We start from the raw sequence: 72,089 nt of genomic DNA, 5'->3' as shown, positions 1-72,089 counted from the left end.
GCTTGTGGCAAGCTTGGCTCGTTTCTAAGTTTCTAATATATCATATTATGCAATTTGTAACTCATAAAATAAATCTATAGTAATATATAATATTATAATGTAAACAATAAAAAATGTTAAGATGCTTATATATAATTTTAATAAATGAAAAAATATATTAAAAATAATATAAATAGTTGTAAAAAAAATTCCCTTTTGTATTACACCCAAAAAATATAAATATTTTGCAATAAAAATAAAATAGGTGAGCTTAAAATGCGTTTGGGTTAGCCATTTACAGGTTTGACAGGCTTGAGAAAAAATTTAGGCCCATATTCTAGGTCGGGCTTGGATAAGCATAAAGTGTATTAATACCATTTATGCTTAAGTCCGACCCATCACTATGTTCTATTAATTCTAGGGACACTATAGCTATTTTGATTCTCTTCATGACCTCGTTAGTTGCATTAGCCTTTAAATAATTTAGGCCCATGTTAATTAAAGCCCATGAATTATCACGATCCAATGCTAGTATACTAAGTTCTTTTTCATCTCCATTAACTATATTCACTTATCATTGTTTTTTAAGAGTTGCCTCTTCTTCAAACATTAGTTTATTTTTTATTGATGCATACTTTTAGAATCTCTAAGGTTAATTCATTAAATATGCCATATCTTTTTCCTTTCATTTCTCCACCTCTGACTTAAATATGCTCATACGTCATTTTTAACTTCTTTTTATCTCATTAACAAAGCCACTTGATACAATGTATGATGACACTTAAGATATAGATTATTAGAATAATTTTTCAGACAGAAATAATCACCTGATGCTAATACATATTTATATTCCAGAGATCTAATCATGAACTGAATGCCACCTAAATTGAGTATCAAAACCTTCTCGATGTGAATTATTTGATTATCTAAAATATACATAATCATTCTACTCTAATCCTAACTTCTGTGAGTTATTTTTCCACCAATACTATTTTTCCTCATGATCAACAATGTCTTAAAAAGTTTTCATATTCCAAGTGTGAAGAATTCTAAGGGATTCTGTGCCCTCTAGTTCTGTTCAGAGGCCTAAGAAACGGGTCAGACTTGATGGGCCTTCTAAAGTTGGAGTTCCAGTTACTCCTACTGTGGCTTAGCCGTGCAGTAACTGTGGTAGACGCTATTCGGTCGAGTGTTGCAGGAGGTTGAGAGCATGTTTGTGATGTGGGTCGAGAGAGCATTGTATTAGAGATTGCCCACAACATTCTTGAGGTGAGACAGTCTGCGTTGGTTTATGCTACTAGACGTTTTGAGGACAGAGACGTTGCGGATGTGATTACGAGTACGTTCTTTATTTTTGATGCCTCATATATTGCATTGATAGGCATAGGGTCAACACATTCCTACATAGCTAGTTTTTTCTTTGATAACTTGGGGATTTCTGTTAAGAGTACTTTTGGTGAGATTTCTGTACTAAGTCCATTGGGTCAATCTGTTCGGGTAAATAAAATGTATAGGAATGTACCGTTGGAAGTACTAGGGTTGTGTTTTTGAAAAATCTGATGGAGTTACTGTTTGGAGAATTTGATTTGATTCTGGGTATGGACCGACTTGTGGACCATCGAGTCGGTTTAGATTTTACAACCAAGAAGGTAATTTTAAGATCTAAGAATGATGTGGAAGTAGTTGTGATCGGTGAGCGTCGGGATTATTTATCCAATGTAATCTTCGCTCTTGTGGCCAAAAAACTAGTTCAAAAAGGGTGTGAAGCGTATCTGGCCTAGATAAGTATTTCAGTTCTGTGGACTCTTCTGTTGAGAACATTAAAATAGTGAGGGAATTTTTAGATGTTTTCCTCGAGGAATTATCGGGTTTACCTCCCAATCAGGAAGTTGAGTTCGATATTGAGCTTTTACCAGGTACAACTCTGGTGTCTATCGTTCCTTATCATATGGCACCGGAAGAGCTTATGGAGCTAAGGGCTCAACTTTAGGAGTTTTTGGATCGTGGATTCATCGATCATAGTGTGACTCCGTGGGGGGCACCGATTTTGTTCATAAAGAAAAAGGATAGTACCATGAGAATGTACATTGACTACCGACAGTTGAATAAGCTAACTGTGAAGAATAAGTACCCACTTTTGAGGATCAACAACCTGTTTGATCAATTTTGTGGGGCTTCAGTATTTTCTAAGATAGATTTCTGTTTTGGGTATCATCAGCTTAAGGTTAAGGAAGTTGATGTTCATAAGACGGCTTTTAGGACTCATTATGGGCACTACGTGTTCCTAGTCATGCCCTTTGGTTTGACGAGTGCTCCAGCTGTATTCATGGATCTAATGAACTGAGTTTTTTAGCCGTATTTGGATCAGTTCATCGTGGTTTTCATCAATGACATTCTGGTATACTCTGAAACCGAGGATGAACATGAATAGCATCTTTGAGTAGTCTTTTAGTTACTTCGAGAGAAATAGCTCTACGCTAAGTTGAGCAAATGTGAATTCTGGTTAAGGGAAGTAACTTTTCTAGGGCACGTGGTTTCTGTAGAGGGGATTCGTATTGATCATAGAAAGATTGAAGCTGTACTTGATTGAAAATAGCCTAAAAATGTCTTTGAGATTCGCAGTTTTCTGGGTCTTGTGGGCTACTATTATAGGTTTGTCGAGAGGTTCTCGTTAATTGTAGCTCCTTTGACTAAGCTATTGAGTAAGAACACTCCTTTTTTCTAGACTAATGACCAGTAATCGAGTTTTAAGAAGCTCAAATCTATTTTGACTCAGGCTTTTGTTCTGATACAACCTGAATTTGGTAAGGAGTTTGTGATTTTTAGTGACGCGTCGGATGTCAGTTTGGGATTTGTTTTGATGCAAGATGGTAAGGTTGTGGCTTATGTGTCCTGATATCTTAAGTCACATGAGGGGAATTATTCGACGCACGATCTCAAGTTGGTTGCCGTGGTTTTTTCCTTAAAAATTTGGAGGCATTATCTGTATGGTGAAATGTGTATCATCTACACTGATCACAAGAGCCTTAAGTACCAACTTACTTAAAAGGAGTTGAATCTTAAGTAGGATAGATGAATTGAGCTGCTCAAAAATTACGACTGCATGATAGAGTATCATCTCAGTAAGGCCAATGTAGTGGCCGATGCTCTTAGTCGTAGAGCAATGCCTGATTTGAGGGCGATGTTTGCTCGCCTAAGTTTGTTTGATGATGGGAATCTGTTAGCCAAGTTGCAAGTTAAGGCGACCTGGATTGATCAGATTCGGGATAAATAGTTGAGGAATGATTATTTGGTTTTACGTTTTTGTTAGGTAGATAGTGGTAGCACGTTTGATTTTTGGCTGAATAGTGATGGGGTTCTATGTTTTTGAGGATGAGTTTGTGTACCGAATGACTCTGATTTGAGACAGTTTATTCTTAGAGAAGCACACAGTAGCCATATGTTATGCATCCTACTGGAAATAAGATGTATCGGGATCTTCGTAAACTGTATTGGTGGTCAGGTTTGAAACGAGAGGTAATAGATTTTGTTTCTCATTGTCTGACGTGCCAGCAAGTTAAGGCTGAGCATTAGTTGCCTCTGGATTTGCTCTAACCCGTTAATATTCCCTTATGAAAGTGGGAACATGTAACTGTGGACTTCGTTAGTGGATTGCCTTTAGCACTTAATAAGAAGGATTTTGTTTAGGTTATCGTGGATTGGTTGACTAAGTTTGCCCACTTTATTCCGGTTCAAACAGATTATCCTCTTCAGAAGTTGGCCAAACTATACATTTCTAAGATTGTAAGACTTCATGGGGTTCCGATTTCGATAATTTTGGATAGAGATCCTAGCTTCACATCTCGATTTTGGAAGAAACTTCATGAAGCTTTGGGTTTGAGATTGGACTTCAGTATTGCGTTCCATCCTCAGACTAATAGTGAATCTGAGAGGGTGATTCGGATACCGGAGGATATGCTTCGAAGTTGTGTGATTGATTTTCGAGAGAGTTGGGAGGATTTTCTACCATTAGCCTAGTTCACCTACAATAATAGTTTTGAGGCTAGCTTTCAGATGACAACTTACGAAGCTTTGTATGGTCGTAAGTGTCATACTCTATTATGTTGGGCTAAGTTGGGTGAACATCGAGTTTTGGGTCCTAAGTTGGTTTCTGAGACTAAAGGCAAATTTAAACTGATTCAGGATCATCTTAAGGCGACTTCTAATAGACAGAAGTCCTCTGCAGATCTGTAAAGGAGGGACATTGAGTACTCCGTGGGTGATTTCGTGTTTCTTAAGGTATCTCCATGGAAGAAGGTATCTATTCCATTAGTGAAGGTTTTGTGGCGGAATCATGGCACTGAGGAGCCACGTAGGAACTTGAGGACTCGATCCGTCAACATTATCCTCATCTGTTTGGACCAGGTAAATTTAGAGGTCAAAATTTCTTTTAGGAGGGTACAGTTGTAATGCACTAATTTCTTAATTTTTGTTTCTACAAACTTTGTCATAAATGAGTATTTGTATCAGTGGTTAGGTGCCTTAGTTCTGTGTTGGAAGTCTCGGGTTTGATTCTCAGTTCATGTGTTTTGTTCTAAGCCAATTTGGTTTTGGATAAATTAAGTTTTGTAGTTAAAATAATTTAAGGAGTAGTTTTCTTTTAATTAATTTGTTGGAAAATAAATGGAGATTAATGTATTAATAATAGTAATGTAGATATTAGTAATAAGTCAAGTTGGAAATCTTTCTTTTAAAGTTTGTTTTTTTATTGATATTATTTATTATTTTTGAAAAAATTGAGAAAATAAGAAAGAAAAGAAGTCCCCAAATCCCACGTTTCCCTTGTTGTTCCTCAAATCACGCCATTTGCAAATTGAAAAAAAAATTATTCTTTCTCTTTCGTCTGTTCGTCGTTTCTTCTAGTTTGCTTTGGAAATTTTCTTTAAGCTTTGGGTTGTTGTTCGATTGGGTCTTCAATTTCGCTCCTCTTAGGTAACACTTTGTTAGTTCTTGTTTTTTATTTTATTTTAATTTAATTTAGGGGTTTTGGGATGCAACCCGTATTGCAGAATTTTGTTATCGTAGATTAATTGGATTGTTACGTTTAAGTGGGAATTGTGAAACAGTTGGCCCCCCTTCAACGTTGTAGTTTCATGTGATTACGATTTCAAATTGGTAAGAGTATGGAAGAGTGTTGGTTTTTTAGTGAGTTCTATTCTTGGCTATATCGTGTCTAAATATTTTTTAATCGTTTTATTTGACATATTTATGTCTCAAGAGTCTTCTGATTGGTTCCTCGTCAAAATCAAATCAGGTGTGTAATGAAAACGTGAGAAAATAATAATGGGCAAAAATAAAAAATCTGGCCTGTCGACGCCATATGAGCGTGTGCCCGATCTTGTAGTAGGTCGTGTACGACACACGATCGTGTGACGGGTGTGTGTATGGTCGTGTGGGTCACATGGTCTAGGCCAATTTGGGCGTGTGGGTTGGGAGCCAGGCCGTGTGGGCCATATGGGCATGTGGGCCCACACGGGCAAGCCATAAAGACATGTGGGCCCAAAATTTATAATTTTTCCCTAAAGTCATACACGTCATTTTGGTCAACTGTGAGCCTTCCATAGGGTCGGTATGGGGAAAACAAACCCTAAAGTATGAAACCTTTTACTCTGTTTGACTGAAAATGACTTAAATAGTGTTTATATGATATTTGTGAGACATGGTATGTATGATCTGTTCTGTCATGCTTAAGCATGTGTAATATCTGTTATGTGTAAGCATGCATAATATCTATTATTCTATTTTATCTGTATCTGTTTATGGGGTGGATTATGTATATGTGAAGGAAGTATTCTGTATGAGGCGACATCTCGCCAATATACTGGCAGCATGGTTGCGATTATTCTGATAAGTGTCGTATGGACACTATATGATGTATAGGGCTGGGTGAGTGTTTTATGCCCCACGTGGTGTGTTGGGATGGTCGGAGTTGGTGTGTAAAGGATGGGGGTAGGACTTGGTATATCTGTATTTGTATGATTCTGTTAGTAATCTGATTTTGTTAAGGACTTATGTCTGTATCTGTTTTGTTATATGATAAAATCTAAAATTATGTTTCCATTGAGTTCACACTGAGCTTTAAAAACTCACTTTCCGTTTGTCTATTCTATTCAAGTAATCCTCAGGTTTAGGCGGGTTGGTACGACGAAGGCTCAGTTGTGACCACACATCTATAAACTTTGTTTTCATTAAAGTTTACTTAAATTTTTGGTTTTTGAAAGTTTTGTAACTTTTGGACTCTCTGAACTATTTTGTTTTAATTTTTGGATTTGGATCTATTTTTAATTTTCTTGCGACGTTCGACAACAGATTTTACGAAAAAAGCTATTTAAGCAATCAATCGTTTTTGAGAAAACATATGCGATTTTCAAAATATAATAGCTTTTAAAAACTTTCACTGTAAATTATTGTTAAATTTGAAAGATTAAACAATCTGTGGTTTTCATTAAGGAGTACAACAACATGTTTTTAAATAAGTTGACTCTTTTAGTAACAAATAATATGAGGTTTTTAACATGATAAGTTGGATTTATAATTCCTCTTCGAAACATTCCTAGATTTGGCCATAATGTTTAGGCCAGGTTTGGGGTGTTACAATTTCAGTTGGTATTGACTATACTGATGTGTACTATACTGATGTGTACAGACTTATTTTGTCACACCCTGAAATGCAAAAAAAATTAGTTGATATGGTGATTGTAGGTACTAAATTGAAAAACTTACAATTGAGCGGGTTCTAGTGGAAATAAGAGAAATTTGTGAACTGGTTGTGAAAAGGTTGGTTTTTAACCTTGCTTCCGTTAATATTAAACTAGGAATATATTTTAGTGGGAGACAAGATGATTAGAAATGTACACTTGGCTGTTGAGTTTAGGATTGGTGAAGAAAATGCGTGAATAGTATATAAGGAAGAGACATTATTCTTCGATGTGGTTCCTTCATTTTTCTATTCTTTCTTCATCTTCTTCATTGTTCTGGTTGAATGAGAGAAAAATTAAGAGCGATATGCATGGAGGAAAGAAGCTAAAGCTTGTGCATAAGTAATTGATAATTTATCAAGCTGGTAAGCTTCTTAACCTTTCTGTGTTATGGATTTAAGAAAGGGAAAGAAAGTTAAGGATTTCAGCTATTTATCGATTTTTGTTCTCTTTTGGATAAAGTTGTGGATAATCATTTTAATGGCTTTTGCATGCAAAAAAAATCCTAATTTTTATGATGATGAAATATTTGTTAGATATTTTGAAATGGTTGTTATGTTTTGTAAGCTGGAGGCTCGACTAGCGAAGGAAAAAACTAAGTAGAAGGTTTTGGCATCAACTTCCAGGTGAGTTCCAGAACTTAAGTTTGAGACGGTTATTCATTTATTCTAGTATTGTTTGTTGGTCATGTTGGCTGAATTATATATAAATGATGACTACTGCATAACTGAATATTGATGTATTGTGAGGCTTGTTGTGTTGATATGAAAATGCATAAAATGTTTGGCGTATTGTGTGTCTTGTTTGAATAGTAGTGTTGGTAGAATACCTGTGTATGTAATGCATGTGTATGAATTATGCAGAGTTGTGGAGGGTTGTCGAAATGTGATTGAGATGAAAAACGGAGAAGGGAATATGATATGTGATTTGCCTTCAATGTGACATGTAAATGCAAACTATGGATGATGAACACCTCGAATTTGTGGGGGAACATGTAAGTGCCCAAATTAACAAGGAGGATTTGCGAAGGTTCGGGCAAACTATATCGAAAATGAATGTATATATATGATATATGAGTTTGCGGAGGTTTGGTCAGATTGGACGGAGAAAGGTGTGTACCAAGATATGAGAGCCTTTTAGTGGAACGTAAAGGATTTTACGGAGTTGGAGGTTTTAAGTTGTATGAAGGAATGCAAGTCCATGGCCATGTCAAGATCCAAAGATCTCCACAAAGTAGTTCACATTATGAATTTGCTCGACTTACCGAGGTGGCATATTCTAGTGGAGGTCCGTGAGATAAAGTCGCATATGGGAATCTATGTATGTATGTTCCCATCTATGTCTCCGCAAATATAGGATCCTCTTGGAAGGTTCGCCAAGAATAATCTATTTGTTAATGCGAGTCCGTATGTGCAAGATATGATAGTCTGTCAGGACTATCTTACGTGTATGACTCCAAAATAGGGAATTCGCTTTTAAGTATTCGCCTACATGCTATCTATTTCTAAAAGTAGACCACTATAAATGATAGAGGCACGATACGACTGTCTGCCAAATTTGTCTGCTTGATTAAGATCTGTTGGTTTTCTTTAATAACTCGTGTAGTGGTCTTCCTTGTGAATCTGCTGGTATGTTTCGCAAAACATGAATCCGTAAACTTGGGTCTGAAATAGGAATCCATGAGGATCGTAATACTAATCTGATCCCGTTGGGAAAAGTCACTAATAATAGTCCGCAACAGGAACTATCTGCTAAGATCTATCTTATTTGGTTATCTATATTTATCTGAGGCAAAATTTGATATGGGAATCATCTATGAGTTTTCTTTCATAAGTCTGCAAGTAAGAATCTACAAAGATTTACTTTTAAGGAAGTAGTTGCATATGGGTCCGTATAGGCAACTAATGAAGATAGAGTTCGCAATAATCTGCTTAGAGCTAAAATGTTTATCTGCATTATGATATTACATCTGCGAAGTCTCATCAGTGGAAGATTTTTATGTGCAAGGTTTTGATAGCTGAATATGAAATCTCTTGTTTTGAAGTCATCTATAATAGATCAAAGGCAGTCAGTAAGATGAATTATTCTTTAGGATGCGCAAGTAAATAAGGGATGGTGTTTTGAGGATAACGTACCAAGTACAAGTGAGTTAGCCTATATGACGTAGATACTACAGCAATGAGATTGGTGAACCATCCTAATACAAATAGTTAGAATTTAATTCTAAATCACGAAGTGCCAACTTATTAGCATTTTGTTGATGCAAGGTATGGATAACTCACTAAGTTCATTTGAACTTACATATGTGTCATTATGTATTGTAGGTATTAAGGGAAATTCGAGAGTTCACGAAGGGACCAGGCCAGAAACCATCATGCTTAGGCAGAATTGCTTCTTGTTGTAACATGCATATAATGGGGCAACCTAGAGGCGAAGTCTCAGGGTCAGGCATGAGTTGGAAGTATATAGGTCTATAGGATACATTTCTAAGATCAAATAAAACTGTATGTATATGAAAGCTACTTTGTAAAATATAATTGTATTAAATTCATATTGTTGGCAAAGTTGGTTATTGATTCGTATTATAAATATTATTGGAAATTAATTAACCTGTTAATGAATGTGTTAGTGAAAACTTGAAATTTTGGAGCGTAGCACCCTGTAGCCTGGATCTTGCGATTGGGTCGAGTATGGGGCATTACAAATTTCATTCATATCAGCTAGTATAAATTTTTTTAAATATAATTTTATTATTTATTATTTATTTTGGATTTATTGCATGATTGATTTTTATATGTATAGTATGGGATCATCTTATTGTTTAATTTATGGAATACCATTTTTTTGTTTGTTTCTTTTGAGTTTGTTTAATGATAGATTGTATTTGTGAAGCTTATTAAGAAATATTTTATATGATTGATGATTTTTTATATTTAAAATTTATTTAATCTCATTATTTGATATTTGTAAATATTTTTATATGCATTTACAAATATTTTTAAAAAATAATGATAAATATGGAATGGTACACTGAAACAGACAAAAATTGGTATGTACAAGTACCGATATAAGTAAAGAAACAATATGTCCACTAGTACGATATTGTAATGCCCTAAAATTTTCGATATAGTAAGTGATGTAATTCCAGGACCCGCTACATTGAAATTTTGAAAAAAGTAAAAAAAAAAAGGTGTAAAAGGAATTATAATGATTTATGGTTGGTGTTAGAATTAAGTGACCCGAATCCTTATTTAAATAAATATAGTCGTAAAATAAAATAAAAGTAAAATCCATATAGAACTACACTTCTTTTATTTTATTTTAGAATAATATTTTTTTAAACCTTATTAAACTCCGTCTATTTGATATTGATTAGGATAAGGTGTTTCAATCTTACTACAATCCTATTAGAATATTGTTTTACAAGCCTATAAATAGACATAGTCTTGTCCTCTTGTAATCATTCGAATTCGACATATTGAATTTTCTTCTCTTCTATCCGTGATTTTTTTCCCGAAAGGGTTTCCACGTAAAAATCTGCGTGTTCTTTATTTTTCTTTCTCTTTTCTTTGCAATATATTGTCATTACCGATATTCTATTTTTACAAATTGGTATCAGAGCTTCTGGGTTGTTTATCTCAATCATGGTAATGGCGTATTTGAAGTATGAAATTTTGTTGTTGGATCGTAACACCAAATTTGCGTTGTGACAGATAAAGATGCAAGCAGTTCTTGTACAGATGGACTTAAAGGAAGCCTTGCTAAAGGTATATAAGATGCCTTCGACATTGACAGAGGAAGAGAAGAAGCGTAAGGATCGAAATGTGTTAACATAGTTACATCTACATTTTTCTAATGAAATTTTAAAGGATGTGATAAAGGAGAAGACCACCGCTGCATTATGGAAGAGGATGGAAAAAATATGTATATCGAAAACTCTAACCAAGAAGTTGCATATGAAGCAGCGTCTTTATGCTCATCGTTTGGAGGAAGGTGCGTCTGTCCACGAACAATTAACAGTGTTTAACGAAATTCTCTCAAACTTGGAGGCCATGGAGGTTTAGTATGATAAAGAAGATCTAGGGTTGATTCTACTTTGTTCGTTACCCCTGTCTTATTCAACCTTTAGAGACATGATTTTATATAGCAGCGAGTCTCTCACAGTTAATGAGGTTTATGATTCTTTGACCTCGTATGATAAGATGAAGCATCTTGTGGTTAAAATCGACTCTCAGGGAGAGAGTCTCATTGTTTGTGGGAGACAAGATCGGAATGCTAATGATGATCGTGGAATGACAAATGAACGAAATCATTGTGGTAAATCTATGGGTAGATCGAAGTCTTTAAACAAAGGTAAAACTTGTAACTTCTTTAAGAACAAATGACACAATAAATCTGAGTGCTATAAGCTATAGGACAAGATTAAAAGGGATGCTGTGAATCAAAAGGGAAAACAACCAGAAAATTCCAGTGAAGCTGATGTTGTAGAAGACTACAGCGATGGTGAACTTCTAGTCGCTTCTGTCAACAATTCTAAAGTGAACGAGGAGTGAATTTTTGATTCAGGTTGCACTTTCCACATGAGTCCCAATCGGGATTGGTTTACAACTTATGAAACAATGTCTAAAAGTGTTGTTTTGATGGGAAATAATCCTTCGTGTAAAAATCGTTGGTGTTGGAACAATTAAAGTTAAGATGTTTGATAGAGTTGTCAGAACACTTAGTGACGTACGACATGTTTCAAAATTGAAGAGAAATTTGATTTCGTTGAGTACTCTTGATTCGAAAGGGTACAAATACACAACTGGAAGTGGGGTTTTTAAAGATTTACAAAAGTTCCCTAGTTGTGTTGAAAGGGCAGAGCAAGACTACCAAGTTATATGTTCTGCAGGGTTCTATTGCAACTGTCGCTTCCTCTTCCTTGTCAGATGATGATATTACTAAACTTTTGCATATGTGCCTAGGGCATATGAGTGAGAATCACATGACATAATTGAGTAAAAGAGGACTTCTTGATGGGTAAGGAATTTGCAAAATGAAGTTTTGTGAGCACTGCACTTTTGAGAAGCAAAAGAGAGTTCGATTAACCAGAGGAACCCATAACATGAAGGGAATGTTAGAGTGTATTCATTATGATCTGTGGGGGCCATCCAGAATGCCTTTGAGAGGTTGAGCTAATTATATGCTAATTTTTATTTATGATTTTTCCAGAAAAGTTTGGGCGTTCTTTTTGAAGCAGCAAAGCGATGTGTTTTCCACATTTAAGTCTTGGAAAACTATGATTGAAAAATAGATGGGAAAATAAATAAAATACCTCCGCACAGACAATGCCTTAGGGTTATGTTCTGATGAGTTTAGTAAAATGTGCAAGTCAGAAGGGATCATAAGGCACTTGACAGTTTGTCATACTCCACAGCAAAATAGCGTTACAGAACGAATGAACAGAACGATCGTGGAGAAGGTTCGATGTATGTTGTCAAATGCCAACTTGCCAAAGTTGTTTTGGGCCGAAGCAACCTCTACTGCATTTTTTTGATCAACCGATCTCCATCCGTTGCCATTGAGAAAAAGACTCCACAAGAGGTATGGTTTGGTAATCCTGCTGACTATTCTAATTTAAATATCTTTGGATGTCCTGTGTATGCTCATGTTGATAATGGAAAATTGAAATCAAGATCCATTAAATGTGTTTTTTTTGTTATAAAGCTGGTGTAAAAAGGTATAAGTTGCGGTCTCCTGAAAATAGAAAAGTTGTGATTAGAAGAGATGTTGTTTTTGATGAAACTGCTTTACTACCTAACTTATCTCTTAAAGATTCTTCCAATAAAGAAAATCAAAAGCAAGTGGAGCATCAGATTAGTCTAGAATCTACAACAGAGTCGACTCCTCAAGCTAGTACAAAAATTTAGAATAGAGTTCGTTCTTCACCACGATACTCTATTGCCAAAAACAGAACTAAAAGAGAAATTAAACCTTCAAAGAAGTATGTTAAGATTGATCTAGTTGCTTATGCTTTAAATGTGGCTGAAGATATAGATGCAAACCAAGAGCCATCTAATTATTCTGAGGCGGTTAGCTGTGAAGACTCAGAAAAGTGGATGTTTGCTATGCAAGAGGAGATGAAATCACTCTACAAAAACAGAACATGAGATCTTGTGAAACTTCCTAAAGGTAAAAAGGTTGTTTGTTGTAAATGAGTGTTTAAAAAGAAAGAAGGGACTCCAGGAGTTGAAGAACCCAGATATAAAGCAAGGCTTGTTGCAAAGGGTTATAGTCAAATTCCAATAGTGGACTTCACAGATGTGTTCTCCCCAGTTGTGAAGTATAGTTTGATTTGAGCTTTGCTTGGTATTGTGGCAATGCATGATTTGGAGCTTGAACAGTTAGATGTAAAAACATACATTTTTGGATGGAGAACTTGAAGAGGATATTTATATGCAACAACTAGAGTGTTTTACAGTCTTAGAAAAAGATGACTATGTTTGCTTATTGAAAAAGTCCCTTTACGGTTTGAAACAATCACCAAGACAATGGTACAAGAGGTTTGATTCATTTATGACTTCTCATGATTTCAAAAGAAGTAGCTTTGACAATTATGTTTACTTTAAGAAAAACAGTGATGGTTCTTTTGTGTATCTACTCTTTTATGGTGATGACATGTTGATTGCAGCGAAAGAGAAAGGAGAGATAAGAAAGGTCAAAGTCGAAATAAGTGAAGAATTTGAGATGAGAGATTTGGGACCAGCAAAGAAGATACTTGGTATGGAGAGTCTCAGAGATAGAAAATCAAGTAAATTGTACCTAAGTCAGAAGGGGTACATTGAGAAAGTTTTTTACAGGTTCAATATGCAGAGTGCTAAGCCTATTAGTACTCCTTTAGCAACCCATTTCAGACTTTCATTGGCTTTGTCTCCACAATCAGATGATGAGATTGAGTACATGTCACATGTTCCATACTTTAGTGCAGTGGGATCTCTCATGTATGCTATGGTTTGTTTACGTCTAGATTTATCATATGCAGTCAGTGCAGCTTGCAGATACATGGCGAATCCCGGTAAAGAACATTGGAAAGTAGTTCAATGAATTTTAAGATACTTACGAGATACTGCTGATGTTTGCTTACAGTTAGGAAGAACTAGAGATGGAGTCATTGGGTATATTGATGCTGATTTTGCCGGATACCTTGATAGAAGAAGATCTCTCACAAGTTATGTCTTTACAATCGGAGGTTGTGCAATAGTTGGAAAGCCATTTTGCAAACTACAATCGTTTTGTCTACCACTGAAGCTGAGTACATGTGGTTACTAAGGCTTGTGAAGAAGTCATTTGGTTGATGGGACTCTTTAGCGAACTCAATGAAGACCTTCAAATCAGTACAGTATTTTGTGACAGTCAGAGTGCCATCTTCCTTATAAAAGATCAAATGTTTCATGAGATAACAAAACACATTGATGTTCGGTATCATTTTGTTCGTGATATTATTGCTCGTGGTGATATTGTTGTGAGCAAAATCAGTACTCATGAAAATCCTGCAGATCTGATGACTAAGTTACTTCCTATAACCAAGTTTGAGCATTGCTTAGACTTGGTTGGTGTTCATTGTTGAAGTTAAAACCCTTAAGGGGTTTTATGGAAGAGGTGGAAAACTTATTCGTTGAGAGTTCACGATGAAGAACTTGTTCATTCAGAATTCGTGTCAAGGTGGAGATTGTTAGAATTGAGTGACCCGAATCCTTATTTAAATAAAATACAGTGGTAAAATAAAATAAAAGTAAAATCCATATAGAACTACACTTCTTTTATTTTATTTTAGAATAAAGTTTTTTTTTTAAAAATATTATTAAACTCCATCTATTTGATATTGATTAGAATAAGGTGATTCAATCTTACTATACTCCTATTAGAATATGGTTTTACAAGCCTATAAATAGACATATTCTACTCCTCTTGTAATAATTTGAATTCAACATATTGAATTTTCTCTCCTCTGCTCGTGGTTGTTTTTTTGAAAGGGTTTCCACGTAAAAATCTATGTTCTTTATTTTTTTCTCTTTTCTTTGCGATATATTGTCATTACCAACATTCTATTTTTACAGTTGGAAATCAATGAAGAAAATTATAGATGTGAAAATGTAGAAAAAAGACAAATGAAAAGTTGAAAAAGTATGAAGATTAAAGTGTAAAGTGACCAATTAGAGAAATTATAGATTGATAATGATTTTTTAATATTAAGATGACATGGGATATATATCATTATAAAGAAAAGCAAGTTTTGACTACATTGAATAAAATAAAAATTATAGGGGCCAAATTGCAACATTTCCATATTTGGTCTAAAAAGGATTAAAAATGCAATTTGCATGGTTGGATAGTTTTATAGACTTTTGTGATGTTTCGCATTAAAATATATTTTATACTTTTCAAGAGTATTATATTGAGAATTTATGAATCTTTTTTATGTGCAGAGATGAGAAAATTGGTAGCCATAGATTTGAAAATTTGAAAGTAAGGAAAAAAATGCAGGCTACTCATTTAAATTGGGTTGACATAGACTAGAAAAAAATAGAGTGTTCATCTTTCTTTGTTCCACCCCTCTATTGAAGACGAGAGATTTCTCTTCTCATTTCTTCATCCTCTCTCTTTCAAATCCAACATTAAAATCTCCGCTACCCAAGTGATTCATTTGTTAAAATTTTATAGAAAATCCACTTCTAGGCTTAGTTCCACTGTCATCTTCTTCACGAAAAAGCAAGGGTTTTCTTGAGCTAGAAAGAGAAAGTTTGAGTTCGTGTGAGAAAGTGAAGATCAAGATATGAAAGTGTATTTTGTTATCGTCGGTATGATTATCCAAGGTTATTTTATGAGTTTTTCATGAACATGATTTTGGGCATTATTTGTGTTATGTGTTGTTAGAGAAGAACAATTGACAAGTGGGAGTCTTAGGCTAGTAAAATAGAGAAATTTGTGGTTTGCTCTTTCAAAAGGAAGGTAAGTACTCAAGGAACCATCTTTACCTTGTATGGATTAAAATTGATATTCCTTATTGTAAATGGCTAGATGTTAAAAATGTGATTAAATATTAATATTCATAAGTAAAGGAAATAGTTTAATGAAATAAAAATAGAGATATGTATATGTTGTAGACTTGAACTAAAATGAGCTAATAAGTGACAACATGTGAAAATGTAGGAATGGGGTATAAGTACATTGTTAGACATTTTTTGGGTTACAGTAACCCCAATGCAAGTTATATTCAAGTAATAAAATCTCGAGAGTCCAAGGTCGATCCACAGGGAAGTTGATTTGATCTTGATTACAAGTATTATGCTAAAACAAATATTTAACACTTATTTTGGAACGAGTATCGGACATGAAGGTGGGAAAAAAACACTAGAAATAAAAATTAAAATCAATGCAAGAAATAAACTAAAAAAATACATGGAATAAAATGTGCTAAGGTTAGAGGATTCGCTCTTGATGTTATACTAAGGTTAAATTTTAGTACTAAATGCTATTACTCAATTAAAATCCACACAGAACGGAGGCTCCAATCATATAATATAATAATTTGTGTCCAATAATTAAACATATGAATCCATGAGTAAATGTATGTCCATCAAAGGCGTGTCCAATATGATTGTCCAATAAATCCGAAAGTTTAGCAAATGAATCCATAAGCAAAAGATGATGCAATATGGAAGTTCAACTATTTAAGTTTAGTCCAAAAATACAATATATGGTATTGTAATCTCTTGATAACTTCAAAACTTATAAAAAAAGATTCAAATATTTATTATGACAGTTTTTATATGTCTACAACAAACCGATGTTAATTTATCCAAGCATTCATTGTGCCATCTATTGTCTATGGCAAATAAAAACTCTTACTTTACAAGCATGATTATGACAAGTGACTAATAATTAATTTTAGCTCAAATTATGAGTTTAGAATTTACCTTAATATATGCCAGGAGTTTCACCATTTCACCTCAACATTCAAAACTTACAATAACATAACAAAATCAAACAACTCAAACTTAGATAACAAAGACATATTAGATATAGGAAACTTGAGATTTTACAAGGATAAAGAAACAAATAAACACCAACAAGAAAATTATCTTGATCTCAACTCTAAGATGCCTCCTGTTCTAAAACTAAAGACTATTTATAGAGGTATGGGAAAAGGAAAATGACAATGCAAAGTTCTTGCTAATAATAAATTGCTAGGCCCATTTCTTTGTCATATTTTGGAATCATTTTTCACATGTTATTTGATAACTTTTTTATCCAAGTTAATTGCTCTAAATGGGAAAAGTAAAAAAAAAAGTTGATCAAATATCTGCATTTTGTACATTCACTGTATAATTTTCAACTTCAAACTCCAAGTATATTAAGAGATATGATCCAAACATGAAAATACATCAAAACTATCCATTAATGCGAAACTTGTAAATTTCTGTTTACTTTTGAATTTCTTCCTAATGAATTTTGGCATTGATGTTCTAAGATTTGAATATATTTTCAAATTCCCTTTCTAAAAATATAAAATACACTCAAAATGAAGTCCCGGAGCTCAAAAAATGATTGAAACACTAAGAAGTGTTTCGGCTAGAAGTTCTCAATGTGTCCAAATTAAAAATTTTAAATCTTTCAGAATTTGACTGTCACACATCATCCTGGATCAACTTTAGCCTTAGTGCTTTTAATCTCATGGTTCCATGTAGAGGTGCTCATGGGTCGGGCCAGGTTGGGCTGGGTTCGGGTCGGGTCTAAGTATGATATTAACATACTTAATGCTTGCCCAAGCCCGTCCCGGCCCGAAATCTGGGCCTAAAATTTTGCCCAAACCGGTCCATATTTACAAATGGCTAACCTAAGCCCGTTTTAAACCTGCCCATATTATTTTTATTTTTTAAAATATTTATATTATATTATATTATTTAATAATTTATACATTCTTTTATTTATTGAAATTTTTTATATAGTCATCTTAACATTATTTTAATGTTTACATTAGAGTAGTATTATAGATTTAGTATAGGTTTATTTTTTTAGTGTGTTCTAAATTACATAACAAAAAATATTATAAACTTAAAATAGGTCGGGTCAGGCTGGGCTAGGCTCGAGCCTTAAACATTCAAGTCAGTGCCCAACCCATATTTTAAATGGACCTAATTTTTTTTGCCGAAGCCCAGTTTTCGGGCCTAATATTTTTGCCTAAACCCTCCCAAATTTTGGACGGGCCTTTGGGCCTGGGCGAGTAGCTCGACCCATGAATAGGTCTAGTTCAAAGTATTGACATCTTCTTCCTAAACTCGTTTTACCTGCAAATGCCACATGGAATATTTTATAAAACTAAATGTGTGAAAACACTAAAAACACCCGGTATTTACAATGCAAACATAGTCAAATAAACTAAAATAAATCTAAAATATATAAAAAAAACTCAAGAAACTAAGCAAATGTAAGTAAGATATAACCCAAATAATCATATGATGATGACTCATCATACATTGACTAGTATAATTAGAATTTGGAAAATTGAAAATTTATGAAATATAGAGTATAATGGAAAATTATAATACGAAAATGACCAACAACTCTTTGAGCTTTTATAAATGTGTATTATGATAGGTCGAACTTATGAAAAATTATGAGTAAGAGTAATTGAGAATCAAATAATGGACATAAGAGTAAAAGAGTGCAAAAAGAGTAAGTGAGAATCAAATAATGGACATAAGAGTAAAATAGTGAAAAATCTTGTATTAGAAAAAAAAATGAATGGTTGCCAATGGATATTTATATGTGAACATAATATGTGGACATTACTTTGAGATGTATCAAGTGGCAACATGTGTGCATATGTGTATGAATGAATGTGTGAATATGTATGAAATTGCATATATGTGATTATGAATGTGTTATAAATGAAATTGAAATTGCTAGCTAAAGATTGCCCTTATAAACTTAGAGAAGTAGTTTGGACATGATTGACATGCCAATAGGGATTAGATACGGAGTTTTGTTTGAGGGCCAAGAGTTTTGGTTTAGCCTGGAACTCTATTTTGATCTGGAGGTTTGTACTTATTGGTGTTATATGGAGTTCTAGATTTATGTGGTGATACTTGGATTTTTGATGTGTTACACTATAACATCCCTACTTTAAAGAAAATGAGAAGAAGAACATTTATGGTAGAAGTATTTGAATAAGTGATCTATAAATAAATAGTAATATAAGAAATTATGATTGTTTTTAAAGGAAATTGTCAGACATGAAAACATAGAGATTTATTAGTAGGAGCATGTGGTTAAGTTAAAAATTTGCTATTGAATTTAGGGACTAAATTGAATAAGTTGGGAAAGTATAAGAACTAAAGTGCAAGTATTCCATTTTTATTTTAATGGAAATGACTTAATGACAATCTTATCATTACTTAAAAAAACCAATGGTGTCATGATGGCTTTTAAATGATATTTTTATTAATATTTTAATAAGTAATAATATTTTATTAATTAATATTATAATATATAAAAAAAGAGAAAAGATGAAATCTTTCTCATCTTTCATTCTTTTCACGAAACCGAAAGGGGAAAGAAAAAAAATTCTTTCATTATTTTCCTTCAAATTCAAGCTTAAGGTATGATTTTTCTTCAAAATTTTCATAGATTTTGAATCTTTGAAGCTTGTTTTATAGATATGTACCAATACTTTTTTTATTTTTATCAAGTACTTTGAAAGTTTCCATTAAACGACATTGATGGAAGCTTAGAAAACTCAAGTGAAGTAGATATATTTTTGGATAGGAAATGATTAGAAAATGAGTTATAGCTTGTTAAAACTACGAAAATGAAATAAAAATGGATGGAAAGTTTACTTGGTACATTTGACCATGGTGAAGGGGAAGTAGAGAAAATTGGTCACTTTGTGTAATATTGGTGCCAAATGATAGCTTGTGAAGCAGTGAGTATTCTAGCGAAGACAGAATTGAAAACGGATAATTGAGTCGAAAGATATGCGAATTTCGGACTAGGAAGCGTAAGTTGCCAACTTGATTAACCATGCATATTTAAGTTTTTTTTTATTAGTTTTAGTATTAGAATGGATTCATGACATTGTTTCGTATTGAATTTATCCTATTGTAGCTAAAAGCGAAGTGAGCATCTTGAAGGAGAAAGGCAAAGAGAAGGAGTAAAGAGATTGAAACTTTGGTTTGTGCTAATATCTTATTTTCATTACATAAAGCATTAGAATATTTAGCTTACTATGGCTAGTTATATTAATTTTATTTTACTTTTATTAGTTTTGGATGAGTTTAAATGATTTAGTTAATAATTATAAAATTATGTTATGAGATGAAGACTATGTTTTTCATATGATTAAATTAGTAAATTCATGGTTATGATTTGAATTTGAGTATTATGATTTTAGATGATTGAGTAAGAAAATGTTTAATATGTTTTGAATCGGAAGCCTAATTTTACATTAGGCGATATGTAATTTGAACATGAAACGAAATTGCAATGAGAATTATATGAAGTTGGAATTGAAAAGGATTATGAAATTTGGTTTTTATCTCGTTACACTATGCTAGAATAAATCAGATATAGTTGGCATGCCATAGAGTCTTTATATTAAAGGATTTAGAACTCCCCAATTCCTAGAGGGTTGAGGGAGGAAAGGCCAAATTGGTCAGTTTTTGTTACTACTAGCCCCAATTCCTAGAGAGTCGTGGACTACTTTGATAGCCATCATTGTCGAACAATTCGAGGTGGCGGATTCGTGTATCTTGTTATGAGTCTAAACCTTAGTATGGGGTCTAAATTGAAAGAAAAGCAAAAATAAATTTTGAATTTATTTGAATTTGCATATTGTGCGAATGAAATTAATTACGTGATTTTGAATTTGATTAAAAAGTTTATTTTCTTTATTCAATTTGTCAATATCAAAATATTCAAGTTTATTAATATTAGAATGTTCTTTTATTGTAATGTTATTAATGATATTTATAATCATGTTTTAATTTATTTCTATCAATTAATTTATGTTCAATACTTATGTAATGATTTTTATGATATTAGCACCACTGAGCATAAAATTTGCTCAGCGTATGATTTATCTATTTTTCCATGCGTAGGTAATTAGATTCAATCAGTCGTTCTAGCAACACCCGAAGATCAACTCAAATAATGTTAGTGAAAAGTTTACTGTATAGTTTAAGTAAATGGCATGAGCCTAGACTTTTATATATATAGTATTGTGTCGTAAATTGAATTTAAATATTTTCGTTATGCTTTCTTTGCTAGTACTTTAAAACTAATGTTTTGATGAAATAGTAAAGAGTAGAAATCTAGTTTATTGGTATGTTTGAGAAATCGAAGTGCTGAGAATTGATTTGGGAGATGATTTTAATATGAATATATTGTGAAATCTAAATTTTTGCAGGGGGTTTTTACATAAAATAAGCAAAAATGTTGTCAAAATTTTTATAAAATAATTTTACCACTACATTTTCCTTTTAAAAAAAATTGAAAAATAAGTTGCTTTGGCAACAAAATGTAACATTTTATATTTGGATCCATCAATTGGGTTGGGTATAAGGTGTCACATACTCCTTGGTCAGGTACGTTATGCGGACCACTGGGTATACACTACCTCTTTGGAGGCCCTCACGTTATCTAGAGTCATGTTACCTTTGGGATTTGCACATACTACGTACACTTTTTGTTAGCCTTTGGTTCTTCCATTCATGTGCATTTTCTAAAGCCTTCAAGCTTAGAACTTCGATGCCCATGATGTTGTAGAGATTAGCACTTGGTGCTCTTTGGTGTTTAGTTGAATCATGTGTATCTTTGTTTGTTCTACTAGTATTTACTAGGGGTTAAATGCTATAAAAAGAATGAAAATGTAAAATGGGAGAATAATGAAGAGAATAAGAATCATGGAATGAATGCTAAGGGTTAATATGACTTGATGGTATGTTCTTTTAATTATAAGTTAATATTGAATCATAGGATTATGCATAATTGAGGAAAAAAAAGAATGAATCTTACGTATATTAATCTAGTTAAGGAGAATTGGATTCATGAAATGCTTAAAATGAGAAATTGAACTATGTTCACCATAATTGTAATCATATTGGAAATTTGTAATTGAGTAAGCAAAGCTTAAATGTACATTAACCCTTGTAAGAGCCACGATAAGTTGAGTTTTTACCTTGTTTACTTACTAAGCATTTATGCTTAATGCTTCATTGCTCTTTGCACATAGGTAGGTTGTGGATTGTGAAGTTGAAGAGTATGTTTCAGAAGATTCCATCACCTTAGCAAAGTTGATGTGTATGTATCAATCTTTTTTGATTTGTCTCTTATAGTTTGTCACGTACTTAGTGTGTCAAGTATTTGTGTATGTATTAGTTCCATATGCCATCTTGTACTTGAAGATTTCCCATTATACATTGAGTTTGGAGACACATTTGAATAGTGTTTAACTTGTCTATCTTATAATAATTTGCAAAGTATGCACACATAACTCTCCTTTTATATGAGCAATGTTAGGATAATGGAAGAAAATTGTTTGAATGTTTTTATGACTTATATTTGAATTTAAATGATTTTATCAAAATTGGGTTAAAATGATTTGAAACTCAATGCTATGATATGGTAGTATTTTGGAATGTTTTAGAGTGTTTTAGGGTTAATTTTCAATTATATGGGTCTTAGTATTGCTACTTGGCCTCTTTGGTATCACAACAAGTCAAACCAAAAGCAAATTGCTACAATAATAGAGAAATGTATCACTACATTCCCCTACTTGTGTCACAACCCCAATGCTTAGTCTAGGCCACTGTTTTGAGTTTTTGGGGTTCGATTTATGTCACAAACACTTTTGGTCATCTCCAAACCACTTCAAAAATGATTTCAAAAATGATTTTAAATTATGTCTAAATTCTTTAGAATGATTTAAAACTTGGTTAGGTGATTTTATTAAAAAATATTTTAGATGTTGAAGTGTTAAATTATTTCAAGATTTTTGTTTGTTCATACTCTAGTAGTATCTCCCATTCGTATTGGTTGTTGGGACGGGTGAAGGGTGTTGCAGGTACCGATTCCTTTGCTTTAAATTTAAGACATTACTTGCATGAGATTTCCCTCATAATAATGCCCTCTAATTTATCATCTTTAAATTTATCTCATGCTATTAACTTTAGAAATTTTCTTATAATGGCAATCAAACGTTTCTTTAATGCATCTATCGCTTCATAATCAACAAAATTGGTAACCACTTTCTTAGATTCTAATAATGGATTATCTTTTATACACCTATCATGTTCTATGAGTGTAGATTTACCAATCATGTCGCTTTTACCATCTGCCTCTATATGTTTCCAACATATCAGATTGTTTAAAGTTTCCTTATAAGTTTTCTTAACCTCTCTTTTAAAAATAGTAGTGTACTTTGGGTTTTGAGATCACCATATTCACATTCGTTCCATGTCTTATTTGAAATTTAACACCCCTCACTTGATTCGATCGCCGAGTCTGAGCTACATGATGCTATAGTAATTGTCGAAACTGTTGGAAAATGTACTCATATTGTAGTAAACATGTAATTGTTTTCTATATATTTGAACAATGAATAAATAATGTAACACTCCAAAATTGGGGTTAGAAGAATTATCGTCCTTTGGTTAGGGTCAGTGGATCAGATGGATCTTTAAGTGAGTTTCTACATTTTAAAGAAAGAATGAGCCTAGTGTTTTAGTTGTTAAATGTCAATTTTCCTTTGGTCTCGAGTTCGAGTTCTCGTGTGCGCTAAGTGGGAATGGTTTTATTCTTGTTTTTGGTCTCAATTTCTTTAAATAAATAAATTTGATTGGTTTGTTAAGGATTAATTAAATTATTTTAATTTATCTAGTTATGTTTTAATTTGTTTTAATTTTATTAATTTTTAATTTTTTTAAAACCCCAAAAGTCTTCAACGTTGCCCATCTTTCTTGTCAGTCTTTCTTCTCTCAATTTTCTTTGATTTTCATTTGTTTTTTTTTTTGCTTCTTATTTTTGCTCTGTTTGGTTCTCCAATTTTTATTCTTTTTTATTTTTACATCATTGACGATTGCTATCTTTTAGAAGTTTTGGTTGTTCTCCCGTTCTTCGTTCCATCAAGTGTTGAATTAGGTGAAGGTAAGTGTTATTAAGTTAAGTTTAACGTTAGTCTATCCGTTTCTTTTTGGTATGGTTTCGATCAAAACCTTTATGAGTTTTGTGTGCTCTCGGACTAAATTTCAGGTCAGGTTATTGAAGGTGCTTGGTTGATTCGTAGTGTTTGGAAGCGTAATTCAAGTGTGTGCTCTTAAACACATGTAATTAGGAATGATTTCTTGCTGATTTTTATGATTCGTAGCAATTTTTGTAGTGGTTTCGAAGCTACACGGGCGTGTTTCACACGTGAGCAGTCCATATGACCTTGTGCTGCTGTAGAAAATTAGGTTAATTTCTTGTCACATGGTCTGGAGTGTGTCACACGGGCTAACCACACGGTCATGTGACCTCTGTTGGGGAAATTAGTCATTCGCACACGAGCGTGTGACTCAATCACACGATCGTATTATCACTGCCACTCGAGCATGTCATACAACCACATGGACATGTCTTCCCTGCTCCTTAGAATGTGTAATTTTGTCACATGAGCATAGAGAGTTACACGGTCTGGCCACATGGTCTAGACCCTTCCACACGGCCTGGCCATGCGGCCGTGTGGTCCTCTTTTTACTCCCTATTTGTGAAATGGCTAATTGTATTCCCTGAGTAATCTTTTACTCGTTTAAGCCTCTGCAGGAGTGTTTAGGTCACCATTACTGTTCGAGAAAGGTCGAGTAAGGGGTATATTTGATTGAATTTGTTTATGTATACGAATGTGTATGATTTAACTGTAATATTTTCATGAGTGCTTAAAGGTTGTGTACTTAGAAACATTGCCTACAGTGTTACCTCCACTGCTTTGTAATTGTATATAAAAATGCCTAACTATGATCTTGCTAATTTGAGCTAGCTGACACTATGATTAATGAATAAGGAAATCGAAAATGAATTTCTTAGATTTTGTATATCCGTATGCTTACTTCTGTACATGTTTGCATCCTGGGTTGGGATTCGGTTTTGAAGTGAAGGGAGTTTGATTTAGTAGTTGTAATAGCCCGTTTTTGGGTCAAATCAAAATAGTGGTTTTAGGACCACAAATCTGAAGTTAAAATATTAATTTTATTATTATATTAAATTTTACAGCATGATAGAATTATTAGGTGAAAATTTCGTGAAGAAATTTTATCGTTTACATGCTTAATTTGATATAAAGGACTAAATCGCGTAACGTGTAAAATTTAGGTTCTATTAGAAAAATGTGTCAATTTTCTATGAAATTAAAACATGAGTGGCCTTAAATGGTAATTAGACCATAATTATTTTTAGTGGAGAAAGTTGGACATTAATTAAGCATTATAAAGAATTATAAGTAAGGTTATTATGGTAATTAATAAAATAAACTAAAATTAAATTAAGAAAAAGAAAGACATCATCTTTCTTCTTCATTTTACTAACCGAATATTAGCTTGGGAAGCCATTAAAGACCATCCAAGCATTCGGCCATCCTTAGTTTTCATGCATGTGAGTATTTTTCATCCCGTTTTTAATGATTTCTATGTTTTGGAGTCGTTGTAGCTTAATCTAGCTAGCCTGTGTCTTCGATTTCAAAACTGTTAAAGATTTTGATAGTTTCCATTGATGAGTTTATGTGTTCTTTGATGTTTAATGGTGAAATATGAATATATGATGTTAGATTTTCATATTTTATAAAGTGATTTTTTGATGAAAATGCAAATTAGGGATTAAATTATGAAAAAAATGAAAATGTGGGGTTAAAAGTGTGAATAAATGTGAAATATGGGCTGCTAGGGGCACTATGGTAATTCGACCAAGCATGGGTCTTGTTGAATTTTATGAATTTTGGGTATTTGTGAAATATGGACTGAATTGTAAGAAATGTAAAAGTTTAGGGCCAAAGTGCAAATTGGATGAAATATGTGTTTGTAGACTGAATTGAATGATTATATGATTAAATGAGTTAATTTTGAATACATATAGATCAAGAAAAGAGGAATCTGGAGTTAGATCGGGGGAAAGGCAAAATTATCGAGTAATTGATCCGATTCGTCAATTCCGAGTACGAGGTAAGTTCGTAGTGTGATGATTTCATTGTAATGTATGTTAAATGCTTTGATTATGCCTAAATTGTGATTTCAAGATTTTCATTAATGTATGAATTGTAAATATGACTTTACAGATATATTCAAAGATAGAATCGACAAGCTAGAAATCTCGGTTGAACCTTAGGAATAAAATTGGATACTTGTGAAATGTTATAAGTTGATATACCGATTTGGCTTTGGGTCATGATATTAGCACTTCGGGTGCGATTTATACCGATTTGGCTTCGGGCCATGCATATCGGATAAATTGGTTTCGGGACATGATAATAGTTCTTTGGATAAGTTACCTTGATTTGGCTACGGGCCATGGTATAGGTACTTATCATATGAGACATTTGAGTATCCAATTTCTATTTTGAATGGTTCAACGGGTAAATGAATGAGATGATTGAGAAAGAGGTTAGTACAAGACGATACAGGTACGTACAGAACCTATTCAAGTATTTAATAGAGAAAGATAATGAAATGTTATTTGATCATGTTTTAAGACATGAGAAAGGTTTATTGTAATTGTATATATGGTGATGTTATGTACAATTAGTTGAATTGTATGTATTTGATGTATTGAATTATTCACTTACGAGCTTACTAAGCTATGAAGCTTACTTCATGTTATTTTCTTATGTTTTATAGAGAATCAAGGCTAGCTCGGATCCAAAAGTCGTCAGGAACATCATCGCGCTATCGGACATCTAAGTTGGTACTTTTGAATTGTATATATATGGTATATGGCATGTATAGGCTAGTGTCATCTTGGTATGTTTTGAGTTATGATATTAGCCATGAGATTTGGCTTATAAAGGTTGGTGTGTATTTGGCCATATGAATTGGTTGTTTAAGTGTTGAGAAAATGCATGTTTGAACTTAAGATGAATTGATGGTTATAGTAAGTTAAACTGATATACTTTTGAGTTAGTTTGGTACTAAAATTGAAATGAAATGAACGAAGTTTATTAGTTAACTTTTATATAGTATTATGAATATTGTTGATCAATTTGATAAGTAAATCTTTTAGGCAGGATTTAAATATGTTTGAATGTGAAAATATGTTGGTTTCCATATTAATTTTAAATTGTCTGATAGGTCCAGTAATGCCTCATAACCCTGTTTTGGTGACGGACACGATTTAAGGGTGTTAAAGTAGTTAAATTGCGTTATAATTTTGTTAGCAGCTTGATTGCATAACAATAACGAGGCAAATGTCTTCTTCATGGTGTGCATTGGTTGGATGGGTCCACCATAACCCGATAGTTGTGTGTAGAGGATGGAAGGGTTTAGAAAAACCCTATTTTTGGTCTAAGACGGTTGGTTAAAGATGGTGTGTAGAGGTTGGATAGGTGGGGATTTTGTGACATTTTTCTTTTTAATGTGAATTGCATGTCTATCTAAGGAGAACATAAAATTAATGTGTTAAATTAGATGTGATATCTGAAATTGTACTGATCTCGGTCATTGAGAGTTTGAGCAGTTCTATGTGTATATGGTTTTGCTTATCTGTTAAGTATTATTTAAATGTGATATGCCAATCTGATATGATTTCTATTAATGATTCAATTGGTTATTTTGTAAATATTTAGTTAATTGTTCGACTTTGTGTAATTACATTTGTTTAAGACTCACACTGAGCTTTCATAGCTCACATCCCTAGTTTCTCATTTTCAGGTTACCACGTGTTTAGGTGTTGGACTTAGCGTATTAGAGGTATCAGAATTTCTCATCTTAGTTTGCGCTATATTATAGTTGGTCTAATATATGACTTCTTAATTTTTAATCGGGTTGTAAATCAGTTTGATGGACTGTGGCACTGGACTTTGGACTTTCGTAAAAACTCTGGGATTGTGGTTTGACTTATTTTGCAGATTACGTGCATGACCATAAGTTTTCGAGATTAAAACTTTTTCTTTGCAATTGGTCAGGTTTTAATAATAAGTTTATGATTTTCGATCAAGGTAAAAATAATATTTTATTATGTTACAAACTTTGAACTAAAGTTTTAGTTAATGACTTTACAACTTCATTTTGGTTGCAAACTTATTAAATGGGAGTTTGGTTCTAAGTAAGCTTTAAGTGAAAAATATGTTCAACATTTGCAAAGGATTTTGGTAAAGTTCGTTTTCAGTTTTATCAAGTTGTGAGAGAAAAATATTTTCAACAAGAACTTTATTACTTAAATAAGTGTTTTGTTTTGAGATATTTCGGTGGCCAACATGACCTTCGAAATTCGGTCGAAAATTTTGAGTCGGGTTTTGGGGTGTTACAAATAAAGAAAGTTAATTTTACATTTAACTTTTATATCTTTTTGTGCTAATGTCTTCCATGTTTTGCATACATAGCAAAATTGTGACAAGAAAATGTTAGCTCATTGATTGTCTAAGTTCAAACTAATGATAAGTGGCACTATAAGGACGTTTACATTGCTAGAAAGACAACTTACTTTAGTAGATAATCTAAACGAGTCCATAATCCCGTAAAAGAATCAAAGTGATTATTTGATTCAAGTACTTAGAAGGATTATTATGTCGTCTCCAATTCCAATTGGAGAAATGACTAGTCTTGGCTATCGAAGCAATTGACTCCACAGGTAGAGACATAAATATACGTATTAGAAGAATGATACATTGTACCGGACCTAGGTTGAATTAATTTTGAATCCGTTTGTGAATTAATTCACTTGTAAGGTTCATGGTGTGATTTACCAAAATCCTCAGTTAGTCACTGACCATGAGCATGTGTTGTACCTAGCTTTATTTGATAATATGTTTTGATATAAAAAATTAAAATGTTTTTGAATAAAAGTTAAAGTTGAACAAAATTAGCAAAATGATAAAATTAAGTTAAAATGGTTTCAATTGAGTTAAACATTTTCAATCATGTTAAAAAAGTTTTAAAACAAGTTAGTATTGCTCTAGGCTAAAAAATATCGATATTTTTTGGTCAAGTATCGATAGTTTTCAAAATATTGATATCCATTCTAAAATCAATACCAAATTGACATTTTGTTTTCAATCAATTACAAAAAGTATCAATCCCTTTTGTAATACCCAATTTGTACCCGGCCCGTACCAGGTAAACAAATAAATGAAAACAGTCCGATTACAAACAGGCTACAAGGCCCAAACCAAAACAAAGCAGTGGCCCAAATTACAATGGCCCAAAACAGAGGGAAAACCCTAGGGTTTCTAAGCTTCGACCGCCGCAACTCCAAATCTCCCACGAAGGCCGAATCTCCATGGATCTTCACCTGTGCATCAAGGGAAAACAAAAGTGGGAAGTGAATCAAAGATTTGTAAATCAAATAAAGAAACAGATTTGTTTCTTCTTTAGACTTATTCCATTCGGCTATAAAATAGCCATTGTAACACTGTAACAGGGATCTGAATTCGAAATCAATAAAAACAACCATTTCTACAATCGAAAACAGCAAATACCAAGAGCAATACAATCGATTCAAAGGTTGATATTTACCGTTTTTGTTATATATTTCTTTATTTACTTTTATATGAATAAATAGACAAATAAAAAGGAAAGAGGTAACCTTTTGAAGGTGCCTAGATTACCGTGAAACGGTCGAGGGAGACACCCCCGAGGATCGGTGGCTGGAAACCGAAAGGTTTCGTGATTTTTCGAGGCTTTTTGCTGATATTTTTGAAGGATTTGAACCCAGATTTGGGTATAAGGGGGTTTGAAAAGCCAAATAGGGGATTTCCCCTTTTTCGGCCACCGCATACGGCGGCGCCGTCTCCAAAGATCGGCCACCGACACGGTGGCCGACGACCGGCCGATGACCGAACCAGAGGCCGGTGCCCGAAGGTTGAGAGCTTTTTCGGAGGGATTTTCTGTTTTTTTAAGGAATGAAGGAATGAATTTTTTTTTTGTAATTTTGGCTTAAATAGCCGATTGAAAACGGCACCGTTTGATGGAGGGGGATCCGCAGGTCGACCCAACTCGGACCCAGGATCCGCGTGTTTTTCATGCGGAGGGGCAAATTGTGCTTTTGATCCCTTCGCCTTTTAATATATTTCCCATTAGGTTTTTTTTTTGTTTTTTAAATTCGTCCTTTAATTTATTTTAAATTTCAATTTAACCCTTTTGAACGGCGTCGTTTTAGCGGAGAAGGGAAAATTGCCCTTCCAGCCCCTCTATGTAATTCGCGAATTCAATTTACTCCTCCAGACTTTATTTATTTGCAGATTTACCCTAGTTTTTTTACTTGCAATCCAATTTAGTCCTTTTTTATACAATTTTCTTAAAATCAATTAATTTTGATAATGTAATTGTTATTTTTTTATGATTTTCATATGTAATTATTATTATTTTATATATATGTATATTTATTCTTATGTACGGATTTATACCCTTTTTTTAAAATTAATACTTTTCACATATTTATATATATATACTTGTTTAATTAATATTATTTTAATTATTTCAAACCTATGTATTTTTATGTGTAAATGTATACATTTTTTTTGTTTATTTCAATCATTTGTTTATCAATTTATGTTTGCATATTTTTTTTATTATCTTGCCCATTTATTTGATATTTTGCATGTCATTATCTTACTTGTTTATTTATTCATATTATTTCTATGAAATTGTTGTATTTATTATTGATATTTGTTTAAGGGGCATCTATTCACATATTCAACATAACATTACACTATCTTTTTACTCAATTTTAAAATAAAACTTTTCAAAATAGGGATAATACTCGTATTTAGGATTTTTCAAGAAAATTGAGCCCTAACGTATTGGGTTCTGATTTTTTTGTAAAATCTAACAATCGAGGATTGCTCTTTAAATCAAACAAAATAAAACTTATCATCGGGATTTCAATATGTTGTGTCCTAATGTATTGGATGTGGCACGTTGATTTCTCGAGATAAAGATTTTTAAAGAAATAAAGGAAATATTTAATGTTTGGGATTTTAAGAAATTGTGCCCTAACGTATTGGGCCGCGATTTCTTCATAAATTTTAAACAATTAGATATTTTCTTAAATTTTATTACACAAATTTTTTGGACTAACTCATTGTAAAGAGAATAAAATGTTGTACCCTAACGCATTGGTTGTGATATTTTTCTTTTCAAAATGAGAAGGTCTTAATAAATAATTTAATTTAATTAAGGATCGTGTTTTTTAACTCTCGACTTCAAGACATTAATTAATCAATTTGGTACCAATTTTTGGGCGTTACGAGGGTGCTATTCCTTCCTCGTACGTAACTGACTCCCGAATCTATTTTTCTGAAACTCGTAGACCAAAGCTATTTTTTAGGTGATCCAATCACACCTTAATAAAAGATTGGTGGCGACTCCCAATTTTCATTTTTTAAAGTCGACAACCAAATTTTTGTTAAAAAATAAGAGAGTCGAGCCACAAAGTGGATTAATTTTTGTCTTATAGTCGAAAAAATAAAATTCGTTTTTAAAAATCCTCTTGCATTCATGCTTAATTGATTTAAGCACTTTAAATTATTTTGCATTATACATTACATGTGCTGGATAATTTTTCCCTCTAAGTGGGAGTGAGAAGCTATTCCTTCGTGAGGTTTTCACCTTCGTATAGGATAGTGGATAGCTTTTGGGATACATCGATACCTATGCCTTCGTGAGATTTTCATCTCCGTATAGTCATAGGGAAAATGTGTCCCCCTGAACTGAACTTGATCTATATGAGCCTATAATGGGTGAAGATCAATGAATCTGCTGGTTCGGGTACCTTTACTTTAGAGTCAAACCGCATATAATGAGCCTTAGGAGCTTGCCTTAGGTAGAACTACACTAAACCCTAGTAGATGTCCTAATAGGCGTTTTACTCTTCCTTGATTATATGCTTATTTTGATACTGAATTTTGTGTTTTATTTTGTTTGCATGACATGGCATTTCATTTCATCATAAAAGGCGTCAGTTCAGATTCAGTTGCTAGATAGAAATCTTGTCATGGAAAAAGGGTTTCTTGATAAAGTGGAGGACAATGCGGCTGTCCGAACTTGGTCTGAAACAACGCAGCAAGAAAAGGGTGATAGCCTGGCCGATGGGTATGTATCGGAGTTATGAGATTTTACTCGCATCAGTATAACTCAAAACAATTTGCAGGAGTTGAAGGAAATCTGGGATCAGTGGAATAATGAGGTTAAACAGTTATTTTATGACAATTATGGGGATTTGCCTTATTTGCTGGATGTGAAGGTAGACAAGCATTTGTTTCGAGCCCTCGTCCAGTTTTGGAATCCTGCTGACAGTTGTTTCACGTTTGGGAATGTTGATTTGGTGCCTACGATAGAAGAATATGTGGCTTTACTCCGATGTTCAAAGTTTCAAGTGGACAGGGTCTACTCGAGAGCGGTAAATGTGCCAACCTTTTCAAAGAAGCTGATAGGTATAACAGAGATGAGTGAGCAGTGGGTTGCTGCACGGATTAAGCAAAAGGGGGATAGTAAATGCGTTCCTTGGAGAAGTTTGAAAGATGCAATTCTAACATATCTAGATGTGAGAAAGAGTTTAGATGTCTTTGCTTTAAGTATATATGGCTTGGTTGTCTTCCCCAAGGCCTTGGGGCATATGGATGAAGCAGTCGCCAATTTATTTGACCGACTGGATAAGAAGGTTACACCGATTCCGGCAATTTTGGTAGAAACCTTCAGGTCATTGAGTGCATGCCGAAAAACAGGTGAGGGCAAATTTATTGGATGTGCAAAGCTTCTACTTGTATGGTTTCACAGTCACTTTTGGAGGGTGGATAAGGTTTCGTATCGAGATTTCTCTGAAAATTAGTCACCACTAAAGGAGATAGTAGCTACGCCGAGGAGGGACGGCATTTCAGTAGAGAAGTGGATGACGATTCTTCAAAGTCTTTAGGAGGAAGATGTTGAGTGGAGAGCTCCTTGGTTACTTCCAGATGAGATCCTGTATAGGTGTGGTAATTTCAATTGGGTTCCACTACTTGGGATTTTGGGGAGCTAGTGGATATGCCTTGTTGTTGGTGCTGAGACAGTATAGTTCAAGGCAATTTATACCTGCGACCCAAGGGATAGCTGATTGTGAATTTTCGTACAAAGATGATGGTTATAGAAAGAAGATTCAAGAGATGTCTAGCACGTGGAAACAGACTCGCCGAATGAAGGGTTAGCTGTGGGTCCAATGACAACTCCTGAGTATAATGAATGGTGGGGTAGGAGAATCAACGACAATATACCCAAGGTAAATCAAGAAGGTCGCCAGCCAATAGAAGAGCATTTTCGAGTTATTCCTTCTGAGTTGGAAATCATAAGACAAGATTTTGAGAGAAGAAATGCAGATTTAGAAAAGAAGATAGAGCAAATGGAGGAAGAAAAGACGAACTTGAGATTGGACATAGACGTTTAGAAGCTTGAAACTGAGAAATTAAGGAAAGAGAAAAACAAGGTTGAGGAGGAGCTGGGTAGTCTGAAGATGGATTATAAAAAGTTGTGTCTGTCAATGAGAACTGCCGGGCTGGGAAAAACGTCAGAACAGTGGTGAGTAGAAAATCGAGAAGAAAAGGATAAAGCCGATAGATGGGAACAAAAATTCCAAGAAATGCAGAGGCGAAATGAGGCTTTAGAAAAGAGTTTGTCAGAAAGCCAAAAGGAAAAGGGTGAGTTAAAGGATAGGGTGATCATGTTGGAAGGATCTCTTCGTCAGTATCGAAATCAAAATTCCGCAATAGATTTGAAAGCAAGCTTGAGCAAGATCGAGGTAATGAAGCAAAGAATCGAAGAGCTAGAAACAGCGTTGCAAAATTGTGAAAACCAGATCAAGCACTTGAAGCAAATGAAAATCGTAATAAGGAACAACTACACTACTTTCAAAACCAAGTTAGGAGCAGAGATCATATTATGGAAGAAGCTGTGGTCCAGATCCGAGAAGTAGCTGATCATGTACAAGCTTTGGCAGTACAAGTAGACATGCTGAGTGTGAAGTATGAATTAGAATCAGATAGGGGGCAAGAGTTAGCTGTGTTACTTAGGAAGATTAGAATGCTGAGCAATAGGGCAAAGCTTTATTTGTAATTCACTTTATGTAAAGAAATTTTCTTTCTAGTAAAGTTTTCTTAAATGGAATTGAATCAAAATTGACGTTTTTTTGCATTCATGCATTGCATTACTTCATATGCATTTAAAAATATTAAAAGATTCTAATTAATTTAAATTACTCCTCAGTTAATCTGGAAATCAACCAGCCTACTAAACACCGCTACGGTACTCGATCAAAAACTAATGATATGGATCAAAGGATGGAAAGTCTAGAACAGTCCCAAAAGGAAATGCAGGAGCAGCTTCAAAAGTAAATGAATGAGCAGCAAAAAATGATAGACAAAATGATGGAATCTCAAGGGAGTATGATGGCTCAGTTAACTCAATGGTTCAACAAGGGAACTGATAAAGGAAAAGACTCTGTGCTTGATGTTGAAGAAGGAGACAATGAGGGACCTGTCTATCCTCCAGACTTTACCTCCCAGCAAGTTGAGATATACCCGCGTAGGTCCTCTGTTACCATTAATCCTCAGCAATTTCAAGGCGACGTTGCAACGCTAATGAATCTTCAGGCAGGATCAGGCTCTAACCCCGGAGCCAACCTTGTTAATCCTGCTATCCCTGATTTTGATGAGATGGCTAGAAAGGAGAAAATGAATGATGAGTTGCCAAAACAGTTAGAGTAGAAGTACAAATGGCTGGAAGAGAAATTTAGAGCGATGGAATGTGCGGAGAGCTACTATGGGATGGATGCTAAAGAATTGAGCCTGGTCCCAGATTTAGTACTCTCTTACAAGTTCAAAATGCCAGAGTTTGAGAAGTACAATGGAACTAGTAGCCCCGATGCTCATATTACCATGTTCTGCAGACGAAAGACCGGTTATGTCAATAATGACCAACTCTTGATACATTGCTTCCAGGATAGCCTCACAAGGGCAGCATCCAAGTGGTACAATCGATTAAACCGTACCCAGATTAATTCATGGAGAGATCTGGCACAGGCGTTCATAAAGCAGTACAGCCATGTGACTGATATGGTACCTGATAGGATCACTCTGCAGAATATGGAAAAGAAACCAGGCGAAAGTTTTAAGCAATAGGCACAGAGATGGAGGGAGGTTGCTGTACAAGTTCAGCCATCTCTTCTAGAAAGAGTGATGACGATACTTTTAGTTAACACATTGAAGGCCCCATTTATTACACATATGTTAGGAAGTGCTACTAAAAACTTTTCTGACATAGTTATGAATGGCGAAATGATAGAAAATGTTATAAGAAGCGGGAAGATAGATGCGGGAGAAAGTAGTAGAAGGCCGGTCTCGAAGAAGAAGGAAAATGAGGTCAACAATACAAGTTCATATTCAAAGACGATTACGGTGAATCAACTGGGAAAATTGGCTGTTAACCAACAAAGATCATCAAAACGAGGATCCGACACCAGGCAAAATATGGAGAAGCTTTAATTTACCACTTGAAACCTCTGCAACCTCCGTACCCCAAGTGGTATGATGCAAACGTATATTGCGATTATCACGCAGGAATCATGGGGCATTCTATAAAACATTGTACGATGTTCAAGAAGCTGGTAGAAAGACTCATAAGCATGGGTGTTGTTAAAGTGGATGATTCACCCAAGACAGAAAATCCATTACCTAATCATAATGAAAATGGAGTGAACATGATAAGAGGTAACATGGGTAGGAAAATCAAAGAAGATATCGCAGAAATAAAGATTTCTTTGAGATGGATCTGGAAGAAGATAGTAGAAAGAGGGTTGCTGGTATTAGATTCAGAAAGAAGCTTTGAAGAGGGGGAAAACTACTGTGAGTTCCATCATGAGGAGGGACATGAGATTCAATAATGCACAGAATTCAGAGCCTTGGTTCAAGGCCTGATGGATATCAAGGAAATTGAGTTTTATGAAGAAGCTAAGGAGGAGGGGAGTATTTGCACATCCGAATCCACAAGGTTCCAAGAGTAACTCAGCCTGTGGTCATCATCTCGTGACCAAGGAATGATGAAGTGAGTGCGCCAGTAATGCCAAGAATCATAATAAAGAAACCTGCAACCTTTTCTTTCCAAGATAGTAAGAAGGTTCCGTGGAACTATGAGTGCAATACAGCTGTCCCTGGAATGGAGACTACAAAGGACCAAGATGTGAGTACTGATCCAGAACATGTGAAAGGAAGGGCCATAATAGTGGAACAAGAGGGGAAAATAGCTAAGCCTGTGTTGTCTATCAACAAGCTAGTGAAGGAGGAAAAAGTCATGGAATTTCTTAAATTCTTGAAGCACAGCGAGTACAATGTTATCGAACAGTTGCATAAACAACCGGCTCGCATATCTGTACTAACCTTGCTCTTGAATTCAGTAGTACACCGAAGTACGTTGATGAGGATGTTAAATGAGACCTATGTGGCCGATGATATTTCTGTCAGCAAGTTAGATCGATTGGTCAATAATATCAGTGCTGATAATTTCATATTCTTCAAAGATGATGAAATACCTCCTAGGGGCGTGGGATCTACTAAGGCTTTGCATATCACGGCACGATTTAAGGAGCATATTTTGCCAGGAGTATTGATTGAAAATGGATCAGCTTTGAACGTGTTGCCATTATTCACACTCAACAGAGTTCCCATAGATAGTTCACACATGAAAACATGCCAAAATATGGTGAGGGCATTTCACGGTACAAAAAGAAAGGTCATGGGAAGAATTGAGATACCCCTGCTGATTGGCCCAACAGTTTATAAGGTAGATTTTATTGTGATGGATATCAAACCTTCCTACAATTGTTTATTAGGAAGACCATGGATACATTCGGCAGGGGCAGTACCGTCATCATTACATCAGAAGTTGAAGTTAGTATCAGAAAGTCGGCTAGTGACAATAAACACTGAAGAGGATATAATAGCAGTTGTATCCAATGAGATGCCGTACGTGGAGACTAATGATGAGTTAGTAGAATGCTCATTTCGATCTTTGGAGTTTGTAAACACGGCGTTTGTTCCTGAAGGAAGCAAAATTTTGGTGCCTAAATTATCCAAAACTACAGAAATGGGTTTACAGTTGTTGGTAGGAAAATGAGCTTTACCTGGAAAAGGGCTGGGGAGATATCTTCAAGGGAGGATTGATGTACCAATACTAAAAGGAAAGCAAGATCACTTTGGCTTAGGATACAAGCCAGACAGAGGACAAAGAAAGAAGGAGCTAGAAAAAAGACAGGAAAGAGGAAGGGCGCGTCTAAGTGGGGAGGAAGCCAAATGGGAGCCAATGATAATTCCGCACGTATCCAAAACCTTTGTATCTGGAGGAGTTATTCATGCTGAGAGAAAGATATCGGTTGAGGAATGCATTGAAGAGACGTTGGGAAATATGCACATCAATGCCATTCATGAGCATGTGAATAAGAAGAGGAGTTGGTTAGATATTCGTCCTTATGAGCCCGGGGGTGTTCTAGACAATTGGACTGCAGAAGAAATACCTAAAGTCTTTAGAACTGTCTCAGAGTAATATTCAGAACAAACTTGTTGTTTTAGCCTAGAAATAACAAGAACTCTTTTGTGAAATAGGCTTATGTTTAAACATCATTATTTTAATAAAATACATCTTTGCAATTGTTTCGAGTAAATATTCTTTCATTCTTTCTATACAAGTAAATATATTTTTTCATTGCACAAATAATTGTACATAAATTCATACATTCTTTTGTAACCATATTAGGTCCCTATATATCAATGACGTGAATGACGCCGCTACGAGCTCAGAGTGCCCTTTTGAATGAAACGTGTTTTTAAAAGGATCGCATGACTTTGAAGGTGATGAAGATTGTGGTTTATCTTTGGACTTGTTGAGGATGGTAGAACAAGAGGAAAAGCAAATCCTACCTCACAAAGAATCAGTAGAAATTGTGAGCTTGGAAGAAGGAAAAGAGGTGAAAATCAGAACTGAGATTTTTGCAAAGACAAGACGAGATCTCATTGAATTACTCCAAGAATTCAAAGATGTCTTCGCATGGTCATACCAGGATATGCCCAGATTGAGTGCTCACATTATAGTGCATCGTCTACCTATAAAAGAGGATTGCAAACCAGTTCAACAGAAGCTTAGAAGAATGAGGCCTGATATTGTGCTCAAAATAAAAGAGGAGGTTAGGAAACAGTTTGATGCTGGGTTTTTATAGGAGGTCAAATATTCTGAATGGGTAGCCAACATCGTTCCAGTCCCTAAAAGAGATGGAAAAGTACGAATGTGCGTGGATTACAGGGATTTGAACAAGGCAAGTCCAAAGAACAATTTCCCATTGCCACATATTGATACTCTAGTGGATAATACAGTGGGATTTTCACTGTTTTCTTTTATGGATGGGTTCTCAGGATATAATCAGATAAAGATACATCCGGAAGATATGGGAAAGACTACGTTCATTACTTTGTGGGGAAAATTTTACTATAAGGTGATGCCATTCGGATTAAAGAATGTGGGAGCAACATATCAGAGAGCCATGGTAGCCTTGTTTCATTATATGATGCACAAAAAATTGAAGTATATGTTGATGATATGATTGCCAAATCCAGAACAGAGGAGAAACATGTGCAGGTCCTGAGAAAATTGTTCTTAAGATTAAGGAAGTTTCAGCTCAAGCTTAATCCGACAAAATGCACTTTTAGAGCCAAGTTAGGAAAACTGTTGGGCTTCGTAGTCAGTGAAAAAGGAATCGAGATTGATCCAGACAAAGTCAAGGCAATACGAGATTTATCGCCACCACGTACCCAGAAAGAAGTTCAAGGTTTCTTAGGAAGACTGAATTACATTGCTCGGTTCATTTCACAGTTGACCGAGAAATGTGATCTCATATTTCGCCTTTTGAAGAAACATAATCCTGATGTCTGGAATGAAGAATGCCAGAGAGCCTTTGAGAAGATAAAGCAATACTTATCCAATACTCCAGTGCTGTCACCACCTAGCCGATATAGACCCTTGATTTTGTATTTAACGGTGTTCGACAACTCTATGGGCTGCGTGCTGGGTCAACATGATGTGACCGGAAAGAAAGAAAGGGTGATACACTATCTCAGTAAGAAATTCACTGATTGTGAATTGAGATATTCGCCTATCGAAAAATTATGTTGTGCCTTGATTTGGACAACCAAGAGGTTGAGGCAATACTTACTCTATCATACAACTTGGCTAATTTCAAAATTAGACCCTTTAAAGTATATGATGGAGTCAATGGCGTTGAATGGGAGAATGGCTAGATGACAAATCTTGCTCTTTGAGTTTGATATAGTATATGTAAGTCAGAAGGCCATCAAAAGGAGTGCGATAGCAGATTTCTTGGCTAGCAGAGCTTTAGAGGATTATGAACCTCTGGACTTTGATTTCCCAAATGAAGATTTGATGTGTGTGGCGAACGTGGAAGAGGATCCCTAGGAAAATCATTCTTGGAGGTTGAACTTTGATGGAGCCTCGAATGCATTAGGCAATGGGATTGGGGCAATCTTGTTATCTCCATACGGAGATTATTATCCTTTCACCAGTAAATTAGACTTCGATTGCACTAATAATATGGCCGAGTATGAAGCTTGCATCATGGGGATTCGAGCAGCCATAGAACGGAAGATTAAGATACTAGAAGTGTATGGAGACTCAGTATTGGTAATATACCAATTAAAAGGGGAATGGGAAACGAGAGATCCCAAGTTGATCCGTTATTGGAGATTGGTTCTAGAATTGATTGAAGAATTCGACAACATTACCTTTTGTTATCTCCCATGGGAGGAAAATCAAATGGCTGATGCTCTTACTACTTTAGCTTTCATGATTAAAGTGAATCAGTTAGAGGACATGAAGCCCATTCAAATTAGTATTTATGAGATCCCCGCCCACTGTTACAGCATTGAATAAGTGGTGAATGATAATCGTCCATGGTACCAAGATATATTGCTATATGTGAAGAATCGCGAATATCCTGATCAGGCAACGGAGAATGATAAGAGGATATTGAGGAGACTAGCTATTGACTATGTCTTAGATGGAGAGATCCTATACAAAAGGGGAAAGGATCGAGTACTATTGAGGTGCGTGGACGCTGTAGAGGCTAAGGAAATTTTAGAAGAAGTCCATGAGGGTGTTTGTGGTACGCACGCTAATGGATTTACCATGGCTAGACAGGTTATGAGATTCGGATATTACTGGTCCACCATGGAAAGAGATTGCATCAATCATGCTAAGAAATGCCATAAATGCCAAATTTATGGGGATAAAATGCACGCGCCTCCTTCTCCTCTTCATGTTATGACTTCTCTGTGGCCTTTCTCCATGTGGGGTATGGACGTCATTGGACCAGTATCACCAAAGGCTTCTAATGGACATCGTTTCATTTTTGTGGTTATTGACTATTTCACTAAGTAGGTAGAAGAAGCCTCATATGCTAATGTCATGAAGTTAGCAGTCAGTAAGTTTTTGAAGAAGGAGATCATATGTCGATATGGAATTCCTGAAAGAATCATATTTGACAATGTGCTGAATCTGAATAACAGCACAATAGCGGAAGTCTGCGATTAGTTCAACATTAGACACCATAATTCATCACTGTATCGCCCAAAAATGAATGGTGCAGTGGAGGCGGAAAACAAAAATATCAAGAAAATTGTGGCGAAAATGGCTGAAACTTACAAAGATTGGCATGAGAAGTTACCATTCGCTCTTTTTGCTTACCGAACATCTGTTAGGACTTCTACTGGGGCAACACCTTTTTCTTTGGTTTATGGAATGGAGGCAGTTTTGCTCGTTGAAGTTGAAATTCCTTCTCTTCGGGTATTGGCTGAGCTAAAGTTGGATGAGGCTGAATGGATCCAATCTCGGTATGATCAGTTAAATCTGATAGTAGGAAAAAGGCTAAAAGCTATTCGTCACGGTCAAATGTACCAAAAACGAATGATGAGATCATATAATAAAAAGGTTCGTCCTAGAGAATTTCATGAAGGGGGTCAGGTGTTGAAGAAAATCCTCCCTTTACAAAAAGATTTCAGAGGGAAATGGATGCCAAATTGGGAAAGACCTTATGTTGTGAAAAAGGCTTTTTTCGGAGGCGCTTTGATTTTGAGTGAAATGGATGGCAAAAATCTTCCGAATCCTGTAAATTCAGATTCAGTCAAGAAATATTTCACTTAAAGGAAGGGAGGAATCAAAGTGAAAACCCGCAAAGGGCGCTCTGATTTCCACAAAAAAAAAAGAAAAAAGGGAGAGGCCAAGGTGAAAACCCGAAAGGGCACCTTGAGACCAAAGGGGGTTTGAGTTGATAACTCGAAAAGGGCAGCTCAAACACTGTTAGATTGGGGCATATGGTGATCCTGCTATGCTTAGGTCAACAAGAAAAGGATATACGACGTCTTGGGGCATCGATAAAGTACTGTAGATCCCCTAAACACATGTTAAATTCAGAATGGTTCTTGGTTCGCACGGAGAGATTCAAGCGGCGATATCCAAATCACCTAGTCTTCATATTATTTGTACCAAGTTTGTTGGGTCTTGTAAATACTTCAAGACGCCTACTATCAATAAATTCCTTTTTATTATTCAAGTTATGACTTGAATTAATTTATCTCTTACTCAGTATTTTTGATCTCTGCACAAGCATATCACATTAGAATAATGATTGATGGACTAATAAACTTTCACAAAAGAAGTTTTGTATATTACTCTAGGAATTTCTAAATAATTTAGTAACCTGAAACAGGACTATTGTTTAGAACTCCCCAAGTACAAAAGTTAAAGAGCCTAAGAAGGAAAAAGTCTAAATTAAGACTGCTTTTTCGGATTTGGTTGTCTAAATATCAAATGAGACAGCAAGAAGTCTTGATGGGGTAGGAAGAAGTCCCCTATGGAAAGAAAGCTCCTCATTTGGGCATGAGCATTTGGTAGTACACCCTGAGAGTGGTGTAAACAAATTTCATAATCTGTATCCTTGAATTACGATAGGAGAGGATTGAGAAGAGTCAAATTATCCTACTCTCAAGTCACGGTGGAAGGAATATGGTACAAATTCTACGTCCTAAAAGGTTGAGCTTTGAAGTGCACAATGGGGGGCAATTTGATTAAGTGTTTCTTCGGAGATATCAACCAAGCAAAAGGCGTCAGCGACAAAACCTTAATAAACTCTAAGAAATGATAATTCTTGAAAAATGACATTCTGCATTCATTCAAATGTCATTCATACATGTCTAGGTAGGAGCATTGAATTTATTTTGATTATAACATACTAATCATTAGGCATAATTAAGTTCATAAAATGGATTTTTTACAGGTCATGTCCCCTCAAGAACAAATCCATAGCCGATAATCCTATCTCCCTGAAGTTGCAGTGGAGCGGAATAAAATCACAGATCTTATCTCTCTAAAGTTGCAGAGTGTAGATCACATCTAGTCTTATCTCCCTGAAGTTGCAGTGGAGCAGGCTAAGTAAGCAAGTCTTATCCTCCTGAAGTTGCAGTGAGGCAGACTAAAGATGGCAAATCTTATCTCCCTGAAGTTACAGTGGAGCAGATTAAAACCGATAATCCTATCTCCCTGAAGTTACAGTGGAGCAAATTAAAATCACAGATCTTATCTCTCTGAAGTTGCAGAGAGAAGATCGCATCTAGTCTTATCTCCCTAAAGTTGCAGTGGAGCAGGCTAAGTAAGCAAGTCTTATCAGCCTGAAGTTGCAGTGAGGCAGACTGAAGATGGCAACTCTTATCTCCCTGAAGTTGCAGTGGAGTAGATTAAAGTCGATAATCCTATCTCCCTGAAGTTGCAATGGAGCGGATTAAAATTACAGATCTTATCTCTCTGAAGTTGCAGAGAGTAGATCGCATCTAGTCTTATCTCCCTGAAATTGTAGTGGAGCAGACTAAGTAAGCAAGTCTCATCCTCCTGAAGTTACAGTGAGGTAGACTGAAGATGGCAAATCTTATCTTCCTGAAGTTGCAGTGGAGCAGATTAAAGCCGACAATCCTATCTCCTTGAAGTTGCAGTGGAGCGGATTAAAATCACAGATCTTATCTCTCTGAAGTTGCAGAGAGCAGATCGCATCTAGTCTTATCTCCCTGAAGTTGCAATGGAGCAGACTAAGTAAGCAAGTCTTATCCTCCTGAAGTTGCAGTGAGGCAGACTGAAGATGACAAATCTTATCTCCTTGAAGTTGCAGTGGAGCAGATTAAAGCCGATAATCCTATCTCCCTGAAGTTGCAGTGGAACAGACTAAGATAGCAAATATTGTTCTTTTGAAAAGTTATAGGGTGTAAGTCCTATCTCCTTGAAGTTGCAGTGGAGTGGATCGAAGCACCAAAGCTTATACCTCTGAGGACGTAGAAGGTCAGAATGAGGCTGAATAAGAAGAGTACTAAGGTCCAGCACAACGGGGCAAAATTGGGCATTTTTTAAAGTCTTTGCTCCGTTCCCGTTTCACGACAACGAGCAAAGAGGGGCAGTTGTAATACCCAATTTGTACCCGGCCCATACCAGGTAAACAAATAAATGAAAATAGTTCGATTCCAAATGGGCTATAAGGCCCAAACCAAAACAAAGCAGTGGCCCAAATTACAATGGCCCAAAACAGAGGGAAAACCCTAAGGTTTCTAAGCTTCGGCCGCCGCAACTCCAAATCTCCCACAAAGGTCAAATCTCCATGGATCTTCACCTGCGCATCAAGGGAAAACAAAAATGGAAAGCGAATCAAAGATTTGTAAATCAAATAAAGAAATAGATTTGTTTCTTCGTTAGATTTATTCCATTCGGCTATAAAATAGCCATTGTAACATTGTAACTGGGATCCGAATTTGAAATCAATAAAAACAACCATTTCCACAATCGAAAACAACAATTACCAAGAGCAATACAATCGATTCAAAGATTGATATTTACCGTTTTTATATATATATTTATTTACTTTTATACGAATAAAAAGACAAATAAAAAGGAAAGAGGTAACCTTTTGAAGGTGCCTAGACTGCCGTGAAACGGCCGAGGGAACCACCCCCGAGGATCGGTGGCTGGAAACCGAAAGGTTTCGTGATTTTTTGAGGCTTTTTGCTGATATTTTTGAAGGATTTGAACCCAGATTTGGGTATAAGGGGGTTTGAAAGGCCGAATAGGGGATTTTCCCCTTTTTCGACCACCGCATACGGCAACACCGTCGCTGGAGATCGGCGGCCAGCACGGTGGCCGACGACCGGCCGATGACCGAACCAGAGGCCAGTGCCCTGAGGTTGAAAGCTTTTTCAGAGGGATTTTCTATTTTTTTTTGAAGGAATGAATTTTTTTTTTATAATTTTGGCTTAAATAGCCGATTGAAAACGGCACCGTTTGAAGGAGGGGGATCCGCGCGTCAACCCGACCCGGACCCAGGATCCGCGTGTTTTTCTTACGGAGGGGCAAATTGCGCTTTTGGCCCCTCTGCCTTTTAATATATTTCCAATTAGGTTTTTTTTGTTTTTTAAATTCGTCATTTAATTTATTTTAAATTTCAATTTAACCCTTTTGAACGGCGCCGTTTTAGAGGAGAAGGGAAAATTGCCCTTCCATCCCCTCTATGTAATTCGCGAGCTCAATTTAGTCCTCCAGACTTTATTTATTTGCGGATTTACCCCAGTTTTTTTACTTGCAATCCAATTTAGTCCTTTTTTATATATTTTTCTTAAAATCAATTAATTTTGATAATGTAATTGTTATTTTTTTATGATTTTCATATGTAATTATTATTTTATATATATATGTATATTTATTTTTATGTACGTATTTATACCCCTTTTTTAAAAACTAATACTTTTCGCATATTTATATATATACTTGTTTAATTAATATTATTTTAATTATTTCAAACCTATGTATTTTTATGTGTACATGTATACATTTTTTTTGTTTATTTCAATCATTTGTTTATCAATTTATGTTTGCATATTTTTTTATTATCTTGCCCATTTATTTGATATTTTGCATGTCATTATCTTATTTATTTATTTATTCATATTATTTCTATGAAATTGTTGTATTTGTTATTGATATTTGTTTAAGGGGCATCTATTCACACATTCAACATAACATTACACTATCTTTTTACTCAATTTTAAAATAAAATTTTTCAAAATAGGGATAATACTCGTATTTAGGATTTTTCAAGAAAATTGAGCCCTAACGTATTGGGTTCCGATTTTTTTGTAAAATCTAACAATCGAGGATTGCTCTTTAAATCAAACAAAATAAAACTTATCATCGGGATTTTAATATGTTGTGTCCTAACGTATTGGATGTGACACGTTGATTTCTCCAGATAAAGATTTTTAAAGAAATAATGGAAATATTGAATGTTTGGGATTTTAAGAAATTGTGTCCTAACGTATTGGGTTGTGATTTTTTCATAAATTTTAAACAATTAGATATTTTCTTAAATTTTATTACACGAATTTTTTGGACTAACTCATTGTGAAGAGAATAAAATGTTGTGCCTTAACGCATTGGATGTGATATTTTTCTTTTCAAAATGAGAAGGTCTTAATAAATAATTTAATTTAATTAAGGATCGCGTTTTTTAACTCTCGACTTCAAGACATTAATTAATCAATTTGGTACTAATTTTTGGGCGTTACGAGGGTGCTAATCCTTCCTCGTACCTAACTGACTCCCGAATCCGTTTTTCTAAAACTCGTAGACCAAAGCTATTTTTTAGTTGATCCAATCACACCTTAATAAAATATTGGTGGCGACTCCCAATTTTCATTTTTTAAAGTCGACAACTAAATTTTTGTTAAAAAAATGGTTTCGACACCTTTTAAAAAAAGTATCGATACCTTTTACTAGGTATTGATAAATTATCTTTCGTACATTGTCAACTAACTTTAACGATCTTTGAATCATCCATTAAATACTAATAATATCAATACTCATAGAAAAAAGTATCGATACCTTTTGTTGCAAGTGAATTTAATGATCTTGTATTTTCATCCCCAACAACTCTATTTATGTTTCCAACAACCACAATGGTTGGAAATAAATTAGTGGGTATAAATACCATCTTCCAAAGGTCTTACAACAACAAGAGAGATCATCAAGTCTAAAGATCAAGCAATACAACCTTAGTGCTTAATTCTTTCATACTTGTACACACTTGTGAGCCTTCATTGTTATTCTTGAGCTCTAGTGTATTCTTGTTTATTTGTGCTTAATTGAAAATTATTCTAATCTAGTAAGGATTACTTCTTAGTTTGTTATTTGTATTTACTCTTTAAGAGGGTTTGAGTCGTAAGGTTTGGGTAGAAACCTTGAGGGAGTTGCAATCTTAAGATTTTAGGTAGAAATCTTAAGGGAGATTGTAAGGTTAAACCTTGTCCTCAAAGCTTATCAAATTAGTAAATTTGAGAAAATCCTTAGTTGTGGAAAGCCAAGGTAGTGGAGTAGGCAATTGGGGTCGAACCACTATAAATTGAAGTGTTCATTTATATCTATCATTTTCTTAGCAACCACTAATTTTTAAAAGGCCAATTCACCCCCTTCTTGGTGATTTCAAGTTGAATTATCGAGCTAAAAATTGGTATTAGATCTTGTTTCTAATGACAATTTGACAACTAAGAGAAGATCTTCGGAGAAGCTCAAATGATCATCAACTCATTCTACAACAAGGACATCTACTTTCGGGTCAATTTTCTTTGGTGAGTCTCAATCTATCTCCAAACCTCCTTATTTCAGTTGCGCTACTATTCCTTTTGGAATACTAGGATGATTTTGTTCATCCAAGCAAATAATCTTACCGTATGAGACATTATTATGTATGGTCCTTCAATTCTATCTAAACAAGAATGAGATATTTTAGTTCCAAAAAGCAAGAAGGAATGTAATGAGGAAGATAGAATAAGCATTCAACTTAATTGCAAGGCAATGCACATTCTATTTTGTGCACTTGGTCTGGATAAGTATAGTAGAGTTTTCTCTTATTCAAATGCCAAGGATATATGGGACAAGCTTGAAGTCACCCATGAATACACTAGCCAAGTGAAGAAGTCTAAAGTTAGAATCCTTACACTCAACTATGATACTTTCAAGATGAAACCAAAAGAGGATATTAAGAAGATATACGATCGGTTTACAATCATCATAAATGGATTGAAGTATTATAAGAAGATTTATCTAAATGAAGAGGTGGTAAGAAAGATGCTTCGAAGCTTACCTAAACCATGAGACGCCTACGTGACCGCAATTGAAGAAGAAAAAAATTTAAAAACTTTGACATTGGATGAGCTCATCGGCTCTTTGCTTATACATGAGATAAGACTCAATGAAGGGGCTGAAGAAGAAAAATTTTCGAAGAAGAAGGTTGGTGCTTCTCTAAAATCCACCACAAATGAAGATAGTGAATCAAGTGAATAGATGGATGAAGACAAAGAGATGGAGATGTTTATTAGGAGATTCAAGAAGTTCATGAATTCCAATAAAGGAAAAAGATTCCAAAAGATGAAGGAATTGAAACTTGAATCTACCAATGAGAAAGATCTCATTATTTTCTATAAGTACAAGAAACCGAGACACATCAAGTTTGATTGTCCTCAATGAAAGAAGAAGGGGTCTAGCAAAGAAAAACATAAGGCCAATGTTGTTACTTGGTGTGATGAGGATTCATCCGATGATGAAGATCAAGAAATAGCCAACATATGCCTTATGGCCATCAATGATTCTAAGGTAACTTCTAACTCATCTATTTCAAATTCTTATTCTTTTGATGAGTTGTAAGATGTCTATGATGAGTTAGGCTTGCAATTTGAATTAATGGTTTCAAAATATAGGAAAAATATTTCAAAACTAAAAGATGAAAATAATTCACTCTCTAAAGTTAAGCATGAACTTAAAAGTAAAATAAATGATATGCAAGCTATTATAAATGATTTTTAGAAAAATAATTGTGACTTGCATAATTTACTTTTTAAAGTTCATGATGATCATCAAAAGCAACTTGAGTTGCTTAAGAGTGAAAAGCCTCACTCTAAAATTTTTTTTGAAAAATGGATTGAAATAGGAGAAAATTCAAAATAAAAATTTATTAAAAATAGCTTTAATTTCTATAAATATAGAGGTTCTCCAAATTTTTACTATAGAAAAATTGTTAAAAGTGTATGGGTCACTAAAGGACTCATAACTACTAAAGATAAGGATATCATTTATAAATGGATACCTAAAGGGACTACAATCTTGTAAACTAATGTTGATGAACCCAAAATAAATTGGATACCAAAAACAAAAAATTAATTCTATGTTTGTAGGAAAATGTGCATTGCTTCAAAGAGAACGTCACTGATGCAAATTCTATGTGATTGCACCTTAATGTTTACTTGATATGTTAATTCACTTGATCCTTATTTTTAATATCTATATTTGGACTAACCACTTTCTTTTCTCTTAAGCTTTATTTGATTATTTTTTATATAACAAAAGGGGGGAGAAGAGAAAGATAGATTTAATGGTTGATTAATTATAATTAATTGATTTTATGTTAAATTTACTGACCATGTTTTCAAAGTAAAATGAATGTCAAATTTGATTTTATGTCAAATTTTTTAAGCCTTAAATTGAAAATGACTTTTATTAAGGGAAAGCAATTAATTCAAAAACAAATTTACCAAATGTTTTGTTATATCAAAAAGGAGAAGATTGTTACACCTAGCTTTATTTGATAATATGTTTTGATATAACAAATTAAAATATTTTTGAATAAAAGTTAAAGTTGAAAAGAATTAGCAAAATGATAAAATCAAGTTAAAATGGTTTCAATTGAGTTAAACATTTTCAAACATGTTAAAAGATTTTTAAAACAAGTTAGTATATACTTTTTGGCCAAGTATCAATAGTTTTCAAAATATCAATATCCATTCTAAAATTGATACCAAATTGGCATTTTGTTTTCAATCAATTACAAAAAGTATCGATACCTTTTACTAGGTACTGATAAATTGTCTTTGATATCGCTGTAAACTAACTTTAACAGTCATTGAATCAAATATTAAGTGTTAATAGTATCGATACTCGTAGAAAAAGTATTGATACCTTTTATTGCAGGTGAATTTAATGATATGGTATTTTCATCACCAACGACTTTATTCATGTTTCCAACAACCACAATGGTTGGAAATAAATTAGAGGGTATAAATACCATCTTCCAAAGGTCCTACAACAACAAAAGAGATCATCAAGCCCAAAGATCAAGCAATGCAACCTCAGTGCTTAATTATTTCATGCTTTCCGTGTACACCCTTTTGAGCCTTAGTTGTTATTCTTTAACTCAAGTGTATTATTGTTTATTTGTGCTTAATTGAAAAACATATTGATCTAGTAAGGATTACTTCTTAGTTTGCTATTTGTATTTACTCTTTGAGAAGATTTGAGTCTTAAGGTTTGGGTAGAAACCTTAAAAGAGTTACAATCTTAAGATTTTGGGTAGAAATATTAAGGGAGATTATAATATTAAACATTGTCCTCAAAACTTATCAAATTAGTGAATTTGGGAAAATTTTTAGTTGTGGAAAGCTAAGATAGTAGAGTAGAAAATTAGGGTCGAACTACTATAAATTGAAGTGTTTATTGTCTCTATCCTTTTCTTAACAACCAAAAATTTTTAAGAGGCCAATTCACCCCCCTCTTGGTGATTTCAAGTTGAGTTACTGGGCTAATAGTATGTAACTCATGTGCTTTGATATAAGTGGAGGCTTATTCTCCAAAGATGATCGAGCCCATAGTCAGTACGTTGGGTACATGACTTTTGTATGGCATGACTTTACTAGCAACAATGGAATTCCTAGTTTGATTAAAGAGTTAACGATATCCTTTCATTGGCATTATTTGGATTGATAAATATGAAACGTGGCCACAGATTACTTGTTCTCAGACGAGCAATTTATCATAGTCATTTGTTGATAGTGATCATATTAATAATTAAGAAGACACAACGGTTACAATGAGATAAAATATGACTTTATTGAGTGAATGGATTTAACTTAAAGGAATCAATGATATAATATGAGGGTAACACACACATGACGAGGTCATTAGACAAAGCAGTTGGATGAATTACTTTCTTAAAAAGTATACAATAAAGAGTTTTCAATCATGGTATCTCTTGTGGACTGACTCCATGATTAAGTAATTTGCGAATTATCAGAACGATGTTTTTGGACATAATTGCAATTACTAGAGCCTAATTGTATATGTATAATTGGTCCCTCCGCTAGCTGAATAAAAGCTCGATTGGATTGCATTTGAATCAGAAGAAAATTCTATGACTTTTGAAATAGTTTAATCGACGTGGAACTAATTAGGCAGTCATGAGAATTGTTCAACTAGAGAATTTGATTAAAGAATTTTCTTGAAAAAATAATTTTGGAAAATCTTTGTGATTTTTGAGAAAAATTAATTTTGATCAAGCAAAATTAATTTAATCAAATTAATTAAAATAGATATGATGATTTTGAAAATTAATTTTCAAGTCAGACAATTCGCCCAATGAATAATTGATCTTGAAAATTGGACTTCAGATTGAAAATTGATCCCGATAATCTAAAACCGAGACTAAAAAACTGGTCGAACCGGGCCTGGTTTGTGAAATCAGACCAATGGTCTAACTGGTGGCTGGACTAGATTGGTGGTCGTCACTAGCCTGGATTGAACCGACAATAGTCAAACCGACTCGGGGTATCATGAGGGTGTCGCACCTGCAACGGCACCATCGGACATGACGGTGCCTGTGGCATCGACGACGGCATCCCGATGGTCGGCAGGTGGCCTTTCGGCAGTTGAACAATGGAGGAATCACACTTCTACTAAGACTTTACCGGATAATCTGATTTCAAAATAATTATTCTAAAAATAATATTATTTTAATAGATTTAATATTAAATTTAATACTTATATTAATATAAATTAATATAATATTTATCGACAAAATAAATATTATATTAATTTAATATTAAAGTGATTAAGTTTAATAATAGTCGAACTCTCTAAACTCTCCCTATATAAAGAGAGTCTTGTATCATTATTTTATACACACTTAAATTCAAGAAAAGGTTGTAGAGAGAAATTTCTCTAAAAATAGAATTGAATACACTTACAAGCAAATGTCCAAAATTTTGAAGCTTTAAAGCCAAAGTTTCTTTCTTGTTTTTTTGCTTCGTGAGGAAGACGAAGGGAGAAAGAATAAAAAATGTTATTTTCTTCCACTTTCTTATTATTATGTTATATTACATATAATATTATAATTATAATTATAATTATAATTATAATTATAATTTAAACATAATTTTAAACAATCATCATGCAAAACCATCCACTATAAACTAAAATGGTGAAATTGTCATTTAAAGCCTTGGCTTATTACTAAATAAATCCTTTAGCAATTAAAAATCTATAGCGATTAACTTTTACCATTTTTACGATTTAATTCTTATACCTTAATTAGCCATTAATTCGAAAAAATTATCTATCCAAAATTTAATTCACCTATATAATAAATCCGTAAATGATTTACAGAGTCCTAATACCTCATTTTCTATCACCACTGACTTTACGATCGAAACACTTGTACTTTATTTAACTATTCAATTAACAATTTCATCAGACCAAAATTTAATATAATACTATAATTGACTCCTAATATTAAATAAATAATAGTTACAAATTTAATCATCGAAAAATAAAATATCAAAATCATCGTTTTTAACATCATTAACTTTCAAATCGTTACTTCCTTGATGCTAAAGAATTTGTCAAAGTCGATTTTACACTCTTTGGTAGTCCCTTTTTTTTTTTTTGGGTATGGTATGGAAAAAATCCAATAAATTACTATATCTTTGAAAATTATCATTGAGCCATCCTCAATAGATTGTTAATAGGACTTGTTGGTTGTGCACTAAATTAGCAATTCAGAATCTATAGATTTTTTTTATTAAAATTCTATTAGATTATACCAAATGTTTTTAATTCATTTTCATACTCTTTAAATATTATATAATAAGTAAACTTCGCATGTTATGATTATAACATTCAATATTATTTTTAATTTGAATTTTGAATATTTATTTAAAATAGGAAAACTCTGAAATCCTTTTTAACTTGAATTTTCTTTTGAGATGCATATATAATCTTTTCCAATATATCAAAAATGTTAAATATATATAATAACAATTAATATTTATTTTTTAATTATAATATTTTATTAAAATACTTAAAAGAATGATATTTTTCATACTTAAATGAGTAACTTTTCAATATATTCATGTTTATTTTAAAAGTAATTAATTGATTTTAAGTTACATTCTAAAAGAATATATGGCATAATTTGAAAATAAATGGAAAATGAATAACTTTTGATTAAAATAATTTACTTTATCAATTTAAATATTATAAAATTAATAGAAAGTTTACTTTAATAAGGAATTTAATCTTAATAGTAATAAAAATAATTAATATTTTTATTTCAATAAAAAAAGGATTGAATAATTAATTAAGGAAATTTACTGTAATAAAGACTTTAATGTCAATGGTAATAAAAAATAATATTTTATTTCAATAAATAGATAGGATTAATTTCCATTTATAAACAAATTTTAAAAAGGAAATCATAAAACAATCACTTAAATAAGTTTATGTTAATAAAGACTTGAATGTTAATGGTAAATTAAATAAAAATTAATAGTTTACTTAATTAAAAAATAATATTTGGTACACCACTAGTAGAGTTTTTACACTTCACAAGTAAGTTTAGGAGGTTAACCAGTGTATTTTAGGGGTACATTAAACTACTAAAAATAAAGGCACGCGCAGATTTTTTAATACTACTTGTAGACACTACTAGTATACCAAATATTAACTCTAAAATTTTGTCAGAAAAAATATTAACAAGATATAATAGTTTATTTATCAATTTTCAGTTAAATTGTATACATCTACAAATAAATGGAGAATGGATAATTTAAATTCATTAAAATAATTTATTTTATTACTGTAAATATTAAAAAATTAATAGACAAATTACTTTAATAAGGATCATAATGTTAATGATAATAAAAATAAATAATATTTTATTTCAATAAAAAAATAGGATTAATTTCCATATAAATTTAAATTTAAAAATTATGTAATAAAAATCACTTAAATAATTTTACTTTAATAAAGGGTTCAATTTTAATGCTAAAATAAATAAATAAAAATTAACAGTTTACTTAATAAAAAAATTCAAGATATAATTGATTTTCAGTTAAATTGTAAAGAGATGTGCACTATAGATTTAAAAATCAACGGAGAACAAATAATTTCAATTTTATTAACAATAATTTATTTTATTAATGTAAATATTTTAAAAATATTAGTCAATATAAATAAATAATATTTTATTTTAATAAAAAAATTGGATTGAAGCAATAAAATTTTTAAATTATTAAAAATTAATAAAGAATATTTAAAAATTGTTAAAAACTACACTAGAATGAACCTGTACATATGATTGTCCAAATTTAAATGCAATTAGACAACCACTTGTTCTGGTTCATCATTGACGTGGTTCTTTAGATAGTTACTAAAAAGTACATAAAAATATAAAAAAATTATGGAAAATTACTAAAATTTTAATATATTTGTTTTATATTTGTTTTTTAAAAATATTAAAATTTAGATAATTACTAAAAAGTTTTAATTTTTAAAAACAATTATGAAAAATTAATCATATATGTAATATACTATTTAAAATTTTCACTCATATGCGTAGATGAAATATAATTTAATATGTATAATATATTTTAACATTTAATGATATTGGTACCTATTTACATATTTATAGAATTTTAATAATTTTTTATAACTTCTTATAATTATTAATAGTTTTCCTGATATTTTTTATAATTGTTTTGTAATTTTTTAGTAATCATTTAAAGAACAACGTATAGTTACTTAAACTCATTCTAGATGTATTATTTTAAATGATTTTTTTTAAAAAAATTATTTTAAAGATTTTTTAAAATATTTGTTGACATGGTAAAAATTTTACGTGTCATTATTTGGTTGGATAGTTAGGCACGTCAGCAAAAATGTCATGGTCAACCTTAGTCGAGGGCTTCACTGATTAATTTTTAAGCTATAAAGATTCATTTACGTGTAACTTTTTTTATGAGGGCTTAATTATTATTTTAATTTTTTGTTGATGTTTTTTTATTACCATTAAGCCTATACATTTTGAAAAGGATATATATCATAAATAATAATTAAAGGAGGAGAAATAATTTAAATTTTATTAACAACATTCTATTTTATCAATGTAAAAATAAAATAATTAAAAGAAAAATAAATTTAGTGTTTAATGCAATAAAAATAATTTATTAGTTAATATCTAATTTTTGTAATAAAAATAACCAATAAATGATTTTTATTTTAATGACTTTAATATTGATGACAATAAAAATAATTAATATTTTATTTAATAAACAAATAGGATTGAATAATTAATTGCAAAAATGGTTAAGAACATATATGTATTTGCTACTTAAGAGTATAGTATATATAGATTATTAAATCTTTAATTAGGTCAGCATTACCTTTTATAAAGCTAGTTCAACTAGCATGATATCTTTTTTAGTAAGTGAAATAATTTTCGATATAGCATTAAAAACAAGACGTATAGGTGGATCGACTTATCAAGTTTCTATTGAAATAAGATCCACATAAGAAAAAGTATTTGCCATTCGTTAGTTATTAGGAGTATTCCGAAAACGTCCGAGCTAAAATATGACTTTTAAATTAAGTTTCGAATTAGTGAATTCTGTGAAAGGAAAATGGCGATGTCATACGCAAAAAGGATGTTAGATAGTGGGCAAAAATTCTGATAGCTGAATTAGCCTTTCAAATCAGTGCAGTGGAGCTGTGGAAAGATTCCAACAATAAGGAGATAAATGCTCTCTCCATTCAGCTGAAATCAGCAAATAAACCCAATCAAAGCCTTTTGTTTAAAATCAGTAATGCCCCACTTTGTTTAAAGTTGGGAACCTTGATGGTCTTATTCATGACCTAATTTACCTTGAGGAAGTGATTTTATATACTGGGGCTATACGTATTTAAGAACCTGTTGTCCCTGATACCTTTTTAACAAAACTTAATAATTAAAATCCACAGGTTCATGTTGGCCCCTCCACTTTAGTTGAAGATCACTAGAGGAGTGAAGGTTTTGTTGCAGTTGCAGAAAGCTGCATGCGCTGCAACTAGCCTTTAACTCTGATAACATTTTATAAGCCAAAAATAGGTTAGCAAGATTGAAATGGAGGTTTTCTTTTTTGGTACAAAAGATGCTTCAGCAGACTGGTTAAATTTTTGGTGTTAAACTCCATGTTATCCACCTGAAGATCAACTTATGAGTAATTCAAGATAACTTATATAAGAAAGAAAATAAACTCAAAGATATTGAAGTGCTTTGTGAAAGGTTGGTGCTCTTCTTAATTATAGTATTTGATTTAATCTGCATGCCTGAGAAGGACTCCACTTAGAGTTCCACTAAGGAGGATAGTTGAACAAAGAACGAAAATACTTTGATGGCCTAACTCTTGGTCTTTATATTTTGAATTTAGGACACATTATGTCAGCAGCTCCGCAACATAAATTTGGTTTCATAGTTTGTTCCAGTTTCCAGGAGAAAAGCTGCATATTGACATTCATTTTATAACAAATATTATTCTCGTTGCTTGGTGACGATTGTATATCTGGTTATTTAATCCTTCTTACTTTATAAAAGGAGATGTGTGATTTGTAGAGTTAAAAATTAAAAGAAAGGGACGCGTGTTTGCTCAAACTCCTGTCCACATCAAGACCTTATTACCAACCAAAAAAAGTAAGAAAATTGCCTCTAGAATCCCTCAAGCAACAGCTAAATTTTTTAATTTATTTCTATTTTCTTGAAAATATCTGCAACATCCTACTCAACATATCCCTCTTTATATAATCCAATACTCACACTGATTTTGATCACTAAAACCTCAGCCAAACATTCAATGCAAGTAGGGTGTCTCACTATCTTGGTTTCCCAAAGTCAACAACATAGCACCAATCATTTTCTGTCTAAGAATGGCTCCTAGGAAGGAAGTATTTGAGGGAGTGGAATGGAGGATAAGGGTGGCTGCTGATGGCTCATCAGAGGCATTGGTTCCCGCTACTGGGCTTGCAAGAAAGGCCTGGCTTGGACTAAAAGGTCTAATTTCAGGTTTTGCTTTGAAAGTGAGGATGTTTGTGAAGAAAGCATGGGACGTGGGGACTAATGATCCTAGAAAAGTGATCCATTGCATTAAAGTAGGACTGGCACTCGCAATTGTATCAGTGTTCTACTTCATGAGGCCTTTGTATGATGGTGTTGGAGGCAATGCTATGTGGGCTGTTATGACAGTTGTGGTAGTATTTGAGCCAACTGTTGGTAAGTCTATATATTTCCAACTTCTTCAAAACATGGTAGTTTTCCCTGAAAATCTCAACATTTACCTCATCACAGGAGCAACCCTATACAAATGTTTCAACAGAGTTTTAGGGACCTTTCTAGCCGGATTTCTTGCGGTTGGGGTACACTGGGTCGCCAGTCAGTCAGGAGAAAGAGTTGAGCCCTTTGTTGTGGGAGCCTCAGTTTTCCTATTAGGTATATGTTGATTTGGCTTCAATTTTGATAGAAATATCATACATAGTTGCTTCCTTTTCTATTTAGACATTGCTAAACCTTGATTGGTGTTCCCTTTTAATTCTTGCTTCAGCTTCGGCAGCAACCTTCTCTCGACTCATTCCATCAGTAAAGTCCCGGTTTGATTATGGTGCCCTGATCTTCATGCTCACCTTCAGCTTCGTTGCAGTATCAGGATATAGAGTGGATAAATTGTTTGAGCTGGCCCATCATAGAATATCCACCATTATCATTGGATCTTCCTTGTGCATACTTGTAATCATGCTTGTCTGCCCCATTTGGTCTGGTCAGGAGCTCCATAGCCTGATAGTTCGTAACATGGACAAACTCGCAGATTCCCTGGACGGTTAGTTCTTCCATTTCCCACAGTTCTGGTTCATAACATTGGTATGTTTTTTAAGTCGATAAGGAAATAACCAATCTTTTCCACTATATATGTTTTTCAGGTTGTGTAACACAGTATTTTTATCAGAGTGGGGAAGGCACCAACAGCAAGGAAGAGGCTACTGATAATAAATTGCAAGGCTACAAGTGCGTACTAAGCTCCAAGGCATCCGAAGAATCTATGGTAAGTGACACGAAGAGTAAATGAAGTTGTGATACTGTAAATGCTCCTTGTTGTAATGTTAGGCATGATCGGTATCATGTGTGCAGGCAAATTTTGGTAGCTGGGAGCCTTCCCATGGCCAGTTCAACTTCCGTCATCCGTGGAAACAATACCTTAAAATCGGTGCATCCATGCGCAGTTGTGCTTACTGCATAGAGGCTCTCAACAGTTGCATAAAATCAGAAAATCAGGTCAACCAAGTTCAAAGACTTAGTTTGATTCCATGATGAAAAATAGAATACTAATTCAGGCTGCCATCACATGTTTTAAACAGGCAGCTAAATTAATAAAGCAGCATCTTGGCAGTGGTTGCTTGAAAGTGAGCTCTAGCTCTTCAAATGTCATAAGGGAGCTTGCAGAAACGGTGAAGACGATGAAGAAGAAATCATCAACGACAGATTTGTTGGCGGAGGATATGAAGAGCGCAGTGCAAGGGCTCCAGAATGACTTAAAAACGATTCCTCATTTGCTGAATCCATCAGCAATACCGGGAAACAAAACCTTAGAGACAGCCTGCTCGGAAGCAACAACACCCACAGTCACTCTGATGGAACTCGTACCAGTGGTGACTTTGGCTTCTATACTGATTGAAATTTCTGGGCGGATTGAAGCCCTAGTTGACGCTGTGGAAGAACTAGCCAAGCTAGCTGATTTCGGAATCAATGATGACAAGTCCAAGCACAGCAAAATGACTGATAAAACTGTATCAGATGCAAAGAAGCAAACTGACGGAACCATGAAGGCTCTTCAAAGGGTCTGAGTCCCTCCCTTCCACTCTACTTGTTTTCTTGTTTCTGAAAATGAATTAATTTCACAGGTAGAGTAAGGAAGAACAAAGCTAAACAAAGACATGAATTACGTAATAGTTATAATACGAAATTGATCTCTATTACCAACCAATTAAACTAAACCTACCTTTCGCGCATATCTTATCCAACCAAAGCAGGAGAACCAAATTTCCCTCACCAATATCTGTGGTATCAAAGCATATGGTATTTAATTTTTCAAGACCTTCCATTTATTTACAGAATTAAAAGATATATACGCATTATTAGCTTCTTTCTCTGCAAATTGGTTAAAGCTTGAATAGCATTTGAAAAGTTTTTATGATGAAGAACGGAAGTCAGTTTCAATAAAGTTAAATACTTATTTCTTTTCAATAGCAACGTCGTTGTAGTATAGTGGTAAGTATTCCCGCCTGTCACGCGGGTAACCCGGGTTCGATCCCCGGCAACGGCGTTATAATTTTTTCCTCTCTGCCAGAAGAAATATAAAAATGGCATCGCCCGGACTCGAACCGGAGACCTTCAGTGTGTTAGACTGACGTGATAACCAACTACACCACGACACCGTGTTAGAATGCCCTTTTATTTGTATTATAAATTTAAAATGTAGAATCTGATATTGTGAATAGAATTTTTTTCCACTTGGATTTACTGATAATTGTGAGACCATAATTAAAGAAATACATATATCAGTTTGAATATGCATCTACGTTTAAAACAGCATTTAGAGATTGTCTCCTTTTTTTTCTCATATTCCTTTTTGTAGTATATCCTTAGGAATATATATTATTGCAGGTGGAGAAGCTAACCCCCATCTTTACTTGCTATACCTGATAGAGATGGTTTCCCTGCACCACCATAGCTAACAGATCATATATGGATGCATTTGCTATTTATACTGATTGCATGATACTGTTGTTGTAGGAAGCTGCACCACGTGCTCTTGTAACAATGATTCTTGCCAAAACACATATACTCAATACTTCAAATATTCTTATAAATCACTCTCTTTCCAGTTTCCATGAAATACAATATAGTGACACAAACACATGTTATTGCTAAAACCAAATAGACATTAGTATTTAAGCAACTTAATCTTGATTACAAACACTTAAACTTGGACGAATATATGTTTCAAACATGAAAACAGTTTAACCACATATGATACCTTGCCAATTACAGCACATCACCCAGGGGATTTGCTTATACTGACAAGACACAAAACCAAGTCTAGGCTCAGCCCAACACATGTATCCTTGGAAATGGAGTGTACAAAAAACTGCCACTGGAAATATACTTCTTGCCATATTATATGACATATCTTGTTTCTCAGCACCAATTGTATCAATGAATTAAACAACGGATTCAAATCATTCACTATTTTATTAACAAAACGAATAACATCCAATCAAGGAACATAGCAAGAATGCACAGGGAAGAACAATGCATAAAATATTTTCGATTGGGAAGAAAAACACAGAAAGATATCATCCATACACTTGGTTAATGAGGAGAATCATCCAGAAAACATTCATGGATAACCCTACCAGTTCTCTTTGACAATTTTCGACTTCTCAAGAATGAATTTCCCTTCCTTGTACTTCTGAGTTTCCTCATAAGCCCGCTCGTATTTCCAACCCAACACTTCACGGCAATCACAGCAGTAGACATCAGCCACTGTGTGGAGACCAGTCATCAAATGTCTATCCTCCTTAGGACCCACCATTATGTTAGTTGCATGGGAGAACAAAAAGGCTCGACCATTTCTCCCCTGAAATTCACATTGTAAATCAACCTTTGCAACATATATCTAATACGGCAAAACAGCTTTGCTCTACAAGGTTGAACCTAATGCAACATATAGTCCCACCAAAGTGACAGAAAAGACATTTAATCTTTCATTTTCCTGATAGCTTCTGAAAGAGATCATCATATATAACCTTTAATTTTAAAGAGTACAGCAGACAATATTTTTATCTAATTCATTACCTGAAAGGACTTGGATATAACATCATCGTGAAGGGCAATTTGGTTTCTGCAATTGCAGCAACTATACAACCTTGGCCCGACCATTTCCTCCATTTAGCGACTACACTCAACTCGTTGCCACTCTCACACAAACAGAATAACTTTTCAGAAATCAGAAGAAAACAATCAAAACACAGTGATCAGTGTTCAAACCCAAATCAATCACAGCAATGATGGTAAGATTAATCAAAAGCTCACCTTGTATACACCAACAAACTATACAATCTACTACAGCACCCGCCACAACCAAAACAGTATACTTGAAATGTAAACGAAAAAAGGGGAAAAAAAGTGAGCATTTATGTAACTAATGATCTAAGGTAAGGAAAGTGATGGATAGCGAGACTGATAAAGACAGCAGCAGTGCCATGAATTCACTTTTGATAATGGATCAAAGAAGATACCCGGTTTAACAATAAGAAAAAGTCAGGTTCAATAAACAAGTTGAAAGCTAAAAATTCAGTAACTGAAACTAGCTTCCGATACAAAAGAAAGAAGGATAATCAATGGGAATTATGATAAAAAAATAACGTAAACAAGTAAAGTCCCAAAGTAGAGCCCAGATTTTGAAGAACAAGAGAGATAATAAGTAACCCTGCAATTGAAAAGAAGAGCTAAAGCAGAGAGAATCACATGAAAAAGATCTACACTAACCAGAGCAAACGAACCCAGAAATCATAAGAAAGCTAAAGAAAAACCCATTATTGTCAGACAATGATTGATGGCAATGCAACGATAAATAGAGAAGATGATAGAAAGAAGACGAAAAAGGGATAAAGGGAAAATGAAAGGCACGTCTTGACTTTTCGTTTAGTGTTGGGTACGAACATGGTCAGAGACTCATGAGTTCCATGCTTTTTGGTGTTGTTGTTGATGATGGTGGTTCTCAATCCTCACTTGTTTGTCTCTCAACAATAAAGTTGTGCGTGGAGTTTGCTGGGTTTTTTCGATTTTTCCGATTAGAGGACATTGGAGGTTTTCGTTCATCTTCATCAGATTGACATGGGGCTCTGTGCAAATTACCAATCTGCCATTTTCCGATTTTCATGTAAGGTTAATTTAAATGAAAATGCTGAAAAAAAAATTTAAAATTAGATTGAAATCTTATAATTTTATTATTTACGCTGTTTCTGGAGAAAAAAAAAATCTTACAAAATGTGTTTTCACATATGTTTTTAGGAGGGAGAACAAAAATGCATCTTACTTGATGCATTTTCACTAAGGTCGTAGTGAAAACGCACCTTGTAGGACATATTTTCCTTTAACGTTATTATTTCAAGAGTAACTTTTCTAACTATTAGTAAGATTCAACACCTATAAAAATTCCTATATAAACCCCTCTAATGTTCTTTCTTTTCACCCAAAACACTCGTACTCTTTCTTTCTTTCTAAATTCTCAATCTTCAATCTTCTTTCCACAATTTCCAAATTTATATTTTCAATATTCAAATTTAAATTTCCAATTTCCAATTTCTAATTTTAAATTTTGAATTTTCAATCATCAATATTTTTTTCTAAATTCTTTTTTCTTTTGAATTCTATTCTCTTCAATTTTATTATTTTCTTATAAAATTTTAAATGACAAATCAACTTATTCATTTGGATGACAAGCATATCCCCGGTTTTCAATTACAAATGGTAAGTAAATTTATTAAATTATTTAAATTTGAATAGTTAACTATTATTCTGTTTAGATTATTAATTTTTTATATTTGTATACTCAGCCCGAAGATAAAATTTCAGAGACATACATAAGCAACTTAAGCGAAGGTGCACTGAAGGTCGTTCATGGACACTTGCGAGATGCATGTTTTTTATACATGGCTCGCATGCTCGGGGGGACTAAATTGTATCCCCACTCATCAGTGCTTTGATCGAGAGATGGAGATCGAAGGCGCATACGCTCTATCACCCTTGGGGCGAGTGTACAATTACACTCGAGGACATCAGTCTACAACTCGGTCTACTGATCGATGGGGATGTCATTACGGGGCCAGTTATTAGTGCCGATTGGAGTGCAACATGCAAGCAACTGTTAGGGAAGGTGTTGAACAAATTTAGGGGTAGCTAGATTGATATGAGATGGTTGGAGGACAACTTCCAAACTATCGAGGATTCAACCAGTGACGTAAAATAGAAACAATCCGCACGCGCATTCATCTTGAGGTTGACTGGGGGTCTGCTAATGCCAAATAAATATCACAATATAGTGCATTTGAGGTGGCTACCACTACTAGCCAACTTGAAGGAATCAGAACGACTTAGTTGAGGATCCGCGGTTTTGGCGACATTGTACCGAGAAATGTGTTAAGCCACGATATTAAATAAAACCAAAATCAACGATTGCATGCTCCTTATCCAATCCTGGGCATGGTATCGACTACCATATTTATGCCCCCGAGCGGAACTCCATTACGAATCTCCACTCGTCATATGGTAAAATTCATTCCAAAAAATCATTACCATTTTTATTTTTCATTGTTGTAATTTTTAAATAACATATTATTTGAATAGGTGGAACAATCTCGCGAGACACAATGGTATACTGACAGAGCTCAAGGATATCTGACTAACTCTAGATCAAAAAACTGAAGACAATGTTAGTTTATGAATTTCAAAGTTATATAATATGTATTCTAGCACTTAAAATTAAATATTACGCACGTACTAAAAATTATAAATTCGTAATGTAGTTTGTATAGATACATATGCGGATCCAAGGATTCAAGAATGCATCCTGATTGAATTTTTAGCCAATCACAACATTTGGCACGTCAAAGTGCCAAGATCGACTTGCGAGGGAGACTCGAAGAAGATTGAATGTCCTTCTACAAAAAGTATATCGAGATGTGGAAGCGTAGGTATGATTTCTTACCAACGTGTGAACCATTTCTCACACCGGAGTTGGTGACGTCTCCGGATTACATGGGTTGGTTCAGGCTTAACGACAAGCAATATCTACTATTAGATTTAGAGAGGAGTAGGCAACGTCGCTGTAGGAGGCCAAGACAAGGGCCCATCAATCCTAGGTTTGGAGATGGAGATGCGGTGTGACCAACATATGCTCCATCTACATCAGAAGACCCAACTACCGTGCAACCTTTCGGTCAATCTGCTTCATTTATTTTTACTTCTAACCCTAAACATGTTTAATGCCTACCCAGTTGTGGTACACATTCGTCGTGCCCATGATTACGTTGTTTTGTAATGTTTTATATATTTTGTGTTAAATTTGAAATGTACACTTATTTACAATGTATGAAACAAATTTATTAAATTTGTTTGATTTGTATGCAATCAAGTTGTGAGTTTAAAATTTACAATTCGAGTTGAATTTTACAATTCGAATAACTCAAATAACTCGAATAACATATTTTATATGTAAAATTATAAAATTTTCAAAAAAATTCTAAAAAATTCTAAAATATATATACAAAGAAAGTTAAAAAAAATTAATGATTCAAGTTTATAGTACTAAAGTATTTTCTTATTTTTCTTTGGAAATGTTTTCAAATATATATGGTTTCAAATTTATGTGCTCTAAAATAAAATTAGTTATACTGGCATAAGATTTTAAATTGACATGTTTAATTTTCTAATTAAACTTGAACACTTTCACTCGATTCGATTCGATTCGACTAGAATTTCATTTCACTTGACTCGATTCAGAAAAATTTCAAGTCCAGTTAGGATGATAAAGTAGGACTCGTCAACTTGATTAACTCAATTTTTTTCATTCGGTTCGATCGAGTAGGATGATAAAAAAGGACACGTATGATTTTTACATTTTCGTTGATCAAATTTATCCCGGGTTGTAGGGCTCAAAAGTAATCATGTTAGGGTGGTTGAAATGTTTAGAGAGAAAATGCTCCCTACGTGGGGCGCTTTCATCTGACATGGTAGTGAAAACGCGTCCTATAGGATGCCTTTTCAAGCCACATGTTTGACTTGTCAAAGGAAAATGCCCCATGCAGGGAGCATTTTCATTGCCATGTCAAATGAAAATGCACCTTGCAGTGAGTGTTTTCTCTTTGGCCATTTCAATTGCTTTTGATCCTTGCAACCCAGGATTCCCAGGATAATATTTTCCCCTTTATACCCTGCCTCATCTCCTAATAAATGCCCTTCCTTCACCCCCTACTCACCATATCTCATTTTCCTCTAAATTATTTTCTTCTTCTTCTTGCGTGTTGAAATTTTTGGGTTTAAAGATTTATTTCTCTCTCACTTTGAAGGAGATGTAGTCATAATTTTAAGTTGTGTTTGGGTTAACAGTGATGTAATGGAGCTCGGTAACTTATAGATTTCACCAACTGTGTGAGTATAGAGCCACCACCTGAGAAGTCGAGATCGCTTTGCAACTCGAGGTCCAAGTGGGCGGTGATTATACCGTCTCGGGTTGAAATGTAACTAAGGCTTCAAGTTTACGAAGGTTATGCTATCAAGAGATTATGCATAAATAGGTCTGTAGTTGACGGTGCTAATGCAGGCACAAAAATGAGTCTCATCGTTAGAAGGACATGTTTCATAAAACTCAAACATAGGTGTAAGAAAGGAAAACGTAAGGGGCCTTCTAGTATAATCGATTTATTCATGTTGTCCACCACCATCAAAGGAGGTGACCTTGTTAGTATAACTTGTTACACCCCAATGTTGTCCCTGGTTATAATAATTAAGCCACTATCTTCAGTGGTAATAGATAGGACGCATTACTTGATTGTATTGAAACACCATTGCATTTTTCTTCCTCGTATTTATGTTGGAGTTTTATAAAGCATCCTCTTCTAATGAAAAACTCACTTTCTTGCCTGCAACACCACTATCAACTACGACCCCGTTTATGCTCCATTCCTTGACAACATAACCTTTGTAAAATTGAAGCTCTAGGTACATTTCAATCGCATACCGTATAATCACAGTCAATTGGGACCTTGAGTTACAACGAGATCCGGCTTCCCAAGAGATGGCTCCATACTTACATGGCAGATGAAATTTGTAGTTCACTCAACTTCATGGCACCACCGTAACTTCAAACATTCCTTAAAACTATAACTATATCTATCTCAAACACAGATAAAAATAAAACTAAAAACTTCTAATTTTTAACTATAAGAAAAAATTAAGAAAAATAATTGTTAGCAAAGTGAAAACATGTCCTGTAGGATGCCAACATCAACAGTTTAAAAATGATATACAAGTCATAAGGTGAACAGAATGTATTAATTTAAAACCAAGCATTAATACTTCATAGAAATCTCATAAAAACTGTGTCTTATCAAAACAGAAGTTCTTTGTACAATTCATTTCCAAATACACTTATGCGCCCACCCCACGAGTCATGTATAATATGAAACAAAGTAGTCAACTTATAATAGTAGCAGCCCTCTGGCGTAGTCCTTCTAACAAAGCCTTCCTTTAGTCAGCAAGCCTAAGAAGGACAAGGTAATAGAGTAAGTTTATACAAACTTAGTGAGTTCCAAAGAGAAATCATACATAACATTACTGATAGTACATCTGAACCTTTTCATACAAACTTAGTGAGTTCCAAAGAGAAATCATACATAACATTACTGATAGTACATCTGAACCTTTTCATACAAACTTAGTGAGTTCCAAAGAGAAATCATACTTAACATTACTAATAGTACATCTGAACCTTTCTACAGGATTTACACACATTAAAATAGTACGCCCAATGCCATATACAGAACATAAACAAGCTCAGTACGTTAACTTACTTATCACTTGGGCTTATTGTGGCGCCCCAGCCCCAACCCCTGAGAGGGGACCCTAGGTTGGCATGTCACACAAGTTTTGAGCGCTCAGTCTAATCGAAAAACTTCTTTATTTTCTATCATTTAAATTTAATTGTTTAATGGAAAAGTAATTTATGGAATAAGCATCCTATCCTTCCACGATTAAAAAATAAAGTTCTTAAAAAAACAATTACGAAATAAATGTTCAAACTCGAATAAATTTTACACGTTTAAGTATAATAAGTAAAGTAAAACTAGTAACAGCAAAATGTAGGTTACAACAAAAAATGGCATCAAATCTTCATTTTCCCCACTAATTGTCATGCTTAATCCAAACATATAAGGGCTTCATAGTAAAACACTTCTCTGGCGAAGTCCTGATCTTATTCCTCGAGGGTCATGAAGAGGGAAAATAATTGGGATAAGTTCATAGAACTTAGCGAGTTCCCAGACTGGACAACAATAATTCGGACAGTGAATACAACTTGTAAAATTGATTGGAACACATAGTTCGCCATAATTGCGGACTCAGACGACAACAATTCAGAAGGTAAATACAACTCGTAAGATTGATTGGAACATATAGTTCGCCACAATGACGGAGTCGGACCACTCGTCAAACTCAACGTCCCACTTTTACCCATACATCATGTACTCAAATCTTCTTCATGTTAGCCAACCTTATCCATTATAGAAAGTCTCTCTTTTCAAACATTGGTTATGCCTGGACTTCTTAGTTCACATGGTCACTTTCCCTACCAGTGGCTGCGCAACCATAATTCATATAACGCGATCTGCCAATTCAATAGTAACCCCGGTTGAAGGCATCGCCTAGGAATCAACATTCCCACTCATTTATGACCATATGGTTCATTTCCAAAGCAAGAAGGGCATTGGCTAAACATGCAATATATGTCATATACTCCTATGCAGACATCCTAGAACAGAATTTTACCCATGTTATAAAACTTATACTTACTTGACACAGACATTTGTAAGGAGATACTCAAGAGGTATGAAGGAACTCACCAGGAAACATAGAAATTCAAGCAGTAGGACTCTTGCCCTAATCTCGGTAACTTTCAGGATTCTCTTGAGCTATAATGAAAAAAAGTTGTTCTAGATCATCTTACTAGATTCAATATTATTAACAAGTTTATCAATAGAAAACTTAAGGATTTAAAAGTTCTCTTCTTTCTTTATCTACCAAGTTCTAAGGTGATAGACTCTTAAATTCTTAAAGAAACATAGCCTTGTTACATAGCTTGGGTTCATAGACACTTACCAGAAGCAAGATCGTTAATGGATTTTGCTGGTAGCAACGAACTCAACCCTTAGCTGGTTCTAAAGTTTCTCAAAAAAGTGTAGAAAATATCTTGAGAAGTAAGAGGCTAAATCCTATAGAAAACTCAAAGCTTGACCTAAAAGTCTTATTCCTCTATACCAACACTCACGAAAGGGGAAACTTAGTGGGCAAGTTTGTTTTCCCCACTACCATTCCCTTGGTATATGTGACTAATGACCTTCTCTCTCTTCTTTTATGTACATCCTATCAATTTCAAATGTTTTGTTCTATCTTAACCAAATTACTATAACCAGCTGGCCATTTCATCCGGTTATTGTTATAGTAAGCTAGCGATCCTCCTAAATTAAGAACTTAAGAAAAAAAGAAGAGAAAAAAAAGATTAAGACAAAATCTTCTAAGGCAGAGGTGGTGTGCCCTCTCCGAGAAAGTTCGCGAACCTCCAAAACTTATCTTTTCTTAGACTTAGCCTAAGGGCATGGTTGTCTTACTTACTTTAGAAAATCATTCGATACTTAATTCTACTGAATTACGCGCTATAAGGCTCCCATATATGAACAATACGTGTTTTTAAGTACCATGACGGGCGACATGTTATAACTCTCTTCCCTTAGGGAATTTTGTCCCCAAAATTTATGCATGTGAATAGGTGAGGGTATTGATCTTTCATTTGGCTCTCCCTCTCCTAGGTGGCCTCGTCGGTGCTATGGTTTCGCCATAACACCTTTATCAAATGAATCTTTTTATTTCTCAATTCTTTGACTTCTCTAGCCAGGATTCATATGGGTTCTTCCTCGTAAGGTAGGTTTGGCTCAACATCCAATTCTTTGATTTATACTACATGACTCAGTTTTGATCTATATCTTTGCAACATTGACACATGAAATACATTATCTATTTTAGATAGCTCTAGGGGTAAAGCCAACCTATACACCACTAGACTGACTTTATCCAAGATTTCATAAGGTCCTACGAACCTTGGGCTTAATTTTTCATTTTAACCAAATCGAATGATTATTTTCCATGGAAAAACTTTTAAAAACACTTTATCCTCGATTTTAAAAGAAATTTCTTTCCTTTTTAAATATATGTAAGCCTTCTATCGATCTTGTGCCGCTTTTAGGTGATTTCGAATAGTCACCACCTTTTCATCAGTATTACGAATTAAGTCAAGTCCCATGACATTTCTCTTACTAAGTTCTACCCAACACGTGGGCATCCTACACCTTCTACCGTATAGTGGTTGAAATGGCGACATCTTCAAGCTAGCATGATAACTATTATTATACATAAATTCAACTAGGGGAACATACTTTTCCCAGTTTATCCAAAGGTTATTGCACAACTCCTTAACATATCTTCTAGTACTTGAATAACCCTCTTCGACTAGTCGTCAGTTTGGGGATGGAATGTGATGTAAAACTTCAACTTTGTCCCCAAAGAATCATGCAATTATCCCTAAAAACTTTATGTAAATCTTAGGTCCCGATCGGATACTATGGACGAGGGAATTCCATGTAAGCGCACTATCTCAGCAATGTATAACTCCGTCAATATTTCAAAAGAATAGGTGGTGTTTAGTAGTAGAAAGTGTGCTGTCTTGGTGAGTCGATCCACTATCACCAATGTAGAATCCTTTTTGGAAGGACTAAGGGGCAAATCCTGAAACAAAATCCATAGCGACTCTACCCATTTCCATTTGAAAATTTTTAGGGGATGCAGTTTACTAAGGAACTTAATGTTCTGCCTTAACCCTCTAACAAGTCAGACAAGTTGAAACATATTCTAAATCTCCTCTTCATGCTTGGCGACCAATAAAAATTCCTCAGATCTTAGTACATCTTAATACTACCTGAATGAAGTGCAAATGGCTCTTGGTGAGCCTCTCTTATAATTTCTTCCTTGAACTTTCTTTTGACTGGTGCCACCATTCTGTTCCTATATCTAAGGTTGCCATCCTTGCCAACACTAAGGTTCATTGTTTCACCAACCATCGTCTTTTACTTAAGACGGGCGCACAAAGTATCTTCCAACTGTTCTTTCAAAATTTGGAAAAGATGAGTCAGCTTCACTACTAACTCCGCTAGTAAGACGCCATCTCCAACCATAGTCAGTTTATCTCAAAAGGATAACAAGGTTGTTACAGTCTTTCTGCTTAAGGCATCTTCAAGACATTCGCTTTTCTAGGATGGTATTCAATAAATAAGCCATAGTCCTTCAATAGTTCGAGCCATCTTCTTTGGCACAGATTCAAGTCTCTTTGATTCATTAAGTACTTTAGACTTTTATAAACAGAGAAAATGCGACACTTCTCCTCGTACAGATAATGTCTCTACAGTTTCAATGCTAAAATTACTGCCAACTCAAGTTCATGCGTGGGGTAGTTTTTCTCATGAGGTTTTAACTAGTACAACACGTATGCTATTACTTTTCCCTTTTGCATAAGGATGTGCCCTAACCTATTGAGTGATGCATTAGTGTATATCACAAACTTGCTCCTAGGCTCTATTTGTGCCAACACAAGTGCCTCGATCAACATTGTTTTTAACTTCTCGAAACTTCGTTAGCAGTCATCACTCCATTCAAATTGTTCTTTTTTATTAAGCAGTTTGGTGAATGGAAAAGCTATTATTGAGAAACCCTTCAAAAATCGCCTCTAGTATCTCGCTAGTCTCAGAAAACTATGAACTTTCCTAATGCTCTTGGACAGATTCCATTCTAGATCTACCTTTACCTTGGCGAGATCTCCTTTGATTCCGCCTACCGAAATTACATGTCCTAGAAATTGCACATCTTTATTTTTAATGGTGGCCTTGTTCAACCGCTGATGATATATGCATAAACGCATTGACCCATCATTCTTTTGGACAAACAAAATTGGTGCACCCCATGGTGATACACTTGGTCAAATAGAGCCCTTTCTTAATAGATCTTGCAGTTGTTCCTTTATCTCTCTGAGTTCTACTGGTGTCATTCTATAAAGTGGACATAAAATAAAGGTTGTTCTTGGTTCCACTTCTATAGAAAACTCTATTTCCCTATCCACCAGCATGCCAAATGGTTCCTCTAGAAATACATCTGGAAATTCCTTTATTGTAGGCACTTGACAAATTTCATCCTTTAACTCTGGCGTGCTCATTATGTACACCATCTAGGCAACTGCGCTTTGGGCAATAAGTTTCTTGGTGGATACAACAAAAATAATCTTATTCTCTAATCCCAACCTTCTTGCTAGTAATATTTCCTTTCCTTTCGTACTTGCCAAATGTACACTTCTAGTTCGAGAATCAACCATGGCGTTGTGTAACACCTTTAACCCGTATCCGTCATCAAAATAGGGTTACGGAGCATTACAATAAAAACATAAATTTAAAAATTCATTTCCAAACATTTCATTAACCATAGTATAATTCAGTCATACATATGCATATTGTCTCCTTTTCGAACCTTCGAGGCCTTAGAAACACTTTAGAAATGACTCGGGACTAAATCGGAAACATTTAAAACATTGAGTAAAAAGTTAGAAAAATTCACACAGCAGGGTTACACAACTGTGTGACTCACACGGCTGAGACAAATGCTTGTGTCTCAGGCCGTGTAACATTCGAAATAGGGACACACAACCATGAACCAGCTCGTGTTTGTGCCCGTGTAACTCTCTGACTTGGGTCCACAACCAAGCCATACACCTCTGTGCCAGGCTGTGTAACCTTCGAAATGGCTTCACACGCTCGTGTGCTATGTCATGTGCTAGGCCGTGTAACTTTCAAAAAGTAACCTTTAAAACCTACAGGGGACACACGGACATGTCACATGGCTATGTGTCACCCACGACTAAGACATATGTCCATGTCTTAGGCCATGTGGACAAGAAATTGGCTAAAATTCAAGCCATTTCTTTCACCCAGTCAAGCATGAACCTACAAACAACTTGCACATATAATCAATACCTTAAAACATACCTGAAACATGCATAATAAGACCAATTCAATAAGTCATTTAACCAACCAACCAATATGCCATATAGGAACCTCAAACACAAACAATCAAATATACTTAAACTTATGTCTAATTGGTCTTATTCCATCCAAACACATTTAACTCAATTTCCACATCAAAGCATACCACAATTGACCATATTGCAAACATACCAACACTTACCACTTTGGTCGTAAAACCATGCTTCAACTTGACCATATTAAAACTACACCATCACATACCAAATTATTCATTCAAAATATGCATCAACTTAGCCATAATAACATCAACCATCAAGGTACCAAAGTACCAAAAGTAGCACAACTCAAATAAACACTTACATACCATAACCATCAACTAACCTTTAAACATAAGTCCACCTATACATGCCATTATAACCTTGACTATAACATCAAAATCTACCGATATAATCTCTGGATAGTGTGATAAATCTCTGACTAGCTTCCAAATCGATCGAGCTTCCAATAATATGAAAAGTAAAGGAAAATAAATACGTAAGGAATGAATGCTTAGTAATCTCGTATAAACTTTAAACATAACATTACACTTCAATAATGAAATTTATGGGGTAATTATAAAGCTATACCAATTCCACAAAGTTTACCAAACTTTAAAAACCATCAACTCATAAATGAGTAAGTTCATTAATATCACATATACTTTTCATTCCTAACATAATAGGATTTATAAAACATACTACTCAATCATTAACCTTTTCATAATACTACGAACCACTTCATTTACTTTCTTACCATTCCATTTACTTGCTTTCCATTTCATTTACCTAGCATAAACTTAAATAACAACATCAATTCACTAATTAGTACATTTTTTCATGAACTAGGTAAATTCATTCATAGCATACACAAGTTTCTTACATATAAGTACATCATTCAACTCATCAATTCCTTT

At 34.1% G+C, this 72,089-nt stretch overlaps 2 protein-coding genes and 2 non-coding genes across 6 annotated transcripts; 2 read left to right on the top strand and 2 right to left on the bottom strand.

The window, feature by feature from the left end:
• Positions 1-55,823: 55,823 nt before the first annotated feature.
• Positions 55,824-58,332, top strand: LOC107911524 (aluminum-activated malate transporter 10). Its single transcript, XM_016839359.2, has 6 exons — positions 55,824-56,444; positions 56,520-56,660; positions 56,773-57,045; positions 57,146-57,267; positions 57,354-57,497; positions 57,581-58,332. Exons 1-6 carry the CDS (start codon positions 56,102-56,104, stop codon positions 58,064-58,066), a joined length of 1,509 nt encoding a protein of 502 aa, XP_016694848.2. The 5' UTR covers positions 55,824-56,101; the 3' UTR covers positions 58,067-58,332.
• Positions 58,333-58,473: 141 nt separating this feature from the next.
• TRNAD-GUC (transfer RNA aspartic acid (anticodon GUC)) lies at positions 58,474-58,545 on the top strand. Its single transcript has one exon. It is a non-coding gene; the product is annotated as a tRNA-Asp (tRNA).
• Positions 58,546-58,583: 38 nt separating this feature from the next.
• TRNAV-AAC (transfer RNA valine (anticodon AAC)) lies at positions 58,584-58,657 on the bottom strand. The gene has a single exon. It is a non-coding gene; the product is annotated as a tRNA-Val (tRNA).
• Positions 58,658-59,455: 798 nt separating this feature from the next.
• On the bottom strand, positions 59,456-61,188 carry LOC107911534 (protein yippee-like At4g27745). 3 transcript variants are annotated; one of them, XM_016839377.2, is made up of 3 exons: positions 60,318-61,154; positions 60,081-60,220; positions 59,456-59,862 (listed from the first exon to the last, which is right to left on the bottom strand). In XM_016839377.2, the coding sequence occupies exons 2-3, from the start codon at positions 60,171-60,173 to the stop codon at positions 59,635-59,637; spliced, it is 321 nt and encodes a 106-aa protein (XP_016694866.1). In that variant the 5' UTR covers positions 60,174-60,220; positions 60,318-61,154; the 3' UTR covers positions 59,456-59,634. The 3 variants fall into 3 exon arrangements, with proteins under 3 accessions (XP_016694866.1, XP_016694874.1, XP_016694858.1); XM_016839385.2 differs by having other exon boundaries at positions 60,948-61,154; XM_016839369.2 differs by having other exon boundaries at positions 60,081-61,188.
• Between the last annotated feature and the right edge of the window lie 10,901 nt (positions 61,189-72,089).

The sequence above is a fragment of the Gossypium hirsutum genome, chromosome D08 (assembly GCF_007990345.1).
Source record: "Gossypium hirsutum isolate 1008001.06 chromosome D08, Gossypium_hirsutum_v2.1, whole genome shotgun sequence".
Lineage (NCBI taxonomy): Eukaryota > Viridiplantae > Streptophyta > Magnoliopsida > Malvales > Malvaceae > Gossypium > Gossypium hirsutum.
This window is presented reverse-complemented; position numbering and strand designations above follow the sequence as displayed.

What these genes read in the sequence shown, in the direction of transcription:
- LOC107911524 (XM_016839359.2), top strand. Translation starts at nt 56,102, where the DNA reads ATGGCTCCTAGGAAGGAAGTATTTGAGGGAGTGGAATGGAGGATAAGG. An exon ending in AGTATTTGAGCCAACTGTTG is followed by an intron (nt 56,445 to 56,519) that starts GTAAGTCTATAT and finishes ACCTCATCACAG; the next exon opens with GAGCAACCCTATACAAATGT. An exon ending in AGCCTCAGTTTTCCTATTAG is followed by an intron (nt 56,661 to 56,772) that starts GTATATGTTGAT and finishes TTCTTGCTTCAG; the next exon opens with CTTCGGCAGCAACCTTCTCT.
- LOC107911534 (XM_016839369.2), bottom strand. Translation starts at nt 60,173, where the DNA reads ATGGAGGAAATGGTCGGGCCAAGGTTGTATAGTTGCTGCAATTGCAGA. An exon ending in TTATATCCAAGTCCTTTCAG is followed by an intron (nt 59,863 to 60,080) that starts GTAATGAATTAG and finishes TGTGAATTTCAG; the next exon opens with GGGAGAAATGGTCGAGCCTT.